This window comes from Furipterus horrens, unplaced genomic scaffold (assembly GCF_987537825.1).
Source record: "Furipterus horrens unplaced genomic scaffold, mFurHor1.1.pri manual_scaffold_4, whole genome shotgun sequence".
In the NCBI taxonomy this organism is placed as follows: Eukaryota; Metazoa; Chordata; class Mammalia; order Chiroptera; family Furipteridae; genus Furipterus; species Furipterus horrens.
The window spans coordinates 67,216,127-67,278,796 of NW_028327174.1; the positions used below are offsets into that span (position 1 = coordinate 67,216,127).

The 62,670-nt window shown below is 37.1% G+C and overlaps 1 protein-coding gene and 2 pseudogenes across 6 annotated transcripts; 2 read left to right on the forward strand and 1 right to left on the reverse strand.

The window, feature by feature from the left end:
- Nucleotides 1-275: 275 nt before the first annotated feature.
- On the forward strand, nt 276-50,261 carry RAB3IP (RAB3A interacting protein). 6 transcript variants are annotated; one of them, XM_090273603.1, is made up of 12 exons: nt 276-346; nt 1,049-1,182; nt 18,067-18,342; nt 19,054-19,312; nt 29,604-29,699; nt 38,443-38,520; nt 39,845-40,048; nt 42,442-42,570; nt 43,936-44,048; nt 47,430-47,529; nt 47,616-47,685; nt 49,900-50,261. In XM_090273603.1, the coding sequence occupies exons 2-12, from the start codon at nt 1,172-1,174 to the stop codon at nt 49,980-49,982; spliced, it is 1,419 nt and encodes a 472-aa protein (XP_090129729.1). In that variant the 5' UTR covers nt 276-346; nt 1,049-1,171; the 3' UTR covers nt 49,983-50,261. The 6 variants fall into 6 exon arrangements, with proteins under 6 accessions (XP_090129729.1, XP_090129733.1, XP_090129734.1 ...); XM_090273604.1 differs by lacking the exon at nt 276-346 and adding an exon at nt 533-650; XM_090273606.1 differs by lacking the exon at nt 276-346 and adding an exon at nt 722-841.
- Nucleotides 38,646-39,251, reverse strand: LOC150012151 (NADH dehydrogenase [ubiquinone] 1 beta subcomplex subunit 8, mitochondrial pseudogene; annotated as a pseudogene).
- Nucleotides 50,262-57,254: 6,993 nt separating the features above from the next.
- LOC150012152 (U2 spliceosomal RNA) lies at nt 57,255-57,324 on the forward strand (annotated as a pseudogene).
- The last annotated feature ends 5,346 nt before the right edge of the window (nt 57,325-62,670 follow it).

Consider the following 62,670-nt stretch of genomic DNA (forward strand, 5'->3'; position numbering starts at 1 on the left):
GTCACCTGGGGCCTCTGCTGGGGTACCTGCGAAGAGCCCCGCCTGAAGCCAGGGGGCGCGGAAGCGTGTGGGTCCCTCAGGCCCCACGCCGGCCCCGCCCCTGCTCCGCCTCCAGCACCGCCTTCCCCGCGCTGGCTAGGGTGCTCCAGGCTCCGGACTCCGCTCTGGCGCAGGCGCACTCCTACACTCCCTCGGAGGCTCTCAGCGCAGTGCGCCCGCCGCGGCTGAGTACAGCAGCGTCAGCTCTCTGTCCTTCACCTCTCGCTGCTTCGCTGCTTCGGGGCGCGCTCTGTGCGACTCTGCGAGTGTCAGAGAGGGCGGGCAGTGGCCGCTGTGGATTCGTCAGGTGAGTGAGGCTGCGCCCGAGAGAGGCCCTCCGTATGGAGCACCGCCCCCCATAGCACCCGCGCCCAGTCTCTTGCGAGCCTGCCTGGAGGCGCGGCAGTGGCAGGTGCAGGTGCGGGCGCGGCGCGCAGGGATACGGCCAGGCTACGCCGGCCCAGGGAGCGCGCTCCCCGCCTCAGCGCTCGGGCTACGGCAACCCCGGCAGCAGCGGGAGCGGTGCCGGGCTTCGAACATCTGGGCACCCGCGGAGCCTTTGGTGGAGTTCCGGTGTCGGCAGCTTACCCCCCACCTCTGCCCCGCCCCAGGTACCGGCTCATTACTCATTAACTGCGCGGTCCCGAGCGCCCGAGGCTGGGAGCCCAAAGCCAGGTTACCTGTCGGCGGGCGCGCGCAGCCGGGAGCTGGGCCCCAGGTCGCGGACGAGGGTCTAAAGAGAGTTTTCGAATAAGTCTGGAGCCCAGCATAGCGAGGAACCTGGAGCGAGGTGAAGCTATAGGTGTGGACCAAGGGTCTTAGTAAACAGCCTGTAAGGCACCATGTCAAGGCGTAGAGGTCACCCTCGGGAGGTTTCGACGAAACCTGGTGGGCAAGAACAATCGCCCGGAGTCACGCAGTAGGAGGCAGCCGGGTTCAGCTTGACTTTTGTTTCGGAGAGTTGAGATGAGATGCACAGACGTAATTGTGATTACACTGCTTTTTCCAGGGATGACAACTCGCTCCGACCGCCCGGGGAAAAGAGCTTAATGGATTCTAGAAGTGATGTTGGATGGGATCCTGCGGCACGTGAAGAGTTGCCAGTTGCTATGGGATTAAAAAAATATCTGTAATGGCTAAAGGGTAAGTCTTGTAAATTAAGAGCGCTGATTTATACTGATTCCTAAGAGGCAGACAATTTAGTTTGGAAGAAATGTAGCATTTTCCAGCGCTACCTGTTTTCACACTTGCGTTTCCCCTTCCAGCTCCTTTCAATGTACGAAAAGAGCCCTGTATTCTTTGCTGCCGTGGAATGCTTACATAATTGGAGAGGCCGATAAGAGGATTAAAACAAAACTGTTATATTGAAAGACCCAATTTCTATTTATTATCCTCATTCTTATTTTGTTGTTCATGCAGTTTTTTAAAAAAGGTGAATGACTAATCAAGGAGAAAAGAATAGAGTGTAAACCAATCATAGTGAATGTTTTATATTGTTAAATAGTCAACCAGTGTTATGGGGCCTTGTTCTGTTAATATTTGTTATTTACTAATACTGTGAATCATGTTTGGACAGACATTGTATTCCAAATATGGCTTTGGTGATCTAATCCTAAAGCCCTTGTGGAATTTATAGAAATAAATTTAGCTGTTAATATACAATTTTACTACCATAGTGTATTACTCACTGTTAGAAGAAAAGCCTTTTATTTTTAAATTTTTTTTACTACAGTAAAGTTATATATTAGTGCATACCGTTTGAATCAAAGTGGATACATTTAATGTAATTCTTCCTTATGTGTTTGGCAAAAAAACTCATTATGGTATTGAAAACTTCCAGCCTTCCACCAGAATGTATATTTGATGTTTAGCTGCTTGTGGGGTTTGTAATTAGTGGGGTTTCCAATTAGATCCAGTTGTAATTTTTGAATTAATGTATTTATGCATATTCTTTCTTCAATATTTTTCCCTCTAACTTTCCCTACTCCACCAACATACACTGAGATACTCTACAAATAATTTAAAAATGAAAGGTTCTTAGAAATCTAGGTCTCCATTTTTTTAACGTGGCAGAACAAAAACTTGTAGGTAATAGTAGTTTTAATGTATTGTTGTGGTTAGTATACCTTCTATTTTCCAACCTGAGTAGGACTCACTGAACCAGTTAGGAAGCTGGCCAAATGAAAAATGATTAAATCTTTTTTTTTTTAGTTTTAGTTCTGTTACTTACTGTGCATATGACCTTGACTAAATTATTGAACCTCCCTGAGCTTATTTTCTCAGTTTGTAAATGATACAGTATTAAGTTGAACCATATGAATTTGCCAGTAGTCAACTGTTTTTCATATGGTTCAACCTACTATGAACTTTCTAAGAGTGGGATGAAAGTTAAACGAGACATTCCATACGAGATATGAGGGATTTGGGGGACAGAAACCAAAATATAAGCTTAACAATGTGTCAGGCATTGTGCTTGTTACTTTAGGTACTTTATAATTATAAGGAGGCAGAGAGACGAAAGGTATTATTTGTATTTCTGGTAAAAAAAATATTCAGGTTTTTTCATAAAGGCGATACCAGTGCTACTGCCACTATTGAGTCCAGAGCTTACCCTATACCAGCTTACAATCACAGTGACCAAGGAGTGAGGTAATTCCTAATTTTATTCCATTTTATAGTTGAGAAGATTAAGGAACTGAGTGATGTAGCTTATTCAAGTTCACAAAACTAGTTAAATGACAGGACTAGATTAGAAATCAGGAAGTTTGTCTTTCATGCCCATGCTCTTAACCATTACACTCTACTACTTTGTCATGTGCAGGTTGTAATGTTGAAGGATTGTTTTTAATTTAGTTTTTATGAGATACTTCATATTAGTGTAATAAGTAAGTTTTCACGTGCACCAGAGATTTTTAAATACTCATTGAAGATCCGCTCTACAAGTCACAGTGGGGGTTAAAGGAAAGCATTCCTAAGAAGTCTGGAATGTAGGCGATAGAATCATTTCTATATCTTCTATAAGTTCCTCAAAATTTAGAAGGCACTTTTCACATATATATACTGTTGCAATTTTAATAAGTGCAAAAAAAGACAGAATGCTATAATAGTTGGACAGTGGCGAGGAAGGAAGGATGGATGGTGGGTAAAGATGTTTGTATGTTGAGATAATGAGGGAAAGCTTTGAGGATATTCTGAGGGAGTACGCTTTAATTAAGCCTTTGTTCTATATGGTTCTGGTTAAGATGCAGTTCAAAGGGTAATACGCTGGCTACTAAGTTGTTTAAATGTACTTGATATCCTAAAAATAAAATATGTGAGCTTTGAGAACTCCTTTCTTAACTATCTCCTTTTCCGCTCTGATGTCTTTAGCTTTTTGGCAGGTAGTACATTATTTTTTTCTTTTATGCTTCCAGAGCACCGAGTACATGCCTCGATTTTAGTATTTATTAGTTTTTATATTTACATTGTATTGGCAACATTAATGACAAGGAGGTCTCTTGCTTAAGTGTATGCATGCTTTGAGGGCAGGGCTTAAGTCATCTTACCCCATTTTGTAGCTATAGTAGGTACTGTGTTCTGTTTGGTGGTGGATGGGCAGTGGAAGAATGTTATGATGTATTGAGGTTGATGTAGAGATAGAAGTGGAAGTGAATGTTCAGCGTGAGAATTGAGAGGACTGAGTTATGGAAGAGAGGGACACTGACAACAGGTAGCATTCACTTACCTTCTCTATTTTTCCCCTCTGCTTTTCTTTTCAATTTACAACTAAATGATGTAGTTTCATAAGCTTAGATTGTATACAGTCATTGTTAGAAACAGGTTAAAAAGGAATCTTGACTTTTCTTATGCTATCAGCCACACAAAATGAAATAGCTATAGCCATAAGCTAAGATTACTTAGAGGAAAAAGAATGAAAATTATTGAAATAGTTCAAATTAAGTGGATTGTAATTTGATGTATTTAGAGAAGAGTAATAGTATTGAGTATTTGTTCTGGGCACTTGGTTGACAGGGATAAAATACAGATGAACAACCAAAGTAAGTTTGGAGGAAACAATAAGTAAATGCACATTAATTAATTTCCTGAGGGAAAGAGAATTATGTTTGAACTCATAGATATTAAGTGACTTGTCTAAGTTCACACAGCTAGTCAGTGACAAAATCTGAACTAGAAGGAACATTTTCTGAAGCTAGTTTGATAAAATGCTCATATTTCCCCAAACCTTTGAAAACTCAGTTCTCCAGTCATCTCCCAGATGAACAACCAAAGTAAGTTTGGAGGAAACAATAAGTAAATGCACATTAATTAATTTCCTGAGGGAAAGAGAATTATGTTTGAACTCATAGATATTAAGTGACTTGTCTAAGTTCACACAGCTAGTCAGTGACAAAATCTGAACTAGAAGGAACATTTTCTGAAGCTAGTTTGATAAAATGCTCATATTTCCCCAAACCTTTGAAAACTCAGTTCTCCAGTCTTGATACTCTCAAGATACTGTTTTATGTCTTTCTCTCTCTCTTTTTTTTTTCCAGGAAAGGTACCCTATAATCACTGTCTCTACTCCTCACTGCTTTGCTCTTCATCCCCTCTCTGAGGACTCTGTAGTGCATTTATTCTAATATATAGTTCAGTGCCAGTTGAATGTTTAGTTGACACATATTCTTACATATACAAAATAAGGAGGCTTCCACTATTAAGAAAGAGAAACTTGCAAAACTAAAAGTATTTCTGTTATAGGATTTGTAAATACAATATTAATAACCCAGTATGTATTGAGCATTTTCTGAAAACCCTTAATTTAAGAATTTGCAATGACATTTCTATGTCACATTATACATATTTGTGGAATTAATAAGTGGAAATTAATTTGTGGTCTGTATTGAGTGGGAAGATTGTGTAACTTCATTGACCATCTGACTAATTTTTCTCTTGGGTTATTAATTAAACCTGCATTTATAAACATAGCATGCTTCTTTAAAAAGTGTGAAATTTTTTGGTTATAATCCAAATGTTAATTAGGAAAATCACCTTTAAAATTATAATGAAAGTTAATGGGAAAATGATTTCTATATTTCTATATATATACTATATACACACTTTTTCCCTCCTCCTTTATTTTTGTAGTATTTGAATATATCGCAAAGCTTCCTAATTATGGAGAATTTTAAATAAAATAAATTGACTTAATAGTGTTATGAACTCAAAGTTCCCATCACCTTGCCTCAGTAACCATCAACTATGGTCAGTTTGGCCTCATCTACTTCTCCCTCTCCTGTATTATTTTGAGCAAATTCCAGGAATTGTATAATTTAATCTTAAATATTATTATGTACTTTAAAAATTCACACTAATTCCTTAGTACCAAATTATCCACAGTTTATTTTGAATACATAAAATTAAGGCCATTCTAGTATAGTCAAGTTTCTGTTTATTTTTATTTATATGCTAGTTTTTCCCCTAAATCCTATAAGGGGATGAAAAAGTATTTAAAATCCCAGCATAGCAGCAAAATAGAGGAGGAAATGATATCAAAGACAATCTAGGGGAAAAGAGAAGAAGAAAGGACACAAAGCAATAACAAATGCTCATTTTTTAAAAAATAATTTTTAATTAAACATTTTTTCCCCTTTGCTCCCCTCTGCCCAGCCCCCCCCCCCCAGTAATCACCCCCCTCACACAAGTCCATGCCCATGGGTCGTACATACAAGTTCTCTGGCTTCACCCTTTCATATAGTCTTCTTCTTATTCTTTTTAAAAATAATTACTTTAACAATAAAAAATAATGCCTCCCTCTCAGACTTAAGACCCTTTATAATCTTATAAAGAACAATGGGCGAAGGTCTCGAGCTCCTCTAGCTGCTTCAAGCTGGACATGGTCGTCGTCCTACCTACCCTTGGGTCCAGAAATCCCTAATAAGAGTCGGGTGTGGAGGGGAGGGTGGCCTTCCCACACGGGGAAGAATCGTGCAGACTCCAGGTCTGCTGGCTGTCCCCAGACAATGGCGTGCTTGGTTTAACAGGCTGGCATCCTTGTTAGATTCTGGGGGCAACAAATGCTCATTTCAATAGCAGTGTATTAGAGAAACTTTACTTTTCTCTTTCTGAAAGTAAGACAAGGGTTCAGAGATTAAGCAGTATTCCTCTGTTTGACTTGTTTACCTCCGGCTGGGTGAAGCCTGCCTTTAGAGACCCTTTGCCTTGATCTTACCTTTAGCTGAGTCCTAGCCCTTCCTCCTCAGTTTTACCCTTCTTTTTCTTCTTCTTCTCCTTCTCCTTCTCCTCCTCCTCCTTCTCCTCCTTCTCCTCCTTCTCCTCCTTCTTCTTTCTTCTTTCTTCTCCTTCTTCTCCTCCTCCTTCTCCTTTTCCTTCTCCTTCTCCTTCTTCTCCTTCTTCTCCTTCTTCTCCTTCTTCTCCTTCTCCTCCTTCTCCTCCTCCTTCTCCTCCTTCTCCTCCTCCTCCTCCTCCTCCTCCTCCTTCTTCTTCTTCCCTTTCAAGTGATTCTTAAACATAGTGGAGTCAGATGTTGGAGTCACACACTGGCCTTTGAATCTTAGCTCTGTTATTTATTGACCAAGCATGTTGAAGTTAATAAATCCTTCTGAGCCTCAGCTTCTATATCTGTAAAATAAAGATAAGAACCATTTCAAAGGGATGCTGTCAGGAGTAACTAGAATAATGTGTATGTCACACATACAGCATATAATAATGTAATGTATATGTGTAATGTCATGTGTTCATGTATGAAAATGAAGCTGTTTGAATGCTTTTCATCTGTATGTCTCCATTTTCTCCATTTTCAGTGCATGACCTTGGCATTACTTCAGATCTTCATAATCTCTTGCCTAGCCTGTTTCAGTAACTAACCTCTTAACCAGGTGCATTTAGTCTCTTCTTTAGTTCAAGTCCTCATTGCTTTAGGAGTCATTTTTCTAGTGACATTACAGTACATATGCACCTTCTAAAATGTGGATCTTATCATCACTTAAGGAAAAATTCCAAGCAATATTTCCTGTGCTAAATGAAGCTTTTAATTGTCTGTAACATGTGTGCTTCTCCAGCCCGATTTTCTGTCTTTTCCTCCTTTGTCACTTTTATTAATGCCAAAACTTCTTTTCTTGACCTACCCTGTCTCCTTGCCTTGCTCATCTGTTGGACTCTTCTTTAGCACTTAAAATCTGACTTACATTTTACTTCTTGAAACATTCTGTCCTCCCTCCTTTTTTCCCCACAACTCTCAGGGTTATCACTTAGAGGCTATCTGCCACCTCTTTAGTTCATTTTCATACCTGAATTCTTAGAACTTAGTACCAAGGATTTGCCTTGAAGCTGGCAATCGTCTTTCCATTCCAACTAGAATAAATATAATTGATAAAATGTATTAAGTACACTTATTTTATACTGATAATAGTACAAATGTGCTTAATATATAATATATATTTTAAATGTTGAAGGATTTTAAGGAAATGAATTAATTGATAGAATTTATTAAACATATTTTGAATTCATTATACATACTATTGAAGTAGCAATCTAATTTTTAATGACAGAAACTGTTTCTTTCATAATTTCTGCTAAATTAAGAAGTCACTTGAGAATTAAAAGAAGCATCTGGACTTCCTCCCTTCCCTCCATTCCCCAATAGTCTGTCAGTAAATTGAAAGAGGAAAATAATACCTTCATAATCCTTAAACTTTTTTCTTTTGACAGTGTAACACATAGATGCTTGCTTTGTTGAGGAAAACATTCATAACTATAAACTTTTGATTTTTTTTTTTTTATCTTCATCAGAGGATATGCTTTTATTGATTGCCTCCCATATGAGCCCTGACTCAGGATCAAACCCATGACCTTTTAGTGTACTGGATGGCCTTCCAACCAATTAAGCCATCTGGCCAGAACAATAAACTTTTAATTTTTAATAATATATTTAAATCAACAAAACAACCATTACCTTTTGTTCTCCTTGATGATGTTTGTGCTGATACAGAGTGACAAAAATATTTGGCATGTATTATTCAGAAAATACCTTAGAGACACTATAGTTAGTAATAACTAATATAAGGTGGTAAGTGGCAGATATGGTGCTAAGCCCTTTATGTGTAACGTCTGACTTAGTTCTCATGGCAACCTTATGAGATTGGTGCAGTTTTTATCCATATTTTTCAGATGACAAATTTAGACTTACAGCTTTAAGGTCATATTATAGTGACTGGTCCAGACAGGATTTGAGCCTGATTCTAGAGTGCAAGCTTTTTGGTGAGGTAGCAAATACTGATTAATTTTTCCCATTGAGAAAGCAAAGCCCAGGCTTCCTTCTAACAGAAAGTATACTCACAGGAGATACGGTCAAGATGGAGGCATAGGCAGACGTGGCTCTCCTCTTCACACAACCACATTAAAATTACAACGAAAATATAGAAAAACCATCACTCCGAACCATCAGAAATATAGTAGAATGAAAGTCTGATAACTATGGAATTAAAGAAACTACATCCATTGAGTAGGGAAGGAGGGGTGCAGATGTGGAACAAGCCGGTCTATCACCCATGTGTGGTAGATAAAAGTTGGGGAGGAATACTTCAGGAGTGAGGAGTCCTAGCCCCATACCAGGCCCCCCAGCTCAGGTTCCAGTGCCAGGAAGGTAAGTCCCCACAACTTCTGGCAGCAAAATCCAGCGGGGATTGAGTCAGTAGTAGAAATTGCTGGAGCCCCAACCAGTTCAACTTAAAGAACCCACACACAGATTTACTCAGACTCACTTCCTCTCAGCTCCAGTACGAGGTAGCAGCTTGAAAGGCATCAGTGGTACACAGGGAGAGAGTGAAGTGTCTTGCATCAAGGCTAGTAGAGGCCATGGTCTCTTTCCTAAACCCTCCCCCCAGGGAGCCAGCAAGCTGACACCATATCCGAGACTCCCTCAATGTGGCTAACACTGTTTGACCTGCCTTGGTGATCCCTGGAGGCTCTGCCCCACCCAACTTACCAGCCCACTCAAGCTACTTTTCCATATGAATAGCTGGCCTTGGCTCATGCTTCACAACTTCCTAAATCTTAACAAATAAGTAACAGCTGGCCTCAGAGAGCTCTAGGCTTGCACTAGCAGCAGACAGCTTAAATTCACAGCTCAGCTTCACCTTGGAATTTCTAAGCCTGGCAAAAGTAGCAGCCATCTCAGATTCCTTTATAGCTCAGGCAGGGTGCTCTGGCCAAAACACAGGTAGGGGCTGACTTTGGCCTGCACTACCTAGGGAAACCCTAGGGCCAGCACACCCAGTGGATAGCTATAGACCACGTCGAAGCACCACCAGCCTGCCCCTGCACAGCTGATACTCCACAGAAGACAGAGGTTGGTGGTCAGTGGTCGCAGCCTGTCCTTGCAGCTGACTGGCCTGAGTAAATCCCTCCCTTGATTTGTCAACAGCAACCAAGGCTCAACTACAAGAGGAGGGTGTACTCAGCCCACATTAAGGAGCATCTCGAGTATACAGCTTGAGTGATGGGGAGGCTGTGCCACTGGACCCTACAGGACACCTACTGCCTTAGACCACACTACCAAGACACAAAGTCAAAGAAGCTCTACCTAATACACAGTAACAAACACAAGGAGGCTGCCAAATTGAGGAGGCAAAGAAACATGGCCCCAGTGAAAAAATAGAACAAAACCCCAGAAAAAGAACTCAACAAAATGGAGATAGCCTATCAGATGCAGAGTTCAAAACACTGGTGATCAGGATGCTCAGAGAAATGATTGAGTATGGCTACAAAATAAAGGAAGAACTGAAGTTTATACAAAGTGAATAAAGAAAAATATACAGGGAACCAACAGTGATGGGAAGGAAGCTGGGATTCAAATCAATGACTTGGAACAAGGGGAAGAAATATACATTCACCCAGAACAGAAAGAAGAAACAAGAATTGAAAGAAGAAAAAAAGGAAGAGAGGCTTACGGACCTCTGGGACAACTTTAAATATACCAACATCCGAATTACAGGAGTGCCAGAAGGAGAAGAGGAAGAGGAAGAGCAAGAAATCGAATACTTTTTTGAAAAAATAATGAAGGAAAACTTCCCTAATGTGGCGAAGGAAATAGACATACAAGTCTAGGAAGCACAGAGAGTCCCAAACAAGCTAGACTCAAAGAGGACGACACCAAGACACATCATAATTAAAATGCCAAAGGTTAAAGATAATCTTAAAAGCAGTGAGAGAAAAGCAGAGAGTTACCTACAAAGGAGTTCTCATAAGACTTTCAGCTGATTTCTCAAAAGAAGCTTCACAGGCAAGAAGGGGCTGGCAAAAAATATTCAATATGATGAAAAGCAAGGATCTACAACCAAGATTACTCTATCCTGCAAAGCTATCATTTAGAATGGAAGGGCAGATAAAGTGCTTCCCAGACAAGGTAAAGCTAAAGGAGTTCATCATCACCAAGCCATTATTATATGAAATGTTAAAGGGACTTACTTAAGAAAAAGAAGATCAAAACTATGAACTCTAAAATGACAACAAACAACTATCAACAATCAAATCTAAAAAATAAAAACAAGCAGAACAGGAACAGAATCATAGGTGTGGGGATCATTTGTAGAGTTATCAGCTGGGAGGGGGGAGGAGGAGAAATAGGGAAATGGTGCAGGGATTAAGAAGCATAATTGGTAGAAACAAAATTAAGGGGATATTAGAGTAGTATAGGAAAGGATGAAGCCAAAGAACTTACATACACGACCCTTGGACATGAACTAATTGGGGAGGGACTGCTGGAGGGAAGAGGGGTACTGGGTGGAGGGGGGGAGAGGGGAAGAAATTGGGATAACTGTAACAGCATAATAAAATATACTTAAAAAAAGGAAAAAGTATACTCGTGACTTCACAATTAGGATCAGTGGGTCCAATTGTATCAGTAAATAGGTGGAACAGGATAGGACAGTCAGGGAACGAGAGTTTGGTAATAATAAAACAAAGAGAGAAAAGACAGAAAATCAGGCTGAAGAAGCACACATATGACAGACCAGTAAAAGCCTTATTTACTTGTTGCTTGGAAAATGTTGCTTGGAATTTATCCTGAAGTGATGATCAGATCCACATTTTAGAAGGTGCATGTCTACCATAATGCCATTAAAATACTTGGGCTCAGAGTAGTTTAATGACCTGCCTAAATTTGCATATATAATTTAGAACTTGGTCAAAACTAGAACCTTCTCTTTCATTTCTGTTCTGCTGTGATGCCATATAACCTCTTGTTTTGGTTACTTTCCAAAGTATAGTGCTTTGAGGGATTTTAGTAAATACAAAATTAAAATTATTTAATTTTCACATGTTAAATTGATAAGGAAAAAGATTAAAATCACATCTTTAAAATATTTTTTTCCTGCAAGTAAACCCTAAGGGGAATGTGTTTTTTTGTGGTAGAATAGATTTTATTTATTTTGGGGAAGCTACTGATATACTAAATTGAATTTCTTGATTTCATTTATTATGTGTGTTTATTTTACCCATTTCCTTTAGTTGTTTAATTGAAAATACTGTTCCAGTAGTTCATCTTATCTTCTTGAGTTGTCCTGTGGATGCCGTCTGTTTGCAATTATAAAACTAATTTTAATGAGAAAAAACTTTTATGAGAAGTTATTAGGGTTTTGTAGGCACTAAATGAGTTAATACATGTGAAATTCTTAGCAAAAGTATATGACACAGTTAACTTTCAGTAAATATTGGCTGCTGCTTTTTCTGTGATAATACTGACTTCTAGAAAGAAGAAGTAATATGAAATGCATGCTAGGAATCAGAAATAAAAGTTGTTTTAAGTAGATTTTCTTTATGACTGGAAATCAGTTTTATTACTTGAAACTGAATAATAAAGCAGCCAGCCAAGCTGTGTTAGTAATTCATTCACCCATAAGATTTAATAGAGTCAACTTTTTCACATATTGATAGTGATCCTTGAGAAGTTTAGTTTATGAATTGGGCTAATCTCCAATTGAAATTAGATCTATTTTGAATTACTCATTACTTAATGCAAAGAGTACCACTTAAAAATAGCAATTTATCTTACCTATATAAGAACTTTGTATATAAAGTCTTAAAGCTTCCATATATTTTAAAGAGCAAAAGATTTTCAGACCAGTGTGATTATTAACTCTTAACCAGCAAAATTACGTTTTATGAAAATGTCACATGCTTGAAAACAATGGCTAAATTTAATTTTAAAATAGACTCCTTTTCAGAAGTGACTTGAATTTAAAGGATGTGTAAACGTATCCCCCCAGAATGAAAACACTGTAGGTAGAGGCACTGCCCAGAGGCGCTGTCCCAAGCGGTGTGTGCTTGACCTCCTTGAATTCTCATCCCAGGTGGTAGGAAACCCAGGGCACAGATTTCCAGATGAGCAACCTAGGTCCAAACTGTCCCAGTAATTTGTCAGAGGCAGGATTCAAACCTGCCTCTCTTTCAGGCATAGTTGTGTTTTCTATAAACGCTTGGCTTTCACACCTTAGACGTGTCTGGAAAGGGCTTTGTCTTCATTATTATTACTTACTTGTACTTTGGGACTTGTCTTCTGCTTTAGGTTTTCTGGAAGTCCTTTCCATTTGATTTACTTGCCCCTCCTGTGTAGTCTCTTCCTACTTCTGCATCTTCTGAGACAGCAGTCATAATGTATCACTTTCTCTACTGGCAGACCCTCCTACTATACTGATACTTTTTTGAAAGCAGAGACATTTCTCATCTTTCTTCCCCAGAGCCTGGCACATAGTAGGCCCTCAGTCACTTGTTGAAAGAATAGCTAAAATATTATGTTACATGGAGGAAAATAGGGTAGATGTTGCAGGGATTATGGGTTTGGATTCAACATAAGGAGAAACATTTTTCTCAAGCCATCTAACAATGGAATGGCAAAGCAAGTTTAGTGGTGTTAGTGTGTCCTGCTGGTGAAGAGGTTGGACTCCGGAGGCCTACACGCATGGTTTTAATCCTAGCTGCCTTAAGCTGCGGTTTTCTCAACTATAATGTGCTGGAACTGTACCTGACATTCAAGGAGTGCTCAATAAATATTAGCTGCATTTATGGGAGAAACGGCCCTGTAATCCTGTGTGACGGGACTCGTACTTGGATGGCTCAGCTCCCCCATTCCCTCTCTCTCGCCAAGGATTATTTTGAAACAAATACAACTAATCTTATTTCATTTATAAATACTTCAGTGTGTATCTCTAAATGATAAGGAGTTTTTACATAATTGTGATATCATTATTATCCTTAAAATTAACAATAATTTGTAATATCTGTAATATCCATTGTTTAGGTTCCCTTGATTGTCTTATAATGTTTGTTTATACATTTGGTTTATTCAACTAAGAATTCAAAAAAGGCCCACATATTGTAGTTATCTCTTCAGTCTCTTTGTAAGTCTAAAATTCTCTTTACTCCTTTTCTTCCAGTTTACTTATTGAAAAAACTAGGTGGTTTGTCAAGTAGTATCCCAAAGTCTAGACGTTGCTGTTTTCATTCCTCTGATGTTACTTAATATGTTCCCCTCTCTGTATTTCCTGTGGACTGATGAAGACTTAGAGGCATGATGGGGTCGGGGTCCTGGTTTTATCCTTTACAGGGCAAGAATGCTTCATGGGTAGTGAGGGTGTTCATTTCCTCTTTTACTACATAAACCTCATAATGTTTGATTTTCTCCCTTTTTGTGATAAAGATGTCATTCAGTTACGGTCATTCTGATCCATTAATTATAAAGTCCCCCAGATAGATTTTCACTTTAGAGTTCTAATAGCTCTTGTTAATTATTGCCTAGACCCGTAATTTCATTGGGCTTACAAAGTTTTATTTATTAAGTGGAATTCTCTTCAAAGGAAGAACTTTTTTTCATAAACTGTTTACTTCCATAAGGTATAAGAAAGTCAAGATAAATATTTGATTCTTTCCTTTATTTTTATCAGTTTTCAAAATAACAAATTGGTTTCATAGCTCTCTGATCAAAGGGAACCAGTGGGGTTTTGTTTTTAGTATCATCATGAATTTTTACATTTAAAGATATTTTTGTTTTAGTTCTTTGCAGATATTATCCTCTTTATGTTCAGATTGTCCCGTCCTTGGTTAGTAGGAGTCTTTGATGGCTTTCTTGCTTCCTTGTTCCTTGTACAACAAGCTGTTCCTGGGCCCTTCTGTACATTCCTGCCTGGGGCCTGAAATCGGCCATCTCTCCAAGGAGCCCTTGAGCAATTTTTTTTTTTCCTGGTAAGAAATGGTATTACTCTGGGGACAAAGGGGTACTCATTGCTCCTGAGCTGGTTATTACTGCTACACTTTTTCAGTGAATCAGATTAAGAATTAGTTTTCAATATCATTTTTTAAATATTTCTGATTAAAATTTGGGATTTCAGAGTTTTAACTTATTTGATTTTATGTTTGTGTCTCTTCTCATAAGCTGAAAATCTTAGTTTTGAGTGACATTAACATAACTTATTTGCTTAATCTTATATATAATAGTTTCAGTATAGCAATATCAGCATTACTAATAGGATTACTGAAAATAGTTCACAATTTTTTTTCGTTTCCTTTTGTCCTTAGAATATATACCATTAGAAAGACACAGTTTTATTACTGTTCTAAAGTAATTTGTTATAGCTTTTTTCTGTGTGGTTAAGCTACCATCTCAATACACAGCTAGGTTCAATTGTTTTATTTTTAGGTATTCTCTTTTAAGATTTAATTTTCTTTTATTATTTACATGGTTCCCAGTTCCAATTTAAATCTGCAAGACAAGGTCAGTTTGGAAAAGTCGAGCTTTCATTCCTGTCCCATTTTCCTGTTCTCTACATCTTCCTATAGGTAGTGATTTTTATTAGTTTTGGTCCCTTCCATTTCTAATGGTCTGTTCAGAAAGTCTCCAGCCACATAAAATGAAAAATAGAGACACTTATTGAAGAAGATACAAGAAACATTGTACTTAGGACAGTGACACCTCAGTCCCCTTCAAAGTAGGCACCTTGGGACCTCACACAGTTCTCCCAGTCACCATCAGCTGCCCCATCATATTTTCCTGAATCTCATTGGTGGTCTGAAATCTCTTCCCTTTCAAAGGTGATTTTAGTTTTGGGAAAAGCCAGAAGTCACAGGGTGCCAAATCTGGGCTGTAGGGGAGCCGAGTCGCTTGGGTGATTTGATGTTTCACGAATAAACTGCACAAGACATGATGCATGAGCAGGCACATCATTGCGATGAAGCTGCCAATCACCAGTTGCCCATAACTGGCCTTCTGAATCATCTGAATAGTTGAAAGCTTAATGAAAAATTTGATGCAGATCAGTTGCTCTACTCACTCAGTCCTTTTGAGTGTGATGGTCACACAGTATACATGCTCACTTAATGGCGTCTACTGCCCCTACTGACTGGTACAGTGAAGTCATCATTGTTCATGCATGCGCATTCCAGTCCACTCTCCTTGGCTGCCAGGTTACATCGACATCATGTGAACCATTCTTGTTATATTAACAATGGCTGGACATTTTTTGGAAAGACCTTGGTATACATACAAATATATATATATGTGTGTGTGTGTGTGTGTGTGTGTATATAAGTAAATTTGTATTTTTTACTTTCCATAGATAAAAGGTATCTTACTATACACATTTTTTTAAACTTTGTCAGTATATCCTCAAGATCGCTTCATAACAACATGTAGATAATTTACTCTTATAGATACATAATGCTTCATTATGAAGATGTACATTAGTTCATTTAATTAGCCTTCCTGTTATAGGACTGCAGTCAGTCTTTTGCTAGTACTGCTAGCTTTATGTATGTATGTTTTCTATTTTGCCAGTTTCTTTGGGATAAGGCCCTGAAAGTGGGCCCGCTGGATCATAGATTTAATGAATATGTCATGTTGCTACATATTAAATTTTCCTTCATAGAATCTACCATTTTACATTTTCAGAAATGCACATGCTTTCACATTCTATGACTCAGAGACCCTTTAAGGTCTAGAGAGATGAATTAGAAGTATATGGGTTAGAAGAAAGTATCATAAATAGTTACTGATAAAATGTCAAAGTTTAATGAAAACCCTGTTTACTATCTTAGAATTCACTAATAAACTATATTCAAATGTAAATGAAATACTCAAGGTTAGATGTTTGCTTGTGTATATTTGTGTGTGTGTATTATGAGTAAGGAATGAAAAATATTGTCTTTGTTAAAAATAATAAATTATAATCAAGTATTTAACACTATAAACTCCTTGTTAATATATCTTTCATTTGGCATAGTGAGTATTTTGAGTGAAAATACAAGGACTAGTTTTATTTTGAGGACTGAAATTACTATTAATTACTATTTGGTACAATAAAGAGAACAATAATTGGATATGAAATTTGGCATTTGAAGATATATATATATTTTTCAAGGTCTGTGACATGTCATCTGTAATTTTGAGAGACTACATAAATATTTAGTGAGCTCTTTTTTCCCCCAACTTTATGGTAGCCTTTGTTATTCTTTATTTGGCTTATTTATTTATTTAGAGAGAGAGGAAGGGATGGAGAAAGAGGGAGAGAAACATTGAAATGAGAGAAACATTCAGTCCCGACCTGGGACTGAATCTGCAACCCAGGCATGTGCCCTGACTGGGAATCGAACCAGTGACCTTTTGGTTGTGGGATTATGCCCAACCAACTGAGTCACATTGGTCAGAGCATGGCTTATTTTTAACAATTTTTATTAAGAATATGACAGTAAAAATTTTCAGCTTAATGAATGAGTTTTTGTAATATTTAATTAAGAGATTTAGGCCAACATTGGTACTTGTGTTTGGTAGTTTGGGGAAGCTCTGGGAAGGTATACGACTATCCAAGTACTATAATTGTAGGAAGGAAAAAATTGGAAAGAAGTTGGATTCAAATAATTGAAGACCTTCATTTTTAAGCTAATAAGTTTGGATTTTTTTTATAGGCAGTGGGAACTCAATAAACGATTTATAAGACTTCTTTCAGATTCTTTGAGTGGAAAATTTAAGTGGTACACTTTTTAGTTTTCATGTGAATTCTGAGATGTAATTGGGTAGTTATGGGAAATATTTTTTGCTTGTGGAGAAAGTGAAGCATACATGTTATTGTTAGTGGCTATGATAACAAATGTTTATTGAGGCCATACTGTGTGCCAGATACATTGCACACTGCCAAGTATTTTATCTGGCTTGTCTCCCTTAATCCTCACAGCAACTTTGAGAAGGAAGGAAATATTGTTACCTCCATTCTCATCTCATCAGAGGAGAAATTTAAGGCTCAGAGAAATGTAATACATTATCATGCATTGGATCCTTAGGCCTATAAAGGACATTATTGGGACAATCAGTGAAATTTGATTGGAGCCTGTTGATTAAATGGTAATATTGATCAATATAAACTTCCTGATTTTGATGATGGTTTTGTGGTTAGAGGAAATTGTCTTGTTCTTAGGCTATGTACACTGAGATAATGGACATCATGTCCAAAACCTATTCTTAAATTGTTCCAAAATGTTAACAGTTTAATAATCTTTGTGAAAGGTTTGTAGAGGTCTGCAGCTCTTAATGTAAATCTGAAATTATTTCAAAATACAAAACAAAAGAAAAACACTCATCCAAGGTCACATAGCCACTATAAAGCAGAGCAGAACAGATAGTTAGGTCTATCTCATTCTAAGTATATTTATTTTACTGTGTCTTCTAATTCTAACCAATGTCACATGATAGTGAAGTTAAAAATATCAAGCAGACCTTCATTTATTCCTCATTATTACTTATGACTCACTTGAACAGTATTAGCTATCACTCTCAAGTTTATTCCAAGTCAGATTTTTTTTGTAGTATGTATACTCTGAGGTCATGTAATAAATGTTAAATGATTGTATTTTTTTCTCTTTGCTACCTCTTATTGTAAGTTTATACTTTATGATGAACTGTTAAACACATTTTATAGTTATACATTGTAATTTAAATTTAAATGCCACTGTCTCAAAATAATTACCTGCTTTTTGTTTTAACAATAGGTTATCTTACGATGAGGCTTTTGCTATGGCTAATGACCCCTTGGAAGGCTTCCATGAAGTAAACCTTGCTTCACCTACTTCTCCCAACCTTCTTGGTGTGTATGAACCAGTAGCCCAAGAGCAGACTACCTCACCAGGTGTCATCTACCGGCCTCTCCCTTCATCTTTATGCTCTGCCCCTGTCCAGGCTAATGCCTTAGATGTCTCTGACCTTCCCACACAACCTGTATACTCATCCCCCCGACGTTTAAATTGTACGGAAATATCTAGTATCAGGTAGGAGATCATCAGTATGCTTGTTTTGGAGTATTGTATTAAATTGACAGTTTGCTTGATTACCTTATTTTCACTTTTAATGTTTTAGAAAATTTGAATCGTATAAGCTGGTCCATGAACAAGAGTACATGTTAATGCTCAACAGCAGGGGTCAGCAAACTTTTTATATAAAAGGGCAGATATTAGGTATTTTAGGTTTTGTAGGTTACATAGTTTCAATTGCAACTATTTAGCTCTGCCGTTACAGTGCAAAAGCAGTCATAGAGAGTATGTAAAGGAATAATCTTCAATAAACTTTATATATGGATTCTGAGTTTTAATTATTCTCGTGCCACAAAATATTATTTTGATTTTTCTCAACCATTTGAAAATGTAAAAATAATTCTTTGCTTGTGTGCCTTATAAAAATAGGCAGCAGTCTGGATTTACCCTGTTTAGTTTGCTGACCCCTGTTCTACAGTAATGCTATCCAGTAGAACTTTCTGTAATGTTGGAAATGTTCTATTTCTATGCTAATATAATAGGCATTAGCCACATGTGCCTATTAAGAACTTAAAAGATGTTAGTTTTGCCTGAAGACGTGCTATGCATTAAGTATAATGACTTCCAGATTGGATAGACCTGTGTGTTTATGACTGAGTGTTCCTAGACCTGTGTTTATGCCAGTTATATGTGAACATATGCTGATGTTTTCTGAACTCTCCTTTACAGCATCCATGTTACAGACCCAGCACATAATTCTACCTCTGGAGTAACAGCTGGGTTAACTAAATTAACTACGAGAAAGGACAACTGTAGTGCAGAGAGGGAGTTTTTGCAGGGTGCTACTGTAACAGACGCCTGTGATGGCAGTGATGATATTTTCGGGTTGAGTACTGACAGTCTTTCCCGTTTACGGAGCCCATCTGTTTTGGAAGTCAGAGAAAAGGGCTATGAAAGATTAAAAGAAGAACTTGCAAAAGCTCAGAGGGTAAGCAAAAAGATAATTTACTCTTCCATACATTATATTTGAAATTAATGTTTTTCCATGGAGTGGGATAACTCAAATGAAATCATTATGGCTCTACACTTCAGTCACATCTGCACAGCCTCAGCTCCTGTTGGGCAGCATTTAGGAATCTGTGGAATTGATGAAGTAGTGAAGAAGTTCATCTCAGAGTACTAACTGAAAAAATGAGATTCTGAAACTCCTTCTCTCTCCCCACATCGCCTGCTCCCTGTCTTACATGATGTGTAATGTACATTTGGTGGGTTTGGGTCCATGTGTTGGTTTTCCCTTCTTATTTGTGGTTGACTTTAAGGTCATTCCCTTGAAGTCACTCAGCCCGAGTCGTTTTGTTTTGAGGAGTCGTTTTAGTAATACAACCTTTGTCTTGTAGCTGGGTTTGCGTGTTTTCTGTGCCTTCCCTTGGAGAATTTCCTTTTTCTGGTAATTTGTCCTATTTTTCATTTGGTTGTCTTTAAAATTTCTGTTATTTATCCTCAAACTTGTAGCCATATATTGTTATTTTTCTGATACTAATTAAATTTCAGAGGGAAAATTATAGCACTAAATATTCGTAATTAGAAAAAAGGAAAAGTCTTCAATTAACAATCTAGTTTTCACTTTACGAATGAGAAAAATAGCAAAACCAGAATAAACAGAAGGAAGGATATAATCAAAAGCAAAAATCAATGAAATTGACAACAAAAACCTACAGAAAATGAATTAAAGTGCGGTTTTTTTAAAGATCAATAAAATTGACAAACCTCTAGCAAGACTGTTCAAAAAATGACAGAAGACATAGGTTATATTCAATAGCAGGAATAAAATGGGATATCACTACAGACCCTGCAGACATCAAAAATACAATAAAGAAATAATATGAGCAATTCTATATAAATTTGACAACTTAGATGAAATTGACCAATTTACATTTAGATACTTCAGAAGACAGCACATTTCAAAAATATGTATTTCTAGCCCATCCCTACTCCACTTGTCTATCAAGAGCATAATACAGACTTTTTTATCCCCAGCACCTGGTGTAATATGGTGGAATGATATATGTTTCTTTCTTATTTTTATTTTTTTAGATTTTATTTATTTATTTTTAGAGAGAGGGAAAGGGAGGAAGGAAGAAAGAGAGAGAGCAATCAGTATGTGGTTGCCTCTTGCGCACCCCCAACTGGGGACCTGGCCTGCAACCCAGGCATGTGCCCTGACTGGGAAACAAACCAGCGACCCTTTGGTTTACAGGTTGGCCCTCAGTCCTCTGAGTCACACCAGCGAGGGCGATATATGTTTCTTTATAAATGTTATAACCAATGGCTAATGGTTAAACATCCATGAAGATACGTTAAAACATTTTAGTTAAATATATTTTATCAGAAAGAAATATTAATAGCTTCTTAAGTCTTTTACCAAAGAGAAGGGATATGCTGAGATTTGATTGTATTTGTCTTCTGCCATCTGGCTCAGACTCTTGTCTTAATATATAGTGTTAGGTGAAATCACAGTTTATGCAGAGGTAAACTGTTGAGCATATAGATTCATCTTTGAAAACATGGTTATTTATTGATCAGAACAGATTGCTAATTTTTTAGCTGAAGTTGGTAATTTCTTTTGAAATCTTTGCTGTATTTAGAGGTACTGTTGAGGTCATTGAAATAATAGTGACATATGAACACACATGAATGGTGAATTTTATTATGAAGAGTACAAGATAATGCAATATTAATACCTTCCTGAATTATGGCAATTTGTGAATCAAAATTAAGTCAACAGCTGTTATTGAGAGGCCTTATAGTTATCATTTTCCATCCTTTTACTTCTAACCTGTTTTTGTCTTCCCATGTAGCTGTTATTTCCAGTGCTCTTCATTCCTTCATGTAAATCCAGATTTTCCTCTTGTATCATTTTATTCCTACTTGAAGAACATCCTTTAACAGTTTTGTTGTGTGTGTTTGCTGGTGATAAGTTATTTTTAGCTGTTGTATATCTGAACAGGTCTTTTTTTCCCACTCTTTTTGAAAGATAATTTCACTCTGTAAGGAATTTTAGATTGATAGTCTTTTAGTATTTTAAAGATATTGCTCCAATATCTTCTAGCTTGCATTGTTTCTTACAAAAGTCAGCTGTTATCCTTACCTTTGTTCCTCTGTGTGATATGTAAGATTCCTTTTTATCTCTGGCTATAAGCAATTCGATTATAATATACCTTGGTATAGTTTTCTTCAGGTTTCTTGTGCTTGGGACTTGTTGAGTTATTTGAATCCACAGGTTGATTTTCATAGAGTTTGGAAAATTTTGGCCATTATTTCCTCAAAATTTCTCACTTCTCCTTCAGGACTCCTTTTACATGAACATTGGACTGCATAAAGTTGTCTCACAGCTAACTGGAACTCTGTTCATTTCTTTAATCTTTTTTTTTTCTGTGTTTCATTGTGGATAGTTTCTGTTGCTATGTCTTCAATGTCACTATTTTCTTCTGCAATATCTACTCTGCTAATCCTTTGCTTTGCTCTATTTAACATGTTTAGTCTTTCTTCTAGCTTCTTGAGCATATGAAATTCAGTTAAATAACTTTTAATCCTTGTCTAAATAATATTTCTCTTTGAGTGATAAGCTAGGGCAAATCATAGAGGTCATTTCATTTGTTTGCCATATATGGAAGATTGCTATTTTATTGCCTGATGTCCATTGCCTTAAAAATCTTTGTTTCATATATTTTTTTCCAGGTTTTTAGTTGTGTCACGTGGGGTGGTAAATATGATCTCTGTTCTTCTATCGTGATTAGGAGTGGAAGTTCTGTTTCTTTATTCTACCCCAACACAGAAACACACACATGCTTCATTAATTTCGAGCTTCATTAGGATAAGGCTTGTGTGTGTTTTTGCTCATGATGATATCTTGAGCACATAATGGGTTTTCAATACAGTTTGTTGATTAAATGAATATATACATGTGTATGCAGTTACACTGTTGTACGAATAGACACATATGCATAATATGTTATTTAGGAACATACTAGCTGCTTGTAAGTAACCCCTAAATTTTAGTGACTTGACCTAATAGAAGTTTATTTTTATTCTTTGAATATGCCAAAGCAGATGCTCCTGGTTGATAGGCACTCCTTTGTGAATGAAATAATTTACAGGTCTGTGTTTCTTCTATCTTGGGTCTTTGTAGTCTTTCAGAATTTTATTTTTATCTGTACTTAACTAGTGGGATGAAGAGAGAAGAAAACTTGGAGAAGGCACGCCTGAGTCTAATAAACCTTGACTTAGAAGTTATAAACGTAACTATTAATCACATTCCTTTGGTGTGAAGTTTCTTGCTGCTACTTAGGTGTGTGGTGGGCTGGGAAATGTAGCTCCTGGCTGGGCAACCACTTTCCATCAACAAATTCACACTGTGTGTAGGGGGAGCACCCATGTGATCATTGAGTCTCAGGTGTAGGGATGTCAGAGATGATGATTTAGTCTTTCACATTTTTGGCCTTCCACAGGTCATTGCAACAGTTTTTGTTGGAATTCTGAGGCAGAAGTTTGGCTTTAATATAGCTTTATTAAAAGATAGTTTCTCAAATTCTGCTGAAACAAAATTATTGTGTTGAGGCTTGAGAATATGCATTTTCGCTAAACTGTCCTGTTGATTCTTATATTTCCTGAAGTGTGAGACCTATTGGTATAAGGAGTTACTTTTCATCTTTTATTTTTTTATTTTTTATTTTTTTAAAATAATTTATTTATTTTATTTTTAGAGGGGAAAGGAGAAAGAGAGGGAAACATCACTGTGTGGTTGCCTCTCACCTGCACCCCCCAACTGGGGACCTGACGTACAACCTAGTAATGTGCCCTGACTGGGAACCAATCCAGCGACACTTGGCTGGCAGGCCGACGCTCAATCCACTGAGCCACAGCATACTTTTCATCTTTTAATTATTCTTTCCTAAAAGAGAATAAAATAACTTGGAAAATAATATCCAGTGGAATAGCTTGCAGCTGAAAAAAGTCACTCAAAAACACATGCCTGTACCAAATCCATGTTCAGCACAGTCCTACTAACTCTGACTAAGGATGTTTATAAACATTTACTATGTTCTTTACAAACAAATGTTACTCGAGTAATCAAAGTACTCATGGCTTTGTATGAGGCCCTGGAGAGGGAAAAAATAAAAAAATGTTTGACCTTGTCCTTAAGGTGTTTATAGTTGGAGAGAAAAGACATATACATAGTAATGTTCCACTGATTCTGAGTTGCACGTTTTTTCCTATTTTAAGGTCTCTGAAATCAGTATGAGTTTTAAAATTGCTCTCAGGCAATAATCATGACAGTTGTCATTGACTACTTGTGCTGAACTTGGTTGTAGCTGTCCATGTGTGATTAATTCAGTTGAATTACATGAGCTGGGTGCTATATTTGTTGGACTTGATTACTTGGTTAAATGTCTTCAAAATGATCTTACTATGACAAAAAGAAAGGCACAAAAGAGAAGAGTGGCATATGATAAAAGTCTGTGTCTTTGTCAGTTTAAAAGAGTTCTTCCCGTAAGTGTAAAATGAAAATTCTAAGCAAAAAAGCATTGTATCATAGTTTCATTGACAGCATTTTTATTTCTTGATGTATGAAATATTTATCTTCAAAATTGTCTTAAATTTGATGAAAAATACTTGATCAAGAGTCCTGACACTCTGTGTTTTAAATCTCTCACCTTTCTTTTCTCTGGTATTGCTACTATAAATCTGTATCTCTTGCCTAAAATATTGCAGCGATCAACTGTTTGCCTTGTCTCCAGTCTTTTTTTTTTTTTTTTTAACCTAGCCACACCTTCAACTTATCATTTTGAATTACAAATCTGATTGTCACTATTCTACTTAAAATCTGTTAGTGACTTCCCATTACCTTTGAGATAATTTATCCTTGTCTCTAAAGTAAGTCTCAATTCCTTAGCCATGGTTTTTCAGGACTGGCCATAAACCTAACTTTCTGGCGTTATCTTCTTGTGGCATCTGCTCCTCCCCATCTTTAGTTACTATAATACATACTGTTTTATTCCTTTCTTTACGTTTCTGTACATTTTCTAGTATGTACATATTACTACTATAGCCCTTATCAAATTGCTTTGTGAATCTGTTTAAAGATTTGCTACTCTCAGAAGGCTGACTGTGAAAATTATGGACTGGGTCTCACTTTTTATGTGTCTCCACCTCTTAGGTAAATGCCTGATGCTAACAGAAAAATTAGCATCCAGTGAACACAAAATTAAATTTTATTAAAGGAATGAATTTTGAAAACTATATTATAATAATGAAAAGTACAAATTCTATAAAAAACTCACATGAGATGCAAATACGACTTCATATAGGTAGATTAAGTTGGACCTTGAAGCATAAAGAGAAGGTAGTCAAGACATTTCCAGGGAAGGGGTTAGACCAGATGGCTGGGCTCATTTAGGGGAATGAAACAAGAATGAATGAGACTAATTTGACTCTAGCTTTACTGTATGGATCAAGGGAAATAATTCTGGAAAGGAAAAGCGAGCACATGTAAAGGGTCTTTAGTATTAGGGCGAGGTTTATGCCACTTTGGTAGACTGTAGGGAGTGGTTCAAGAATTTTGCCTTTGTGAATGGCATAGGTATTGCTCCAATAGATGGAAGCTTCTCAAGGGGTAGTGTCTTATTTGGTTTTGTATCCTGAAGGATTACCATAGTGCCTACCTAGTAGGAGATGTTGAGTGAATTGACTTAGTTTTCATATATACTTACAAATTATTGACATTGTAGAGTTCCAAAGAACCTGGCATTAAAATGATTCATTTATAGGTTTATAAATTAACTTAGAAAATTGGCATCTTTATGATGTCTTTCTATCCAAGAACATGATATACCTTTTTTCCTATTTGTTTAGGTCTTCTTTTATATTTGGGAGTATTTTAAAGATTTTATTTTGCATTGTAGTCTTTAGCATTATGAGGTTTCCTTGTCTTTAATGATTTCGCCCTGTATTCTGCCTAATCTGCCTGTTATCAAGATTGACAGGCAGCTCTATTTTATTTTTATTTGTATTGTATTTTTTTAGTATACTTTTGCACATTCTTTTTATTTTTTAATCTGTCTGAATCACTTTGTCTTAGGTATGTCTCTTGTGTAGAGCATAGTGATGGATTTTGCTTTTTTAGCCAATCTGAAAATCATTTTCTTTTAATAGGTGAGTTATGCCCATTTGCATTTATTGATAAATGTGTTACATTTGGGCTTGTTTCTGTTACATGGCTTTCAAATACCTGTTGTCTTTTCACTAAGTGCTTTGTTTTGTTTGAGAGCTCCTTTTTTCCTTTTTGGTATTTTGGAAGGTTTAGTTTTCATTCTGTTACCTTTAATCGAAGATATAAATATCTCTTAGCCCTTCTTTAGCTACTGTCTTTGTTCCCTACCATGAGCAATACTAAAATTATCTAGTTACTGTTTTTTCTTTTTCTTGTATAATTACATTGTAGCTTTAATATCTTAATGTTAATCTCTATGGTGTTAAATATGTTTAGGTTTATACAGATTGGTTTCTGAGCCTCAAAGTGATTTGTATCTTTTTACTTCCAGTTATTATTTAAGACATTTGTGAATTTAGTTTCATCTTTCTCCTATTTTGTGTGTGTATTTTACATTCCTAAAGCTTATAACATTTACATAACTTTTGTCAGCTTTATGTTCATTTAAAAAATAAAATTTAGTTTTTAGAGCAGTTTTAGGTTCATAGAAAAATTGAGAGAGGAGTACAGTGTTTCCATAAAAGCCCGTGTCTCCACACATGCACAGCCTCCTCCTTTATCAACATTCTGCCCCCCACCCCCAAGTGGTACAGTTGTTACAGTTGATAAACCTGCATTGACACAATTGATGAAACTACATTAACACATCACTGTTGGTGTTGTGTACATCTGTGAGTTTGAGCAAATGTATAATGACATGTATCTATCATTACAGTATCATCCAGAATGGTTTCACTGCCCTAAAATGTCTGTATGCTCTAATTATTTCTCCTCTCTACCCTCTAAACACTGTCAGCCAGCCAGTGTTTTACCTTTTCCAATATGTCATATTTGTTGGAATCATCCAGTATGTAGCATTTTCAGATTGGATTCTTTAAATATAGTACTATGCATTTATTTTTTTCCCATGCCTTTTCATGGCTTGGAAACTCATTTATGTTCAGTGCTGAGTTATATTCCTTTTCTGGATATATCACAGTTTATTCATTTACTTAATTTTTTATCCATTTATCTATATTTAGGTTGCTTTCTAGTTTGGGCATTTATGACTGTATAAACATTTGAGTGCAGATTTTTGTATAGATATAAGTTTTCAACTCCTTTGGTTTAATATCAAGGAGTGAAAAGCTAGATTGTATGGTAAGAATAGAAATGTTAAGTTTTTGTCAGACTGCTTTCGGTCTGTCAATCAGCCAGTAATCTTCCCAGAGACAACCATGGTTAGGAGTTTCTTTTGTATTCCCATAAAGGCTTTCTGTATGCATAAAACTAAATATTACTTGAAATTTTTACTTAAGCTTTCTTGACTCCTCTCTCTCAGCATTCACAGTAACCATAACCCAATCCTGAAACTGAGCCCTTTTCATTGTATGGAATTACTGTAATTAATTTAACCAGTTCCTTATTAGTAGATATTTATGTTAGTTCTAACCTTTTTCTATATTAAACACTGTTGCAATAAATAGTCTTAATGCATATTTAAAAAAAAGAATATGTTTAGTTTTGTAAAAAACTGTTGCACTGCGTTTCAAAGCAGCTGTACCATTTTTCATTCCCACCAGCAAGGAATGGGAGTTCCTGTCGCTCCACATCCTCGCCAGCATTCAGTGTTGTCTGTGTTCTGGATTTTTGGCTGTTCTAATAGGCACATGGTGGTACTTGTTTTAATTTGCATTGCCCTGATTTCATGTAATATGGAACATCTGTTCATATACTTGTTTTCCCTCTGTATATCTTTTTTGGTGAGGTGTCTGTTCAGGTGTTTTGCCCGTTTTGTAACCAGATTGTTCATTTTCTTACTGTTAAGTTTTAAGGATTCTTTGTATATTTTGGATAACCATCCTTTATCAGGTATGTTTTTTTTCTGAGCTATTTGCTCCCAGTCTGTGGCTTGTGTTTTCATTCTCTTGGTATCCCCATCCTTTAGCTGTAGTTATATAATTAAATATATTTATTTCTCACCCCTAGTCTTTAATGTTAAATCTTCTTCTGTTTTTCTTGATTAACTGAAACTCATTCTCCATTCACTCACTCAGGCATGCCCTGGGAGAGAGATTCTCTAAAGTTTTACATGTTTATAACACTTTGCCTTCGACCTTAACTTGAAGGACAATTTGGCTGGATTTAAAATCCTCATCTCACTTTTTTTTTCCTTTGAGTATCTTAAAAATGTTACTGCAGTGTTTTCTAGCATAAACTGCTGTTGATGTTTAATACCAGTCTGATTTTCTTTTCCTTATAGGCGAGTTGGCTTTGTGTTGAAGTTTTCTATTATGATAACTTCACATATTTTTGTTTGTTTTCCATGTTTCAATGAATTGGATTTCCCTGGACTGTTAGGAGGAGGTTCCTGTGAAGGAGTAGTTAAACCAGAATAGCTTTCTTAGTTGCATGTTCTCCGGCTTTCCCTTCTTTTGTTATGAGTGTATCTGTGTAGCTGCTTCTATCTTTTTGAGTTAAGCCTTATTCAGGAAGGTTTTCTCCTCTAGGCCAGTGACTCTGAGCTTTACAGGCTTAACATTACATCATCAGCTGCTTATTTTTTATACTATTTTCTGTGATCTGTTTTCTTTTGAACTTCACCCTCACCTTCCTCCTTTCATATCTGAAACCTCTCTATCTCTGTTGCTCCTGTCCTGCGATTTGGTTTCAGATTACAAGCGTTTTTTCCTTAGCATGGCACTCTGTCCTGGAGTGGTTTCTTTGCTTGGTGCTTTGAGATACCTGAGAGTTTAGAGCTCCATAGTACTGTTTACTGCCTTAGGACAGATTTTTGCATTTATCTGCAATGTGGAGCCTGGGAAGACCTTCCCCGTTTTTTTATTTGTTTTCCCAGTTCCCACCAATGGTAGAATCCTCTTCTTTTGCAGTATTTATGTTTGTTTTTGTTGTAAGATTTTGCAGGGTACCTCTGTAGTCCTATTACTTCCTCTTGCTTCCCTTCAACACACTTGCTGATTCTCTAGGGTTGGTAGTGGAACCACATTCTCTCACAGTCTTAAGATTTGAGGGGATTCCCTTACCTGCTTTTATTGAAGGTGTAGTCATTGGGTTCTTATGATATCACAAGTGGTATATTTAGCTTTCAGGAGCTGTCCTTGGGAGATTCAAAAACTATGCTGCCACCACAGTTATAGCACAACTAACCCATTATTTTATTAGTGTAATTGTGACCAATATATAAGGAGCTTGAATTTTTAAATCTCTAAGTTTGAAAGATGAATTTAGAGCAACATATAAAATGGCATATTTGTAACATCTTTAGATTTTTTAAAAATTTAAATCATTTTTTATTTTTCAATTAGAGTTGATATACAATATTATTTTAATGTGTACACCCCAGTAATTAGACATTACATAACTTACTAAGTGATCATCCTGATAAATCTCATACCCATCTGACATCATACTGTAACATCTTAATACAGCAATTTTTTAAACATCTTTTTGTGATCTTTTGGGAGTCATGTGTAAATGTAAGATGTGATTTTTGTTGTTAACATTCTTCTAGGTTTTAAATAGGCACCATTTGCCTCTGGTTGTAATGTTAAAATGGTGTAGTCTAGTGGAAATGTTAAACTAATTATCTATAAGTAAAACATCTTAAAAGTAAACATGGGAAACAACCTGTTGAACTTCTATTGAAATGAATAAGGATACTTGAAGAAATTGCTTGCTTAATGGAAATAAATATGTTCAGAACAAAAGTTATGGGAAAAAAGAATGAAATCATTTAAATTGTTTTCACTTGTAATATATAATCATATTTAATCTTTGGATGTTTTATGAAAGAAACATGAAAATATAATACGTGAGTTAGAATTACTTGTAATTTTAGATTTTTCTGATTGTTTTCCACATAGCAAGTGCTAAATAAACATTTTCATTGTGATTATTATAGAAGGGGACAGCATTAATATTTTGTAATTTTACCATTAAAGATTATATAGTCTGCTGAATCTAACTTCAAACTATGGAAATCCAAAATAAATTGATCAATTTCCCACAGGAACTAAAGTTAAAAGATGAAGAGTGTGAGAGGCTTTCCAAAGTACGAGATCAGCTTGGACAGGAATTGGAGGAACTCACAGCTAGTCTATTTGAGGTTGGTCTATTTACCTCTTGGCTAGGCTTATTTTTATATATTGATAGAATTGTTTTTTGAGGGAATCTTGAGAAAAATATGCTTAGAGTTATACATACTTATAAGTCCTCTAAGAGAAAAAAAAAAACTCTTAAAAAATGTAGAGTCTGCAACTTAAAATGCTTTGAAAAGGAGAAAAAGACTTCGGGCTACCAGTATCAGGTTGTTTAAAAATGCATATGTGGAACAAAAGGGGGTAAATTTTAATTTTCATTTTTACTAAGTATTTAGGGACTGCTTTAGAGTAACTTTATATGACGTCCACAACAAAGATGTCAAACCCTTGGTGTTATCTGATGTAGGGTGATTTGAGGAATGTGAGGAGGTATATCTCCTTACTGGAAGGTACACCCTTTTATCTGCGGCCTGCCGCTAAGACCAACATTTTTACCCAACTCAGTGTTTCTCAACAGGAGTGCCGTTGATGTTGTAGGATATTTAGTGTGCTTGGTGTATTAGTCAGGGTTCTCCAAGAAACAGAAGTAATAAGATATGTGTATATATATAGAGATAGATAAATAGATACATATACATATATACAAAAAGGGGTATGTAAGAAATTGGCTCATGTGATTATGGAGGCTGGTAAGTCCAAGTTTTGCAGAGTGAGACCCAGAGGAGCCGATGGTGTAGTTCCAGTCCAAGTCCAAAGACTTGAGAACTAGGGGAGCAGATGGCGTGACCCGAATTCTAAGGCTGACAGGCTCAGGACCCAGAAGAACTGATGTTTCAGTTTGAGTCTGTAGGCTGAATGAATTCTCTCTTACTTCTGTGTAGGTAAGCCTTTTGTTTTATCCAGGTCCTCCACTGATGGAGGGGGGCCCACTCATGTTCTGGAGGGTAGTTCTGCTTTACTCTTGTCTACTGATGTAAATGTTCATCTCGTCCAGAAACATCTTGAATTATGTTTCACCAAATATCTGGGCACAGTCAAGTTGACACAGAATTAACTGTCACACTTGGCTTTGTCCCCAAAATGCTAAAAATACTTGATAATTTTGACAACTTATAAATATTCATAAGGAATGGGTAGAGGATAGTACTGTACTTCCTTGCTGTTAAGAATTACTGTCGACTTCCGGCCAAGATGCAGGCGTAGACAGACACATTGCATCTCGCTCCACAACTAAAAAGGAATACAACTACCTCAAAACTAGAAACAGCCAGACGTTGCAGAAAATCAAACTGCATGGAGGTCCAACAAACAAAGATATAAAGAAGAAATACTCATCCAGACACGTAGGAGGGGTGGAGGTGGGACAGAGAGGACTCGGTGTGGTGGTGGCAGCAGCAGCGGCAGGCCAGGGGAAAGCGCAGTCACACATTTTAAAAAGTCAGGACAGACACCTGGTGAGTGTTCCCAGCTCCTGACCAGACCGCGCAGCTCACGGTCCCAGCACTGGGTAAAATCAAGCCTCATTGCTTCTGACAGTACAAACCAGTAGGGGTTGGGGCAGAAGCAGAAACTGCTGGTCTCTCAACAGAGTCAGCTTCTTTAAAGGGCCCCAATGGTCCTAGAACATCCGCAGACCCATCCACTCCGGGAACGACAGACAGGGCAATAGCTAGAGAGGCACCAGTCCCATATGGAAGTTGGAGAAGTGCCTGTAAAAGGGCCGAGTGCTGGGCATTGTTTCCTTTCAGATCCTTCCCCCACATACAGCGCCACAACGTGGTTAAACAGGTTGTCCTATACTGATGAATTCCTAAGGCTCCGCCCCTTACAATGTAACAAGAGCGATTGCTCTACCTAAGACACAGAGGCAGACAAACACAGGAGCCTGTCAAGATGAGGAGACAGAGTAGTGTGGCACAAAAAAGGGAACAGATGAAGGTTCCAGTGGAAGAATGAAGCACCAAGGAGATAGCCAACCTAACAGATGAGAAGATAGCCAACCTAACAGATGCAGAATTCAAAATACTGGTGATAAAGATGCTCACAGGCTTGACAGATATCCTTAAGTAGGGCAGACACATAAGGGAAGAAGTGAAGGCTATGCTAAGTGAAATGAAGGAAACTCCACACAAAACCAATGGTGAAGGGAAGAAAACTGGGCTTCAGATCAATGATTTGGAATATAAGGAAGAAAAAAACAGTCAACCAGTACAGAATGAGGAAACAAGAATTGAAAAAAATGAGGAGAGTCTTGGGAGCCTCTGGGACAACTTTAAATGTGCCAACATTTGAATCATGGGGGTGCCAGAAGGAGAAGAGGAAGAGCAAGAAATTGAAAACTTATGTGAAGAAATAATGAAGGAAAACTTCCCAAATTTTGCAAAGGAAATAGACATACAAGTCCAGGAAGCACAGAGAGTCCCAGGTCAGCTGGACCCAGAGGGGACCACACCAAGACACATCATGATTAAAATGCCAAAGGTGAAAGATAAAGAATCTTAAAAGCAGCAAGAGAGAAACGGAGAGTTTCCTACAAAGGAGTCCCTATAAGACTATCAGCTGATTTCTCAAAAGACACTTTGCAGGCAAGAAGGGACTGGCAAGAACTATTCCAAGTGATGAAAAGCAAGGTTACAGCCAAGATTACTCTATCCAGCAAAGCTATCATTTAGAATGGAAGGGCAGATGAAGTGCTTCCCAGATAAGGTAAAGCTAAAGGATCTCATCATCACCAAGCCATCATTATATGAAATGTCAAAGGGACTTAAGAAAAAAAAAATCAAAACTATGAACACTAAAATGACAACAAACTCACAACTATCAACAACTAAATCTAAAAAATAAAAACAAAATCCAACTAAGCAAACCATAATAGGAACAGAATCATAGGTATGGGGATCATTTGGAGGGTTATCAGCTGGGAGTGGGGAGGAGGAGAAATGGGGAAATGGTGCAGGGATTAAGAAGCGTAATCGGTTGGTACAAAATAGACAGGGGGAAGTTAAGAATAATATAGGAAAGGGTGAAGCCAAAGAATTTATATGCACCACCCATGGAACTAAGGTGGATTGGATTGCTGTAGGGAAGTGGGGTACTGGGTAGAGGGGAGCAGAGGGGAAAAAATTGGAACTATTGTAACAATATAATAAAATATACTTAAAAAAAAAAAGAATTACTATCATGGAGTGCCTCCTTTAGATTGGCCCCTAGAAATGTTTTTTTTATCAAAAACATTGATGTGTTACTAGAGTGACCAATGTTAATGTCATCACCAATTTTTTTTCTTAGAAATTTATTCTTAAACTTTTTGATGTAATATAAGATTTTATGGGAAAATTTCTTTACCCATTATTTGTATTTATGCAGCATCTATTTCAGTGTTGAGTATGCGTATTTGCTCACATAGTTGTAATCCTACTGTTTTATAGGATTTTTTTTTTCAAATAAACCTCTTTCCATGTTACTCCATTGTCAGTGTAATGATAGAATGATCAATTAAATGCATATTCTACAATTTTTATCATTACAAGTAGCATTGCATGAACCCTTCAGACATGTGAGCTTTCCATGTGCCTTCTGCTCCACACTTGTATGTCCTCTGCTCTGTTTTGGGGAGAGGGGGAGGTCATTTTCTCTCATGAACATTTTAAAACTAATTTATTTTTTGTTTAGTTAGCTAGTCATCAGAGATGAGAGGAAGAGAAATTTAAGGTGGAAGATATTGGGAAGTTAAAGATCTGGAACAAGAATGAGCTATGTGACTTGTTATACTTTTCTATGTACAGGGGATATACAGACATAAGACTTCCAATATTGTCTGGGTAGAAGAAAATTTTGTAATGGTATGTGGATACTAGATAATAAAGTAAATATGTTATTCTACTTACTTTAATTTTGATATCTTGCATTCATTTTAGCCCTGGTTATCTCCACCCTTCTGTACTTACATGTATATTCTGTTAGTTGAAATAGAAGGAAAACAAACAGAAAGAAACTTTTCCCTCTCTACAGTGGGATGTGATACAAGAAATGCAGTTCGTATAATTAATGAAAAAATATATCTAAAAAACATAGTTTGGGGATTCCTAATCTGTCCTTAAGCTAACAATGGCTAATAATACTGACACTGTAAACCTTCTGGGAAAGAAATTACATTGATTTAACATGATTTTAGTAATGAAGAAAGTTGTATTCAAGCCAGTTACTTATGAATTTTGAGAAAAAGTGCTAGAAGATTTTCTCTGGTCTTAATTGTGGCTTCATGATCTCAGTTTACCATTGTCTTATGAAAAGATTTTCTGCTTGCATTTTATGTATATGTATATAGTGGGTAGGTATCACAATTAAAGATCATTATAAATAAACTCAATTTGCATAATTTTGGTAAATCTAACATGTAATTTCAAATTAGCAGTTTATATGTATCAATAGTAATCTTGAATATAATTATACTTTTATGAAGCAAAGTTGGGTCTTAAAACTCAACTGGAAGAACTTTGAAGTTATATATATATATATTTTCTCCTAGTATCTTAGATTTTGAGATAATACTATAAAATTAACTCAGTTGAAAGAATACTTTACAAAGTAGTCTATATTTAACATGGGAAAAAGGATAGGTAATTTTAAGATTTAAAAATATTTTGTCAGCCCATTTTAGTAAATTTTTATATGTCTAGCTTTCTCTCCATAATGCAGTGAGGCGTAGAGTGCAAATTATTATTTTATCTGTGAAGAAAATGAGGCATAGAGAGTCTAGGGGTAACACTGGGATTCAAATTCATGATCTCAGCTCTTGCTGTGAGTATTATAAACATCATAAATGGCAATTCCTTTTGTCTCAAGCCGCAGAAAAAGAAGTCATCATTGAGGCCTCTCTTCATCCCACATTCAAACTCTCAGAAAGGCCATACTCGAGCACATAAAGCAATCCATCTGCCTTTCTATTTTGATATCGCTAATGCCATCTTTCACTCCACCATCATTTCTTACCTAGATCAGTATATGCCAAACATTTTGTTTATGTACCTGATCAATAAAAGAAAAATTTGAGCGTGTACCTTAGTTATGATGAAGATACCTTACATTTATAGAGCATTCTCTATGTGCTAGACACTGTTGTAAGAGCATATATACTTATTTATAAATTATATGCATACACTAACATTCATAATAATGTGTTACATAAATTGTAAAACAATAATTTTGTGAAGAGTGAAAATAATAAAAATGCTTTTTTTATAATAGTACAAAAATTTTTTTTTCACTAAAACATACTATGTGTGTGCATTAACTTACTGGGTGGCAAAGTGGATTTATAGTTGTTTGTATGGGAAATAACACAATAATTTGTAAATAAAAATACAGGAATCAACTCTGTTTCACATACAACCGTAAACTTAGTTTTGCCCATCCCTGTATTTAGTGAGAAGAGTTTGATCGAATATGTTACCTTGTTTTTGAAAGTCTTATTTTAACAATTTATTATCTAGATGAAGGTCTGATTAAGTGTTGTTTTTTTAAATTAGATTTAATGCTGCTGATAACTCACAAATACATAGATCCAAATGGTAGAAGTATATCATCCCCTGTTTTAAATCATTATACTAAATTTTCAGTTCTATTGTCAATTATGTGAAGTTGTTTTCAGGAAATTCTGTATTGAATTTCTTCTCTAATACCAACAGATAGTTTTTGCAAATTAATCAGAAGATTAGGAATAACTCGTACTTTTGAGAGAATTAGGTTAAAAATTTTGTTTTCAAAGTTTAAAGATGTTACTACTTTCTGCAAGGTAAAACTACTCTATATCTAGCTTTGTATAGCCTTGAGCTAAGATTGGTTTATACATTTTAAAATAATTTGGGGGGGATCATGTGATATGTGAAAACTATATGAAATTCAAATTTTAGTGCCCATAAATTTTTATGGAAATGGCCACACTCATTTGTTTACGTATTTATTGTCTGTGGCCGCTTTCACAGTGCAAGTTGTTGAGTAGTTGCGACAGACAATGGCTCACAAAAGCAAAACTACTTACTGTGTGGCACTTACAGAAAAAGTTTGCTGACGCCTGGTATAAATGGTACTTCTATCATTTTCCGCTTCAGAATGATAGAATGATAGAAAAACTTTAAAACTTTTTGTACCTACTTTTTGATGTCTTTTGTCAATGTGTAAAATCCTGTGTGTTAACTTTTTAGAGACTGCGTCTCCCTCGTTCTAGCTCTCTTTTCTTTTCTTCTGGGACTCCAATTACATGTGTGTTAATATCTTTTCACTGTGTCCTTTATATCTCAAGGAGAAAAGTCACCCGAAATCCCAGCTCACTTTTCCGAGTTTATATCTTCTGTTGGATTTGGTCCCCCAATCCTTCACTATTTCATTTGATCTCTAATGCCTTCAGACACATTTAAGAAAATTGTCGCGCTCTTTTCATTTTTCTCCATAGGATGTTTGGTCGAGGTTGCACAGTCCACTATTAATGAAAGCGGAGTCTATTTCTAAACATTTAAGCAAATATTCTCTCCATAGCAAGAGTTACCGTGCATTTGTAGTTAAAATATCACTTATCTTGAAGAGTCAAATTAGATATGTTTATTATTTTGAAAATATCTACCAAACAGTTCTATTATCACTAATATTAATAAATATTAATAATTAATTACAGAAAAATTCAGCAAATCTGAAACATTTGTTATTTTCACAAGAAAAATGCTTGCCTCATTGTTACATTTGACAGCTCTAAGGACTTTGACACAAAATAACCAGCACAGTCGTTCATGGGAGATTTTCAGTTAATCTCATCTCATCATAAACCATTTGATAGTAAAGCTTCTTTTATTTAAACGAATATAATCTGTAAATTCACATTCATGGGCACAGATTGGATTGGTCAAGAAGTCCGTTATGTTTTTTCTGTAAAATAAAGGACACATTTTTTTCATTTTCACCAATAGCTATTGATTTCGATACTTTGAGTATATCAACTATCTCCTGCTATTGGCTTCTAGCGGGTAGAGGCCAGGGGAGCTGCTGAGCATCTTCCAATGCGTAAGACAGCCCCACAGCAAAGGATTATTTGGGCAAAATGTCAATAGTACCAAGAAACTTTGCAGATCACTTGTAACATGTTCGATCAGTTACAGCATCATCTCCATACACTGCACGGATCTTTTTTTGCATTTCAGTTGCATTTTTACCTTTCTTGAAACAATAACGCATAATTCACTGAAAATGTTGCGTATCTCCTTCCCATCTTCAATATTAAAATGGTTGCACTATATTCATAAGTTCTTTAAAAATGCATACTGATATGACAGTTGTCACAATACAATCTAACAAAGTTGTTTCAAATGAAGTTAAATACAGCTAAGCACTACTAGAGCCATCATACAAGAAAAATGTAATGGACTTTTGGCCAACCCAATATAAACTGCAGTGCACTGCAATACTGTAAAAGCAAATGAACAAATAGGAGTGCCACTGTCACTCTGAGGGGGAGAACTTCTACTCCCCCACTTTGCCCCTCAACAGTTGACAGACCTAGTGAGGGTGTCATTGTCAAGATAGTGATTAAATATCTTTGAAGCTAGTTTCCGTCCTTCCTTTCCCACCTCCTCCCTTTTTTCTTTCTCATAAACTGAAAATCAAAGTTTCAAAGTATATGTACTTAGAGCCCAGGGGATTATCTCGAGCACACTATACACTGTTCCAGCCCATCTTTAATCCTTTTATAGGAGTTATTCCATACAGTAGAGTAATCTTTTAAAAATGCAAGTTCAGCCCTGGTTGAGTAGCTGAGTTGGTGAGAGCATTGTCCCGATCCCTGGTCAGCGCATGTAAAAGGATCAATCAATGAATGCAGAAATAACTGGGACAACAAGTCAGTCTCTCTCTCTCTCTCTCTCTCTCTCTCTCTCTCTCTCTCTCTCTCTCTCTCTCTCTCTCTTTAAAATCAATAAATATAAATTAAAATACAAGTTCAATCATATCCCTCTTAGAAAACTATAAGACTTCATACTACACTTAGAATATAATCCAGAATTCTTGCTTAGGTATTTTAATTATTAGAATGTAATATGGATGTAAACTTTTTAAGAAAAGGGACTTTGTCTTTTTTCCTAATATATTGTGAGTACCTGAAACAAAACCTCACAGAGATGGTGTGAGTAAATGTTTGATGAATAAAAAAGAATTAAATACCTGGAGTTTCATATTTGTGGTATTAAAAAACTAAGACCCTGTTGAAAGGTAAACTGATTTGTCTTTTTAGATTACTCTGTGAAAAATCATCACTTCATATCATTTGTGAGTTGTTGTTTTTTTAATTGAAAGCTAAGGCTTCTCAGCTGTCATTTCTATAAACTGCAAAACTATTGATGTTTTAATGTTTTTACTTGTCCCTCCTGTATGTCTTTGCTGTGACTAAGATGAGTGTGTTTATATGTATATATAGTATACATATATACACATATATATATAGTAATCAAATTATAAAAACCTAACTGCATAGAAGTTGGGTTTAACATGTACATCATTTTTTTTTCATCATATTCATAGTTCTTTATTCAGTTGGGGATCAGAGTGATTGACTCAGTTTGAGGCCTCAGTGGTTATAGGGACTAAAAAGAAGTACCTGTTTTTAATGGCTAATAGTTTGTCTATCTGCTGACAACTGCTCTTTCAGTAGTTGACATTGAATACTTATTTTCAGGCTAAATTTTGATAGTATAGCTTTGTTTCAGTCACTTATTAAGAGGTTTTTGAATACTTTGTTTCCAAAATTTGAGATGTTAACTGTTTCAGGAAGCTCATAAGATGGTGCGAGAAGCAAATGTCAAACAGGCCACAGCAGAAAAACAGCTGAAAGAAGCACAAGGAAAAGTAAGTTTTTACTGTTAATTGTATACAAAGTAAAGAAATTAGTGACTACTTTTTTTTTTTTTTTAACCACAGCACTAAATTTTATTAGGGATTAGATTAAGTTTCAATCTCTAAGAATGAGGGAGTCAGTTATGGGGCACAAAGCCTACGAAGTCTCCCCAGATTTCATAGTGAACTACCTGCGCAGGTTCTTTGGTGGGATCCCCGCTTTTTTCCAGGTCCAGATTATGGTAAGGATACTGCTTCGGCCCCATGGGCAGGTAGGAGGGGTAGTCTCCCCTATCCAAGACATGAAGCACGAAGGCTACAAAGCTGAAGAGGGGCTTACATGTGAGATTCCAAGAAACAGTGTGTGGCGGGGGGGTGGGGGGTGGGGTCATGTCCACACGGTTCTTGGTATACACATCTAGGTCCCAGTGAATCGGTCCACCCCACTTCAGTCTCAGGTCTTGGTGGTCCCAGTCATACCGTGGATCCCTCTCATGCGGTGAGTGGTCACGGAGCTTTGCGTGGTCGCCATACCCCATACCATCAGCTGGTACTGCTGGTGGTCTTCTACCCACATAATGTACCTCTTGGTAGTGGCAGTCCATGCTTCTGGGGTTTGGGAGAGAGCCCTGGGATCATGTCCTGGTGTAGTGGGAGGCTGTCCGTGTGGTCAGTGGCACCACAGGCCAGGCTGTCCTTTGCAGCCATCAGACTCCCAGGACCCCTGCCATGGCTGCCCCCATATTGACTTTCATCCCATTGCCTAGTGATTACTGTCTTTTGTTGGATTTTGTTCTGATTTTAAGTAGTGCTTATTTTAGCAGATTGGGAAACTATAGGGAACTCTAAAGGAGAAAATAGCTACTACATAGATAAAGTTTAATAGTGAACATTTGGTGTCCATTTATATTACAACCAGATGATTTAAAGGCTTGTGAGCCACATGTATTATCAAAGGGATTATATAATCACATTTTAAAGTTAATATTTTCTTAATTCACTGAAAAAGCTACTGAAATGTTACAGTTTACTGTTTTAGGAATGAGTTATATCTAATGATAAGCTATTATATTTCGGAGATTTTGAAAATTCACATAAATTAAATGTTAGACATTTTGATAGTTTTTAAAATTTCACTAGACATTGTGAATAACAGCTGAATCCACCATGTGGAAACATCAAAAAACTTAGTTTTACTTTCCTTTTATTAATTCAAAGAAAATATAAATTAAACTTTATCTTTGAAGGGAAAGTGTTTAGACAGAATTGCTCACCTTTAGCTGCATCTGTCATTAAGTGTATTTAGTGTATGTCACTATGTTGATTGCTTCTCAAGATTGACGTACTTCAGGCTGAAGTAGCTGCATTGAAGACACTTGTATTGTCCAGTTCTCCAACATCACCTACTCAAGAGCCTCTGCCAGGAGGAAAGACACCTTTTAAAAAGGGGCACACAAGAAATAAAAGTACAAGCAGTGCTATGAGTGGCAGTCACCAGGAGCTCAGTGTGATACAGCCAATTGTAAAAGACTGCAAAGAGGTAACTCCTCAAGGACTGTCCCCTCTGACTCTGTTGATACTTATTTATTCTCATCACTGAGGTGTCAGTTATGATTTTTGCCAGCAAAATTTTTTAGCAATATTAAGATGGGGGAGGCTTAATCTAGAGCTGGCTGCTTTCAGGGATTCTTCAGTTCCATTCTCTACCTGGCTGACCTTGGAGTATCTGCTGGAAACTTGGTAAGTTTCTTAATCTCGATATTTCATTTAGGGAGCAAATTGTCATGTTTTGCGTAAAGGAGAGCAAGTGGCTTTAATGATCTGGATAGTTAAAATTTATTGCTGGGGTGCTCTGACAAAGTATGAATGTAAGAAACGTGTGGAAATAAGGTGGTTTCTTTAAGAACAGTGTGTTGCTATTACTTAAATTCTGGGAGAAGTAGAGTTAAAGGAGTCTGAGTAAAGGGAATCCTAGAGCTAATTCAGATAATTAGGCAAGAAAAAAACAGAACTAATGGAATGCTTATCATTTTAAAAAATACAGTAATAACCGAGATAATGGGGAACTATTTTGAGCTGTTTTGAGTAAAAACTGTATTGTAAAATATTTTTTACTTAATCATTATCTGTGATGAGAATGCATTTCCAAGGGGATTAAGCAACAATTTATGGAGCTGTTTTTTCTTAAAAGCTGTATTTTACATTGTTGAAGTCAAGCCCATTAATCTTTAAGAGACCAGATGTGCTCATTCAGTTAAATTTTTACATGGAGGCCAGGACCTTGGTGAACTGAATAACCGAGGTCATTACTACTTTAGTTGAATTACATTTTGTTTAGTTACTATCAAAGATGCTGCGAGAGCGAGGTTCAATACTTGGTCAGATCTGAATGTGACAAAATATAAAATTCATATTGGTTCTATTAAATATTTAAGAAACATTTTTTTTAGTCATAATTGTAATTTCTTTGAATTTAGCATTTTTAATTGCTTAGTACGACATGTATTTTTGCTGTGGCTTCTCAGTATGTAATTATGTACCTTTTTTTCTATTGTTTATATCAACAAAATCGAAAAGTCCCATGAAACATAAAGTTTCATTTTTAGTTAATGAAATCCCTTAAAATATGAATAGGAAGCATATAACTTGAATAACTTTTTGCTTTCCAGCTATATACTGTATTCTGTTTTGTGAAAAAGTGTCAAAAATTCTTATTAGATAAAGGAAATACATAAATACATGTAAGTCTTAATAAAAGACAGAACAATCCAAGAGAAAATGAAACATATTCATGTTTCTGTAGAAAATGTGGTGGGGGCACTCAGGCATGACATTTGCAGCATTTAAAACATGCGTGAGTGCGTGCACACCCACATGCGTTATGCAAGGCTTTGCGATCAAGTCACTAGATCTGAATTTGAATTTCCACTAGTTTATTGCTCTGTAGCCTTGGACAACTTAATCTCTCTGAGCAAGTCTGTAGGGAGGGCTGGACACACTCAGCCTTTTGTGCCTTTCATGCAGGTGCCCTGCACACCTGACTGAGCTGTCTGAGAGGCATCACTGTTGTCAGCGCCTGATTCAGAGTGTGCACAGGGCTTCTGAGTAAGGGCGCCTCCAAGCTGCAGGAGGCTGAGGGACGTTACTCTGGGTGGCTGGGCATGGTGCAGCCTTGTATATTGACAGGTGGTATTGAGCTTGGCTAGGGAATCTGTAGGGCATAATACTTAGGGAAAATGAGTTAAAAGGGGGGAGGGAAAGAGAGGGTCAATTGGAAGCCTGAATAGGAAGTCTAGTGCCAGCCTGGATTATTGTTGATAATTCAGTTGGTGGTTACTGGATGTTCATATGCCAAAAAATATCTAAATCAATATTATATTTTAAGATCATCAATTTAGGAGGCTTATATGTGTGCTTCTTCTAAGTCTTGCTGCTTATACAATAAACATTTTGGAAATTCCTTTGGAGATGCCTTCAGGTAATAGGAGAACAATTCATATCATTTTTAACCCCAAACTTTTGGTTTTACAATTTAGTGAGTCTCAGTTTATTCAAACACTTTATTAACTTGGGCCCAAATTAATTTTTGATGTTTTTCAGTAAAGACTTGTCATCATTTTTTATATTCAGAAAAGTATACACATATGTCTTAAGAGGAACTCCACATTAATTTTTGGGAGGGAAAATGGTTGCATCATTAAATACCAAAGTGGATACATTGAAAAGGTCCAGTTAGTCATTTGGGAGTTTGAATTTTTTAAAAAGAAAAATTGCCACCAGGTATTAATAACTGATCAAGAATGGTTCAATTTATTATTTTAAATAAAGAGCATTTCTTTTTTAGTAATGTTTATAAAGTAATTTTATATTTGTACCTTTAAAAATGTTATTTTGTATGTGTGTTGTTGTTTTTTTTTTGTTTTGTTTTGTCAGGCTGACTTATCTCTGTATAATGAATTCAGATCTTGGAAGGATGAGCCCACTATGGACAGAACATGTCCTTTCTTAGACAAAATTTATCAGGAAGATATATTTCCATGTTTAACATTCTCAAAAAGTGAGGTAATTAAAATTTTTTTTAGTAGAAATGCATTAGAGTTGCTCCTATACCTTTTACCAAATCGTGTTATATATTTTAATATCTCTTAAATAAATAAGTAATTATAAAATGTCATGTTTTACTGCTTTTCCTATTCCGTATTAGGATTATAACTTCTTGGTATTCAGGTCCTGAATATCTTTTCTTATTTAAGCAGAGTATCATTTACACAGAAGTGTGTGTTGCACTGGAGTGAAATATTAAATGTGTTTTAGGGATAGGGTTTATTCTTGATTCTCAGTCCAGGGTTCAGCGTAAGGGAAGTTCTACATTCTAAGGTGTTTGTTGGGTTTATCTGTACATAGTAAAACATTATATTTGGTTTCATCATCTTGAAAATGTGGGGGCAGGGGATGTCTTCCTTGTTTATGTCATAGGGTTGTTAAATGAGGTGAATTAAGTAGATAAATAAAAACTTTTAAATAATTTAAGGCTCTATACAAATATGAGGTCATGATCTTAATATTTAAAAATGTAAACACTATCTTAGTATATATAAAAGCTAATACAATATTTAAAATAGAGACACAGATTCTAGCAATTCTGGTCTTAAGCAACACTTTTAACAGAAGAAAATAGCTAGATAATCTTACATGTAGAAGGTTTGTCTATAAATATCGTGTCAGTCAGTGTTTAAGATAGCTAATCCCAAAAGTCTTGTGTTAAGTCTTTAGAGGATTTAATGATAACATTACTTGTAAGAAGTTAAGATGAGCAGTAAAACATTTTTGATATGAAGATATGTTATTCATTGTAGTTCTTTGCCTGGGTTTAGGTAAACCATTTAGTGTTAGTAATTTTGCCAGACTGAAGTAGTTTCCCTGTTTCGTCTGTTGTTTATTAGTTGCTAACCATCTCCATCTGGGCATTTAATATTTAATAATTCTAGTAATTCTTTTGTATACATAAATGCAAGTTCAGAAAATATATATCTATAATTAGTATATATTGTGTTATGAATGATTAGTATTAAACATATTGCATATATTTAACTTTTAAGTATTAGGATATTCATTGTGAAGTTGCAGTAACAGTGGATGTTAATTTCGGGTAAGATTGAACAGAGATTGGAATTAATGCCTTTAATCCTCTTCCAGATAATGAGAAAAGTGATTTAGCTGTAACTGAATTGCCTTTCATAACAATGTTTGAATTAAAAAAGAATTCAAATCAAGATTACATGGTTTCTTTTTTTTTTTTTTTCCATCGGCTAAGGTCAAGCTAGTGGAACTTGGGGAAAGAATTTTAAAAATTGGTTTACTGTAGAATATAAACTTGGTATTTTTCTGCCAGCACAGTATCTAATTCTTTTTTTTTTTTTGTTTAAGTTGGCTTCAGCTGTTTTGGAGGCTGTGGAAAACAATACTCTAAGCATCGAGCCAGTGGGATTACAACCTATTCGATTTGTGAAAGCTTCTGCAGTCGAATGTGGAGGACCAAAGTATGTCTTCAAAACTATGTCTTCTGGAAGAAACTGAGTTTTTTAATTTTATGTGTTGTAATTATTAAGTTTTTCCAGTTTTAAACGGGGTTAAATTTCTTGTCAGTTTTCTGTTTAGAGTCTGTGCAGCTCAAGCACGAATCTCCAGACAGTGTGGGATATAGCATTTCAAATGAAAATCAAAGGAGAGCCCTATTTAATTACAGAAACGTACATATGTGTTAGGGATCCAGGTAGACCAGATGTTAGAAACGTTTTCTTTGAACCACATGTCATAACCCATTCAATTGATCATGAAGTCACTGCAGTGGGTCATAAGCAGAATTTTTGTTTGTTATACATATATGGATAGTTGTACATCCTCAGTTTCTGTGTAAAATATTTGTTCCCAAGGGTTACCAGCAAAATCAGTTTGGGAAGACAATGATTTAGACCAAGTCTTATCAAGTATGAAAACAGGTACCAAAAAGGCTTCGGTATGAAAGACTTAATTAGCCTTCTCCTTTCATACTGTCGTAATAAAAGATTCTCACTTTGGGAAATAATCACTTCTGTCTTCCATATGTGAGCGATGTTTGGTGATTATAACTCTTTAGAGGTAAGACTCCCACATTTCATAGCAAGGCAGGCTCTTTCCCATCCAGACCTAGGATGAAGAAAGAGTGAAATCAACAGCACCTAAAACCTTTGGCCTAGCTGTTTAAAAAGTGACTAGGAAAGATTTTGAGGAAGTTGCTTAGTTGGTGGTTTAGCACTAGTTTAATACAGGGGACTGGAAAGCCCAGGAGAGCTCATAGGAGGCAGTAAGTGACTTGTCTGGGGTCATTTGGAAGACAGAAGAGGAAAAGGCTGATTGAGATTCACTCTGGGTCTGTGTTATAAAGCCTGTTGTGGGAGTTGTCTGATTTTTCCTGTTTCCTGTTAATGCAAATTATGTTCTCAGTAGGATCAGATAGTGTTGGTATTTGGGTAATCATTTGTGGAGGTACTTAGTCATGCATTTGCTCTGTGAGCCACGTACCCCTAGAGCTGTGTCCTGTTCTGCACTCCCCCTGTGAAACACCTGCAGCATAGTGGCCTCTGCTTTGGGGGGAGGTATTTACATTCTTAAATTCTCCTCCACAAATGCCCATGTATTTTTATCCTGATCATTCATGCTAGCAGTTTTCTTTTTAAGGTTTGTGTTTTACCTTATTTTAAAAATAGCTTATAGTAGTTTTTAATTGTAGAATTTTAAATTTGTGCTTGCATAATATATCACACATGTGTAAATATATGATGCCAAATATAAGTTTAAATGGACTTTTATAGTATCTTAGTAAAGTAATTACATACATTTGAATCAGGGAACAGTGCTTGTGGGAATAGGGCCAGAAGTCCATTTTTTGTTTTAAGTGCATATTGTATGGGAAATACACTTTAAGATGATATCATCCTCTTTCAAAACGTGAAGCGTGGCCCTGGCCAAGGCTGTTGTGGACGAGGTTCTGAAGATAATCTCTAATGAGTGGCAGAGTGCTATGGGAGTTTTGAGGAGGACAGTCAGTCTGGTGGTGGAGATCAGGGCTGTTCTTGGAGGGAGGCAGTTTGTTCTGGGGTTTTGAAGCATGGGTGAAATTAGGGTAGGAAAAGAACACAAATGGCTGAAAACCTAGAAATAAGGAAATGGTATGTCCAGAGGGTGACGAGTGTATGGAGAGGAAGCTAAAGAAAATTTAGGAGACCATTAGATTTGGGTGGAAGGGTGGTCATGGAGTGAAAAATGACAAGAAAAATGATGTGGCATTTTGGAAATTAATAGGAAGGGCTCTGTTTGGGGGAAGATGATAGGTCTGGATTTAAACATTTGACATCCCAAGTGAAAATGGCAAGTGAGGATTTGAAATCTTGGGACTAGAGCTGATAACAGACATTGAGGTGGTGTGTGATGTTACAGACCATTGGAGTTGGAGGTCAGAAGGCTTAGCATTGAATCCTGGCTCAAATAAAAATATATCGGCTCTGACAGTTTTCAGATGGCTTTTTTAAAAGTGAGATAACTTAAACACTTTTTATTACTTTAAAAATTGATACATAAAATCACTTTAGCAGACCCTTTCAGAATAAGAGAAAATAGATAAACAGGTATAATTTGTTTCCAGAAGGATAGTGTATAAATTGATTTTCATCAGTTTGATGGTACTGTACTTTTATTCTCTTGTGGAAATTATACTTTTGGAAGTTTCAAAGACTTCCAATACTTGTGCCCTAAATTTCTTGATCTTCTATCCTCCCCAAGCTAGTAGTGTAGTGTGTTTGAAAAACATTTTTATAGATCATTAAAGGAATTTGCTAATAAAGGAACAATTAGGCAAAATTTCTTTGAAAAGATAAAAGCTATATTATGATAGGAATAGCCATCTCCAAAATTATGCTGTGTTAAATACACATTTTCCATGTGTATTCTTAATACAGAGGCACATTTGTGTTCTATTTCTTGTAAGTATGGGGGAAATTTAATGTTCATTTAACGTATTTTTCTTTACTATTTAATTTGTAATGTCATGTAAAACACTATTGGCCACTTTATTTTACTTAGAGCTACACTAACTGTGCATTGGTAGCGAGTGGTAGCTGTATTCAGCCAAGCTCCTAACCTACTAGGGTGACAGCTAGGCTGCTGCAAGTCCAGCCCGAGAGACAAGCCAGCTTTATCCTGAGCCGTAGAGTGAGGGACAGGTGCTCCACCTCTTAACCAGCTGCCAGGAGTGTGCTCGGTGCCAGGCATTTAAAGTTGAATACAATACAGTCCCTGCCCTCTAGAGGCCTGTAGCCTAATTCCAACCAGAAGGCCCTTGTACCAAAATTTAAATTTTATAGTATGTAAATAGAAAGAATGTTATGTCTAAATGTAGTGTACCCTTTATATAATTGTTAGGTTCAGTATTTTTGTAAGGTGGCTATTCCTTTGTATTTCTCAGGCCTAGATACTGCATTAAATGCATGCAAACCAACAAAACACATCAAAAAGTACCTTATCTGGAAGGTACTATCCTGAAAGCTGTTAGTAACATGTTTTGAGACTTGAATAGTCATCATTAGGTTTTTTTCAACTCAGGAAGAAGTTGAAGTCCTGATGGAAAGCTGAGAGCTTTCCTGTATCAGATTACTCATTGGTAAATTTGCTCCAGGATAGGACATATATTTAAAACATTTAGTTTCTATTTCTAGAACCATGGTTAAGGTTATACTATTATTAAGTTTATGTTAGAATGTTAACCCCAAAAGGGGTAGCCTGGCACAGAGCAGGTTCTCCAGTGTTCGTTGTCTTCAGCTTTTACAGAAGGTAGGGGCAAAAATGCCTTTAATTTCAGAAAACTAAAGTTGATCATTATTTTACAGAAAATGTGCTCTCACTGGCCAGAGTAAGTCCTGTAAACACAGAATTAAATTAGGAGACTCAAGCAACTATTATTATATTTCTCCTTTTTGTAGATACAGGGTAAGTAATTTAATCATGAATTTTAATAAAGCTCACTGTTATATAAGATCTTTGATTACTTATGATATTTTTTCCTTTTGGCCTAGATCACTTCTGTGTGTAACTTTTTTACATACATTCGCTATATTCAGCAGGGACTTGTGAAACAACAGGATGGTGAGTGTTTTTAATTCCTTATAAAGTATCTGTAAAAGTCCAGTAAAAAGTATAGGTCATAGTAGTATTGCTTAAATAAACTTTATTATTAGCATATTTATATCGAGTCTCTTTTATAGTTATAATAAAATGTGTGGAGAATTTGGGAACAAAAGTCTCTTTTAAAACATGGTGTTTAATCCTTTATTTGCCTCATTTTACTCTGATTTTGAGCTTTAAGCAGAACCAGTTTTAACTCTTAAGAGGTATATGATAAACCAGATAAGAGTAAAGGGAGTACAAAGCTCATTGAACTTACTCCTTAAGAGACAAAAACGAGCAAGCTCTAGACGTGGTCAGATCTGTTTTAATTGGTGAAAACCACGAGGAGCTAACAATTCTTTTCTCTATTTTCTACTTTCACGTGAGAATAAAGCAGTCATGAGGATAATTCTGAATGGAGGAAAGATTACTGTATTATAAATCAGCAGAAACATGCTGATGATATATCCAGAAGACCCAACCTCATGCAAGTGTTTTCGTATTTTAAATACTGATGGTTTTATCGCCGAATGTCCTCAGTACCAGGCATGAAGACAGATGTGGCCTGATAGCTCCAAAGCAGGACTTCTTGAACACACATGACTGTTTCAGAACAGAAATGATGGATACTGAGCTAGGGACATGTCCATGCCAGTTTTGTGTTTGAAATTGTGGGAAATGTTCCTGTTCATACATTTTTTAGAAACCAAAAATATTCTTATACTTAAAAACTAATAGAAACCTACCTTTCAATCAGGTAAACCAGTGAATCTTAATTCTGTGGAAAAATTAGTCATGCCCACGAAAACTTAGTTTAGCATTTCTCAAGCTCTGGTATATATTGAAGATAGTCATAGTGATTTAGAATCTCATATATTTAGGTTTTAATGCCTACAAGAATAAAGGTGAAACCTGTCTCTAATTAATGTTGAATTTAAATAGCTGTATAGGATAAAAGTAGTCTTTCTTTAAACTGTACAATACTTTTTATGACTTTAATAAAATTGAAGCCTTTTTGAATCTTGTTGGTGGGTAATATGATTTAAGCTGGGGAACAGGTGACTTATGTTATGTTAAATTGTCAAGAATATTTTTTCTCCTGGTTAAAATGATGTTTTTGTAGTGAAGGAAAACTGAAAGATGGTTTACTTTATGTAAATAGAAAGAATCATGAGTGATGGTGGGTGTTGGTGATAAAAGTAGTTTTTCCTCTGGTTTCCATCACTCTTTCATTTGACAGTATTTGGTGCACAGAATATACTTTGTGGATTTGTAGAAAATAAATATTAATGTAAAAATCTGTTTATTATCTGTGCCTGTGCCAAAACAAATTTAGGGCAGCTAAATTGAAAGCAAGGTTTCTCAACTTTGTACTATTTAACATTCTGAGCTGGATAACTCCTTGTTGTGGGGGACTGTCTTGCACATTGCAGGATGTTTAACAGTGTCTCTAGGCTATACTCACTAGATGCTGTCAATGAAGAATGCATCTAGACGCTGCCAGATGAACCCTTGGGGACAGAACCTCCCCGGTTGAGAACCACTTATCTAAATCAGTCTAAATCTGATCACATGTTAGATGAAGACATTTTATTGTCTGAAATATAGAGCCATGTTTTTTCTACTTACAGAGGGACTTGCAAATATAGAGATAATGGAAATTTACAGGTCATCCTCTACATTTATTTTTATGTCTAATTTGACCTATATATAAAACTTTCCCTATTAGGCACAAAAAATATTACTGAGTTCTCTGGATTGTCTTGTTTTCCTTTTCATTCCCTGTCAGTATTAATGAAAAGTGAAATGGCTAAGATGTAGAAACCAGAGCAAGAAGATCTAGAAGTCAGATAAAAACTCTTGCATAATTGAGCATTGAGTGTAATTACTTATGAAGGCAACAGCATTGCTATTTACAACACTAAAATGTCTACCTTTTTTGGGGCCAAAGTGATAGTCACTGATGTATCTAACAAATAGTGGCAAACTGGATAATACTGCTTATTGAAAACTGGGATGCTTACAAGTATATGAAAAAATTTGTGTGAAATTGCGATAGAATGTCTAGGCATTAGGTATGTTGTTAGACAAAGCCAAATGGCCTTCCATTTAATCTTAGATTTTCATCGAAACAGATTAAAATTAAGTAAAATGGTGTTTTATGATTTATGTGTCTGTTTTTTGTTTGCGTAGTTGATCACATGTTTTGGGAAGTTATGCAGTTGAGAAAAGAAATGTCGCTGGCAAAGCTGGGCTATTTCAAAGAGGAGCTCTGAACCTCTGCCTAGGACCATGCACGAACCTCCCTGAATACCTGGAAGACGGCTGAATATTTTTATGGTTACTTGATATTTATTTCCAAGGTGTAGGTCCAAGACTTTTTCCCTCTTTTGCAATTTACACCAAGAAGTACTGTGATTTCTTTTAAACTGACCTATGCTGTGTTTGCTTATTCTTTAGTTGAACACACTATAAAAAAATTACAGGTGTACTAGTGATTGTAATTTATAGTTGCAACAACAAAGAAAAGCTGAATAAATAAATATTAGATTGAATGTGTTTTTGCTTTTTCTTCTAGCTCTGACATAGCATACAACCAGAATAGGAACAGAATCATAGATATGGGGATCATCTGGAGGGTTATCAGCTGGGAGGGTGAAGTGGGAGAAATGGGGAAATGGTGCAGGGATTAAGAAGCATAATTGGTTGGTACAAAATAGACAGGAAGAAGTTAAGAATAATATAGGAAAGGGTGAAGCCAAAGAACTTATATCCACAACCCATTGGTATGAGCTAAGGAGGGTAGGGACTACTGGAGGGAGGGGGGTACTGAGTGGAGTGGAGCAAAGGAAAAAGAAATTGGGAAAATATAACAACATAATAAAATATACTAAAAATAATCAAACCAATAAGTTTTAAAGACAGCAAACAGGCAAAATAAATAAGTCAGTAAAGCTCCTATAAATTAAAAACAAAAAAAGTGAATACATGAACAAATGAATTAATAAGAGAATTATGAACAAGCCATTGGTGGTATGTTATGAACCAAAGATTATGATTCGTTCAGTTACATGCACCTGTGGACTAAAAGTAAAAGTGATGACAGGACCTGTTTATGACAGGGAATTGGGAGAGAAGAAAGGAGATAAATCAGGTCTCAATCTTAGGCTTTTGACCTGAGCTATCGCTGCAACTTACTGAGATGGGGAAATTTGGAATAGGGACACATTTCATATGTATGCAATAGAGACCTGAGTTCAGTGATTGACACATTGTTTGAGATGCCCAGTAAGTACCAGAGTGGCGATATTAAGTAGCTACAGGATTTGCAAGTCTAAATTCAATGGTAAGATCAGGGAGAAGATAAATCTGGGAAGTGCTCACTGTGGGATTAAATGGGACTTTGGGGACACTTGGGAGTCAGAGAAGGAGAGCCCTGAGCCCCGAGTCACTGTGACAGGGAGAGAAAAGGGCCGAGAAGAGGACTGACTGCAGAGGAGCTAGCAGGAATGGCAGGGCAACGGAGAAGGGAGAATAAGTGTGCTGATTCATTTGGGTTCATCATAGTTCTAGACATGATTTAATTGCCCAGATTACCAATTCTAAAAAGGCGAAAAAGACCTTTTGATAAATTTCTATCAATAGCTCAATGTGAGGTGAGAGCTGGCCTAATGGAGAGAATGCTGGGTTGGGAGTCAATTCTCCGGGCGTGACTCGCCCCCAACTAGGAGGACAGGCCCGTTACCAGTCCCGTCTGGCCTCCTCAGAGGCTGGACCAGGTGTTCTTGTGGTCTCTCCCAGCCTTTGATGAAGCATCTACACTGAAAGAACAAAGAAGTGGGTTCTGAACACTGGGTTTCAGTCCTTAAAAGAACTTGGAACTACCCGCATGCACAACACCACCACTGCTATCGCCGTGTGAACCCTGTGTTTTTGTTCTGTGCTTCCAAAGAGTCTAAAACAGGTCTGCTGTTTTCCAGAAGCTTTTGTTTTTAAAGACATTCTTGGTTGTGTTTTTCCCTAGGTATTTTTTTTTCCTATAAGACACAGTGTTTAAAATAAAGAACATTCAAAGCAGTATGAATTTGTATTTGTGTTTAACTTTTATGCTTGAAAATCATTCATTTTTTTTTTTTCCCATGGAAGGCAGTGCAATTACATTTCAACAGACAACGAAGTTTCCTGTTTTTGATACGTGGACAAATAAAGACGCAGCAGCTTCTGTATTTCTTGTGGAGAGCTAGAAACAAAATTCCTTCTCATTCATTCACACATATTTGAGAGTCTGGGATATGCCGACGCCATTGCAGGTGCTGGAAATAAGCAGGGAGCAAGGCGGCCAGGTCCCGGCTCTCGTGAAGCACTCAGTCTAGTGAGAAATGGACAAAAAGTCAAATGGATAGGTGCTCTATAGATACTTAAATGAGGTGATGGGTTAGAGAGGGAGCAAATGACTACTTCATGTTGGGTGTCCAGAAAGGACACATTTAGGAGGTGACATTTTTTTTAACTGGGCTCTGATCATACCCAGCCTTGCAAAGGGAGGAGAGCAGGTGTAAAGCTTCTAAGGAGGAAATGAATTGGCATATTTGAAAAACGGCAAGAAGACCTATGTAAACTTGGTGGTAGGAAGAGTGGTAAGAGGAAATTGGAGAGGCAGGCAGGAGTCAGAGCACATGGGTCTTTGTAAGCCACGGTTAGGAATTTGGAGTGTTCTGTGATGGCTCTGATCACAACTTGAGCTGCTTCTTTCTTAGCTCAGTCTTTAAATACTCAGGAGTTCTGTTCTGGGCCCCCTTCTCTTTATCTTAACATTCTTTAGATCATCCCTTCTAGGCCCCTGGCTTTAAAAATTATATGTCAATTGCTCATAACTCTATATCTCCAACCCTATGACTTCCCTAAGCTTCAGACTCTTGTATCCATTTGCCTACCCAAACCTAGTGGGCATCTCAAAACTAACGTGGTTGAACGCTCGCTCAGTTGCTTAAGCAATAATCTAGGACTTATTCTTGGTTCCTCCATCTCTGTCATACCACCCCCAATCCAGTCCATCAGCAAGTCTCATCTTGAACCCGCCCACTCCCCTCCATGTCCACTTCTACCACTAGGTGCAGGCCAGCCCCATCATTCACCTGGACTCTGCAACAACCTCTTGTCCTTGCTTCCACTCCTGCCCTTCCAAACTCACTGGCACAGCAGCCAAGGTGGTCTTTTTAAACCATCAATCAGATACTGTTACTTCCCTGCTTAAAGTCCTCTAGTGACTTCTCGTTGCACTTAAGGGGAAAAAACATCCGAACAACAGGAAATCTCATCACGTTTTCACAGTGGTAGTTGTTAAAAGAGAAATAATAGAAGTCAGCTTTGAAAATAATGCATGAGTCTTTTTAAAACTAAAGAAATAATTAATACCACAGAGGAGGAGCAAACTTGCTGAAATGTAGAGAACAGAAAACCTTCCTAAATGCAGTTCTCAAGGAAGTACAAGTTCAGTCTGAATACTAGAATTCTGGAGCTGCAGTCTCAGGGACAGTCTCAAGAGAGAAATAAGTTTCCCTCATTACATCCCCAACTTTAACCACACATCCAGGTTTAACTACAGCAGCTCAGGCTTTATCTGTTTATCTGCTGAAGTTCTCCAGGAAAATCAATACCAAAACAGATCCAAACCACAGCTACTTTAGATATTCAAGAATATACATTATCAGCTATTCAAGAGGATGTATCACCACCCCATCTGTGTAAAATGGGGATGCCCAATAGAATTAGTAAATATTAGAGATGTAAGAGCCATCATCTAGGAAATATGGGCAGCATTTGTTATTCTCTGAGAAGGAGAATCTTCCACTTAAACCCCAAATGCCATCAGCTAGACTGTGCTATCAACTGTGTGTTCTGAGTTCATTCATGTAGATTTATTTTTCCTGCCTTCCAACAACTTTCTTGTAAATTCCCTTCACTTTTCTCAAACGCCAATGGTTATTATAATCTAACCTGTAACCCAGATGCTGTAAGTTGAAAGCCTTCGGGCTGAATTGTGTGCTCTTTGTCTTTGACAAGGTTTGGTTTATTTCTCTGTTGTGCTTTTAAACAAATTAGTTGCAATATTTTAAAATGAGATTTAAAATTAAAGTCTGCATTTCCGGCTTCTCTTTAACAATTGGCTATTTTGGCAACACTGAGCCCACACTGGTGAAGGAAGTTGAGTGACTCCCGCCACTGGGCAGCTCCACCCTTCCCCACCCTTTGGTTTGCTCTATGCTCCACCACCCCCGACTGTCTCCCTGACACCAAGACTAAGGGTCAACTGTCAGTTACCAATGTGCTTGCATGGTTGGTTTCTCGTATTTTGAACCATTTTACTCACTTATCTGCCTGCCTGGGACCCCAATTCTAACCTTTGCTTCTTTGCCCATCTATTGGGATCTGATTTCGTACTGTGTGGTGTTTCTTGTCACTCATTACTTTGCTGCTGAGAATGTGAATTGTCTGGGTGAACTGTTGCATAAGATCGCGAACCATCATTTGGCAACAGATACAGCATGATGACTTACTTTCATCAGCCTCCAGAAAACTTGGCTTGGAGCTTCACTTGGAGTCTGGATTTAGCCATAGGCTTTATGTTTTAGGCATATTAATTCATATTGCAGCTGAAGAGCTATGAATCTTTTTTAAAAATCACATTTGACTTCTTCCTGGCTCCCCAAATCGAGTCAGTAGCTAATTCTCCTTGGTTTTATCTCATTTTTAAGCTTTGTTACTATCTACTTGGATTCCTGCAGTAGCTTCTTAACTGGTCTGACTTTAGTTACTGCCCTAACCAACAACGCATTCGAACACAGTTATCTTTCTGAGTTAAATTTAATTCTGGCATTCACCACAACTACCCCCAAAGAAATCATCAATAGATACACTTAGAATGAATATGCATAGAATCAAATTCAGATTTAGCCTAACATTCAATACCTACCAAAATCCTTCTTCAGCCTAGTTTCCATCTTTTAAGTGCACTAAGCACACTGTACGTAACAACTGTATCTGTACCTGTGCCCTCTCCCCTTCAAGCCATTGCTCAGGGTTTTAAAGACCTATCCATTGTTTATCTCCTCAAATTCCAGCTCTCTGCGACGCCTTTTCAGATCCTTCCAGATTAAATTAATCTTTCCTTCTCTGTTCTCTGGGATGTTCTCCCCAGCTCTTATCAGAACCCGGCTTGAGCCATAGTTACTTGTGTTTTCCTCATGCCCTAGATTTGAGTCTATGGTGGGAAGGGACCATTATTTACACATCTTTATATTTCCTGCACCCAGCAGAGAGTTTAGTTCAAGTTGAATTGAAGAAAGTAGAAAATTCATTTCTTTGAACAACTTGATGACTTCCCCTTAAAGATCTGGGGCTCAATGTGACCTTCAAAGTAGAATTTTAAGCCTCTTCCCCTCTCCCTCCCGCAAATAAAATTAGTTTACTTGTTTTCTTTTTTTTCTTAAGTATATTTTATTGATTATGCTATTACAGTTGTCCCAATTTTTTCCTTGCTGTCCCCCTCCACCCAGTACCCTGCTTCCTTCCAGCTATCAACCCCCCCTTAGTTCATGCCTGTGGCTCATGCATATAAGTTCTTCGGCTTCTCCATTTCCTATACTATTCTTAACATCCCCCGGTTTACTTTGTACCTACCAGTTATGCTTCTTGATCCCTGCACCACTTCCCCATTTCTCTCCATTCCCCCTCCCCGCTGACAACCTTCCATATGATCTTCATATCTATGATTGTGTTCCTGTTCTAGTTGTTTGCTTAAGTTTGTTTTTGTTTTTTAGATTCAGTTTTTGATAGTTGTGAGTTTGTTGTTATTTTAATGTTCATAGTTTTGATCTTCTTTTTCTTAAATAAGTCCCTTTAACATTTCATATAATACGGGCTTGATGATGATGAACTCCTTTAATTTTACCTTGTCTGGGGAGCACTTTATCTGCCCTTCCATTCTAAGTGATAGCTTTGCTGGGTAGAGTAATCTTGGTTGTAGGTCCTTGCTTTTCATCATTTTGAATACTTCTTGCCAGTCCCCTTCTTGCCTGAAGAGTTTCTTGTGAGAAATTGGCTAATAGTCTTATGGGAACTCTTCTGTAGGTAACTCTCTGCTTTTCTCTTGCTGCTTTTAAGATTCTTTATCTTGAACTTTTGGAATTTTAATTATGATGTGTCTCGGTGTGGTCCTCTTTGGGTTTAGCTTGTTTGGGACTCTCTTTGCCTCCCTGACTTGTATGTCTATTTCCTCCACCAAATTTGGGAAGTTTTCTTTCATTATTTTTTCAAGTAAGTTTTCAATTTCTTGCTCTTCCTCTTCTCCTTCAGCAATCCCTAAGATTTGGATGTTGGCACTTTTGGAGATGTCCAAGGGTCTTCTTATACTATCCTTATTTTTTTGAAGTCTTGGTTTTTCTTTCTGTTCTGGTTGAATCTTGATTGCTTCCTTATGTTCTAAATCATTGATTTGAATCCTGGCTTCCTTCTCTTCACTGTTGGTTCCATGTGAATTTTTCTTTATTTCTCTTAGTGTAGACTTCATTTCTTCCTTTATGTTGTTACCATACTCAATCATTTCTCTGAGCATCCTTATCACTAGTGTTTTGAACTCTGTATCTGATAGGTTGGCTATCTATTTTGTTTAGTTCTTTTCCTGGAGTTTTGTTCTGTTCTTTCATTTGGATAATATTTCTTTGTCTCTTCAATTTGGCAGCTTCACTGTGTTTGTTTCTTTGTATTAGGTAGAGCTGTTTTGACTCCCTGTCTTAGCACATCTGTTAAGTTGTATGGGGTGGGGCCTTAGGTATTCACCAGGGTGGGGCAAACCACTTCACTGTTTTGTAGCTCTGTGTGTGGGAAGAGCTCATAGATGGGACAATGTCTCTGCCTGGCTGCTGGAGGTTTGCCCGACATTCACCCCATTTTCAGTCACTTCACCAACTTCCTGTATGTTACTGGCACCCTTCCAGCAATTGCCCTGGTGATGAATACCAGAATGGGTGGGTTTGCATAGGTTCTAGGACCATGTGGGCCCTTTAAACAGACTTCCCTGAGAAACTGGCAGTTTCTTTCATGGACCCAAACCTCACTGGATTTTACAGTCAGAGGTTATGAGGATTTTTCTTCCTGGTGCTGGAACCCTGGGCTGTGTAATCTGGCCTGAAGCTGGGATCACTCCCAAGGTATTCCTCCTGATTTTTTATCCACCACACATGAATGTAGGACTGCCCGTTCTGCCACTGCCACTGCCTCTCTGTCCCAACTTCATGTCTCTACCCCTCTTACTCGTCTAGGAGAATGTGGCTTCTGTAAATCCTTGGTTGTTGGACTTCTATACAGTTCCATTTTCTGGCAGCTGGGTGTTTTTTGTTTTGAGGTTAGTCGTGATTCTTGTGGTTATGCGAGGAGGCAAAGCATGTCTACCTATGCCTCCATCTTTACTGGAAGTCTAGTTTTCTCATTTCCAAGGAGCAGTTTATAAAAAATTACTTATGAGGAAGTATACTATATTACCTATACTAATCGCTTCTTGGCCTTTTGGCTAAGATCAAGTGTATTACCTATAATAATTCTATCAATAATAAAACCATCAGGCAAATTCAGAATGTGGGACATTCTATAAGACAATGGACTTGGACTATAAAGAAACATTAATGCTATAAAAAAACCAACCAACCAACCAAAATGACAAGAAGAGTGTTTTATATTTTTAAAAATATATAACCAGAGACAATACTTGAACATTCATTGGACTCTTGATCAGAAAACAAAAAATCATAAAAGATATTTTTGGGACAGTGACAGAAATTATATATGAGCTATTAGTATTAAATTAATGTTGCATTTCTTGGGTTTAATAATAATAATAGTGATTAAGTAGGAGGATGTTCTTATTTGTGAGGAGATGTATACAGAGTTATTTCTGAGTGAAATGTCAAAATGTCAGTAACTTACTTTCAAATGGCTCAGCCGAGAAAGCATATTTATATATCAAAAAAGAAAAAGAAAAAGTGGGACAATATTAATACTTAGTTAATCTAGAAGAAGAGTCTATCAGTATTTCATGGTACTATTCTTTCAGTTTTCTATAGGTTAAAAATTTTTTCAAAATAAAATGGGGAAATAGAGAAAAGAAAGCAACTGAAAGAACTGATTTAATTTCCTAATTGTATTTTTTAGGCTATCATTAAATAAATTAATAGCTAAGCTGTGAAAACAAAACATTTATTTGGCTTTATATTAAGGAGTGAAACCAGCTGGTAATGAAACATAATTATTAACTAAAAAATCAGTTTTATTGCTCATTAGAGAGATTTCTTTTAATTTATGGTTCACATTTTTCAGAGAAAATAAACTCTGAAGGACATAAACTAGGTGCATATCAAGGAATATAAGTTTTCACTGTGAATAAATTTGAAAATATTTAACAAATCCTAATTTTTCATTATCAAAGGCCTCTTTAAATCATCTGCTATTCTAGATATCTATCAAAGTAATTATATTGATTTGTACCTTTCTGTAGGTGGAAAAAAACCCAACCCTGTATCTTTGCTTGGTTGTGACTAAAACGATTTGGTTGATAGAGGGGAAGATATAAATATATCAGTGTAGAAAGACAAATAGGAGATAAGACTGTATTTATTACCCATATATGTAATTACATATGTCGCTAAGGACAAAGGTCCTTAAAACAAAGATGAAAGGCAGAGTAGAAACATTTCCCTACAGTAAGATAGGTAGGTGTATTTGCTACTACTTCCCTCTTCATGAATTTTTGTTTTCCTGTGTGACTGCATATCCTTCTGGTTTTAATAATCCATGTGAAAACTTAACCATTTTTCTGGGCACAATTTGATGGCTGAAGATCCACTTCACTCCAACACAAAGAAAATGAAGATTTTTCAAGAGCACTCATAGACTTTGAGCTGAGAGGCCAGCACAGACTTCTTGACATCTGATTGATAGTCCTGTTCTGGGAGGAAATCTCACCAGAAGGCAGCACCATGGACGTGGAGGGAGAAAACGAGGCCTTGCAGCAGTTTTTTGAAGGCAAGAGGCCAGTTTCCAACACAAAGTTTCTGTTCCTGAGAAATGGCCCTGCTTGCTTTTCTGCTTCACCCTTTTACAATTCACTTAAACTTGGCCTGGGAAGAAATGCTATCATATTTACTGTCCTAATATTGAAGTGGAGCTTCATTTGCAGTTTGTAGCAAAAATAAATGGTATAGGTAGTGATTAAAAAAAAAAATACAGAATTTCCATCTTAAACCTTAGTTAAAAAAATCAAGCATCAGCATATCTGTTACTAGTATTTGTCCCTGTCCTGTGCTATATCTTAGTCCTAATTTCTTCAAAAATTACAGATTTGTCTTATGTTTAAATTTATTGACTATAGCATAGAAAAATGCAAGCATTTACTTAAGACAGTTTTCCTCTTGGTATAATTACATATAAAACAGGCTAAAAGAGCCCTCATTGCCATTTTTGTTTTTCACTACAATTTTAAAAAGTGTAAGTGCATAAGGGTTTGTTTTCGAAGTTAAATATCTTTTTCCCCAAGGGAGAGGCATGCTGTAAGATGCGGTTAGACAGATTGTATTCCTTCTAAAACCCTAAAATGGCAGTAAAGCTTCTCATATTCATTTGGGTTGGTATTCTAATAGTGGGCCTGTTGAAAACATCAGCAAGGATTTGCTGTCTGGGGCACCTTATAGGTGTGCCATTGGGGGACTGCACGTGGGAGCGGCTTTAGTTTATCACTTAGCCATGCTCAGATCTCTGGGTGAAGGGAAGTGTGGCCATAGCATTTACACATTTCAAGGTCTTCCCCAGGAGGGAGTATGAGAAGAAATGAGGGCAGACCCGCTCTTTCACAGAATCAAGGGGGCAGTTAGCAGTGTATTGAGAAAGTGCTTTTGGAATTTCTTGTGATTAGTAAAGTGTCTGAGAAATGCTAGATGTTTAAAAGTTGAGTGGAATTGACCCAAGGCCAAACAGTGATGAACCCTGAAAAGTAGTCTTACTGAGGAAATAGTGAAATTCTAGGCTGCTAACAGGAGCGAGAAGAAATATAAGTCCAAGATATTATTATGTTATCTAGGCCCTGTGATCCATCCCATCAAGTATTCTGCCTCTGACAGTGTCCAAGCCAGTGTGCCCACCTGGGTCGTGCTTGGCACGCAGTAGGCACATCGATGTTGCTGGATTGTTATTGCCCGATTTTATATCCTATGTCACTTTCATTCCAGCAGTAGATACCAAGCTTTAGGCTACAGTTACATCTGCTTTATTTTAGAGAAACCACCAATTCATTTTATAAATGCAAAAAATTTACCTTTTCATATCTGGAGAAGACCTGAAAAGTTCATCTGGTCTACCTTCTTTTTTATAGAATTGCTATTATACCTAGGATCTTACACTGTAATTGTACTATTTTCAGAAGTTTCTGGGGATATTGTTCCCATAAGTCCCCTGTGTAGCTTGTTACAAATGCCTGATTATTACAATAGTATCTTTTTTAGCATAAGTTAAACTGTTGCTCCAAGAAGCCTTTTTCATGGGTTGGGGGGAGTCACTTCTCATGGAAAGCGAATAAAATGCTTAGTGTTTTTCTTATATTATCTTTGAGTAAATAGATGGGAAAAAATTGTAGACTTTAGGAATTAAAATGGAGGCACTAGCTAACGTGATTCCCCTTACCACCCAAAAATCACACAATTAGTTGTCAGTTTTTAAAAATATGCTTTATTGTTTATGCTATTAAAGTTGTCCCAATTTCTTTTCTCTTTGTTCCCCTCCACCCAGTGACCCCCCCCTCCTTAAGTTGTCCCCCCTGCCTTAGTCCATTGATTGTGCATATAGTTCTTCTCAACATCTTCCTATCTACTCCACTCCCTCCTACTATGCTTCTTAATTCCTGTGCCATCTCTCTCCCCTTTCCCCCCTCCCCACTGACCTCCCCCCCCAAATGTTCCCCATACCCATAATTCCCCTCATACTCTCGTTGCCTATTCAGTCTGCCTTTGTTTCAATTCCCTAGCTTCTGTTGTTGGTTGTTGTGATACAGTTTTCATTTTAATGTTCATAGAATTGATCCTCCTTCTCCTAAACAAGTCCCTTTAACATCTCATATAACAGTGGTTTGGATCTGATGAACTCCTTCAGTTTTACTTTGTCCTGCCCTTCTATTCTGAATGACAGCTTCGCTGGATAGAGAAATCGTGGCTGTAGGTTTTTGCTTTTCATTCCTTTGAATATTTCTTGCCAGTCCCTTCTTGCCTGCAGAGTTTCTTTTGAGAAATCAGCTGAGAGTCTTATTGGGACCCCTTTGCATGTAATTCTCTTCTTCTGTCTTGCTGCTTTTAAGATTCTCTCTTTATTTTTAATTTTCAACATTTTGATTATAATGTGTCTTGGTGTGGTTTTCCCTGGGTCCAGTTTTTTTGGAACTTTCTGTGCTTCCTAGACCTGTAAGTCTATTTCCTTCCCCAAGTTAGGGAAGTTCTGCTTCATTATCTTTTCACATAATTTTTCAATTTCTAGTCGTTCTTCTTCACCTTCTGGCAACCCTATGATACAGATGTTGGCCCGCTTATAGCTGTCCGATAAGTTTCTGAACCTCTGCTCATTTTCCTCACTCCTCGTTTCCTCTTTCTGCACTGGTTGACTGTTTGTTCCTTCCCTATATTCCGATTTGTTGATTGGATCCCTGGTTTTCTTGCCCTCACCACTAGTTTCGTATGTGTTTTTGTTCATTTTAGCAGGACTAGCCTTCATCCTTCCCCGTCTTGTTTAAGATCTGCTGTTAGGTCTTTAAGCATTTTTATAAGCAAAGCTCTAAACTGAGCCTCAGAAAGATTTCCTATCTGCTGAGCCCTTAGATTAAATATTTGCTGTCTGGTCAGTTGTGCCACCGGGATCTCTATCATGATCTGTGCCATCCTGACTGTTTTGTGTTTACCTTTGCTTCCTGGGCAGGGCTGTCACACCTCCTATGTTATAGGAGTCAGAGCCTTGTGCACTCATCACAGCTGGGTAACCCATCTCACCACGGTGTGGCATTTTCTGTGGGGGTGGGTGTTCAAGATGGTTTCCTGCCTTTCACTTTCCACTGAGAGACCAGGAGCCTCCTCCTCCATCCCCCTCCTGGCCTCAAAGTCCAAGGCAATGGAGGTCTGCCTTCCCCGGCTTTGGAATCGCAAGCTGATTGGTCTGGTCTGCAGCCGGGGGTGCTCCCCAGGTGCCTCTTGCCTCCCCCTAAATACGGGCATCTGTGCTTACCGCTGTCCTGCCTCTATCGCTGCTGCTGCTACCACCAGCACAGCTTGAACTCTTCTCCCTGGCTTTGCCCCTCCGACCTGCCTGGACTGGCACCACTTCTTTATAACTTCATATGTTGGACTTCCATTTATTTTCTGGAACTTCTGGTTATTGCTGGTTTTGCAGTAATTGTATTCCTTCTTAGTTGTGAAGGGAAATGGAGCATGTCAGTCTAGGCCTCCATCTTGGCCAGAAGTCTCCTGTGTTTGCTTTCGTGTCTCAGGGAGAGCTGTCGCTCCTACTATGTTGTAAGGAGCCGAGCCTTAGGTATTCGTCATAACAGGCGACCTGTTTCACCATGTTGTGGCACTGTATGTGGGGGAGGGGTCTGAGAAGGAACAATGCCACTTGCCCAGCACTCGCCCCTTTTCCAGGCACCTCTCCCACTTCCACACCGGACTGGCGCCCCTCTAGCTGCTTCCCTGGCCATCTTTTTGAGTGGGTGAGTCTGCAGATGTTCTAGGTCCATGGGGGCCCTTTAAACAAGCGGACTCTTCTGAGAGACTGGCAGTTTCTACCTCTGTCCCAACCCCCACTGGTTTTCAGTCAGAAGCAATGAGGCTTGATTTTCTCCGATGCTGGGATAGTGAGCTGCGCGGTTTGGTGAGGGGCTGGGAA

Excerpts from the sequence above, each read along its gene's own strand:
- RAB3IP (XM_090273603.1), top strand. Across the intron at positions 19,313-29,603 it reads AACTTGCAAAAGCTCAGAGG|GAACTAAAGTTAAAAGATGA; the intron begins GTAAGCAAAAAG and ends AATTTCCCACAG. Across the intron at positions 44,049-47,429 it reads GTCGAATGTGGAGGACCAAA|AAAATGTGCTCTCACTGGCC; the intron begins GTATGTCTTCAA and ends ATTATTTTACAG.